Below are 72,089 nucleotides of genomic sequence, written 5' to 3'. Positions count from 1 at the left end.
TGGGGGCCCAACCCTCCCCCCCAATATTTTGAGGAAGAGGCCCCCAATGCTCAAAAACGTCAGGGGCAAGCCTGGAGCCAAGCATGGTGTGACTTCAGTGGCCGGCTCCTTCTTCTCCTCCTGCCATGGAGGGGAAGGAGGGGGGAAGCAGCCACTGGCCACTGAAACTGCACTGCCACCATATTTGGCTCTGCTACCTAGCTTGTCTGAGGTCCTGACAGAACACCAGCACTTCACACACACGATGTTGGTGCCCCCAGTTTACCTCACAAGTTGGTGTCTCTGGGGGAATGTTTGAATGGACAGAAAGTACAAGGCTTGGGACTTAGATATCTGGAAAACCACCTTCTTGCATATACACCTGTCCAGATTTTGAGGTCACTGGGTGATTCCCCTCTTACAGTGTCAAAGTTCTCTGACGCATAGCATGTGGTGATTTGTGAGAGGGCATTCTCAATAGTAGCATCCTAGCTCTGAAATGTTCTCCTCTCTCAGGTGCAACCAGCACCCACACTAATGACGTTTTGATGCCTGCTGAAAATGTGGCTATTCAGCCCAAGCTTTGATTAAGGTATACTCACTTGACTGATGTAGTTATGTTGATTGTATATTGTTTGATTTTTATATGAAGCTGCATTTAAGTAAGATGCCGCTCCATTGCATAATGACGTTCTTCATTTTGGAATTGTGTGAACAGCGATGAGTGGGTTATAGATAATCTGAAGAAATAAATAGCCAAGGTTCATACAACAACAAATTTTGTACCTGGGTCTGAACCCATGCAATGCCACTACACAGGGCAGCATATTACCAATGTCCGTCCCTGAGTGAAGAAATACCCCATTAGCTTCAGATGTGTTATTTTCCCCAGGATCACTGCTAGAAAAGTCCCCTATCAAGCTTTCCCATGATAACTGCAACTTCCTTTGCCATCTTGAACATGACACTTTGCCTCTTTACTTGTGATTCAATAGGTGCCAAGCACATTCTCTGATAGGGCAAGCATTTGTTCCCACGGGGGTGATTGTAGTCATTGCAATCTGCTTTGTGCGGGTGAGTGCAAATAGGAATTTGCAGCCATTGAATGCTCAGCCTGCTTCTGAAATAACTTTCATCCATAAGGCTTTATGAATTAATCATCGGCTTAATCCATAGAAAAGCCGTACTTTGATATCTTTGCTCCATCACCTGCTACTACTCTTGGGAGATTAAGGTTTCTATTGAGGAAACGAGGATATTATTTCCATATAGGTGGGGGGTTTGGGGGGGGAAGCATTGCAGAATAAGAAGTATGCTGTAGTAAATTTGGAAGCGAGAAGTGTTTGTTAAGGATCATCCACCTTAGCTAGTTGTGTGAGAAATTTGTGCAACACACACACACACACACACACACACACACACACACGTGTGCCTGGTTCCTATCTATGCATAGGCACTAGTTTCATACATATATACTAAAGTAAAGGTAGCTCTGCTATCCCATAAGAAAAAAAACCCAAAGCCTTTACTAGGCCATCCAAAGCATCACAAAATAGTGTGCAGACTTCTGAGTTTGCCAGACCTCTTCATCAGGCTAGACAGTAAACCGAACGCAGGTTCCATGACATCATCATCAACCACCTTTTCCCTCTCCCCCTCAATCCTTCCTTGCTCTCTCTATTGGGCAAAGACTGTAGCTTAATGGTAGAGCATCTCCTTGGCATAGAGAAAAGGTAGTACCTCTGGTGGTGGACATGCTGTAGTTGGTCCACCTTTGGTCTCCACCCAGCACTCAGTTCTCACCTGTGGCTCCTAGAAGCTGTCAGCATGCAGTAGCAGTCATAACCCGGAAACGGCCTTCACTGGCTGGCTAAACCAGGTGAGGGTAGCCGAAGGGCCACAAACCCATAGTGAGTTAGGGACTTCTACATGCGAAGATGAGTGGATGAGACCAATAGTGGGTCCAATGGTCAAGAAGGTGGTTTCTGCGTGTTCTGTAGAGGGAAGTGAGGGCAAGATGGGGCTTGTCAACAAGGGAAGGTAGTCCATCTAGGAGAAGGAAAACTCTGATCCAAACCTGCTCTGCCTTGTGGGATATATCTGGGAGAAGAAAAGGCTAAGGAGTAAGCCCTACACAAATCTGGAGTGGAGTCCCTAAGACAGTTGGATGGCACCTTGTCCTTGTAGCCTCCTTTTGGCAGCTCCTGCAGCCAAGCTGGTTCCAAATGTATTGCTCTACTTTCCTTTGGACCACATCAGCAAGGCTAAGAAGGAGGTCCTGTTGTCTGAGAGGGAGGTCTTGCTGTTGTTGACCTCCATACAAACTGCCCAGGTTTGCACCCTGCTAACTCAGCAGTTTGACTTCACTCCCAGAGATGCACTCCATTGCCTCTCAAGACAGATGGATGCCAGCAATGACAATATATAGAGATTCATTGACTTAAAGAAAATTACATACCACTTGACTGTAAAAGTGGTTTACAAAAATCTGAACTAAACCATTAAAATTATTGATTAAAAGAGGAGGTTTTCTAAAATATACAAAGGATGATCAAAATGAACAGTAGCTAAAAATAAATAAAACAGATGTGACATCTACATATCGGGATTTTCATATATATTGGATCAAACTAGAAATGAAATAGGATTTATGAATGTACACATGCAAAACTGACACAGGCATTAAGTTGACTGATCTATGCATCCCTCCATGTGGAATAATCTTTTGAGGTCTGCCCTATTAGAAAATGCACATAGAAAATGGCACATGTCAATATTTCCCATATCAAAAGCCAATCTGTCAGAGAAAAGGGCAGACAGGATGCACTCACCTTGCCACACACACTTTCCCTGTGCAGGGAGTTGTATTGTCTGATGGCATTTAAATATGTGATGGACTAGCTACATGCTGAAGTCATACAGTACCATGAAGACTGCTTTTTCTGAATAGCTGAATAGGTTCTCAGTAGATGTGGATTATGTAAATGCTTTTATTAACTTATTATTACAGCGCGCGCACACACACACACACACACACACACACGACACTTAGAAAACAAACTACAAAAGAAAACACAAAATAAATGATAAACATATTTCCATAAATCCACAAGTATCTGCACACGGACTTATGTTATCCAATCTTTAGTTCTTATTCTATTCTAATAGACTTCCTCCTCAATGTCGGTCTGATTTTAAACTTGATAAACTGTTTCTTTCTCATTTCGTCTTTTCTACCCTTCTCCATATGTATTTGTAAACCTTGTTTTGTTTTGCAAAAAATATTTGAAGCAAGTCCAGGTTTTAATTTGAAGGTACTGGTTTTTAAAAAAAAACAATCTCTGTACTTTCCCCACTCTTTTTGAAATTTTTGTTTAGACTGTCCCCTAATTGCATCTGTAATTTTTGCCAACTCAAGGTAATCAAATAATCTCTCTTGCCACTCTTTTTTTGTTGGTAGTGTTTCACTTTTCCAGGTTTTTTTGCAATTAGTATTCTTGCTGCGGATGTTGCATAAAGGAATATTCTCTTATTTTCATTTGCGATGTCTGAATCTATTATGCCCAATAGAAATGCTTCTGGGTTTTTTTTTACAAAAGTTTGTTTAAATAATTTTTTCAACTCCTCATATACCATGTCGCAGAAGCTCTTAATTTTGTTACAGATCCACCGCATATGAAGTAGCGTCCCCTCTGAATTATGAGGATTATGAACATATTTTTTGATATCTTACATTAACCATGTTATGAACATAGAGACCTCCTAATTTTTTGGAGTTCACTTTATAAAAAGAAAAGAGCACTTTCACAAAGAAAGAATCAGGAAAGCAAGAGAAAATGTATCCACTGAAACTCAAGATGCCCTTTCTTTATTATTTCTTTTTCCAATAAAAAGATAATTTACAACTTAAAATGACAAAAAGCATCAGAAGCCAACTGGACTTTTCTTGGTCAAAAAGCAAATAACCCAAGCTAGCCATAAAGCATCATAAATTTTGTAATTCAATTCATCTTGAAGATATATCTTAGACTATTTGAACAGTAAACATTGAAACAGGATTCTTCCCAGAAGCCTGAATCAGGGCTCATCCTTTTAATTGAACGGAACAGATCAGTTAATGGAGTTCTGTTCAAACATGCCACAGACAGCAAACAAAAGACAAAAGAATTAGCATGTGGAAAAGGGCCTAGAAAAACACACTGAACATAATAGCTCTTTTCAAAGATGAGAGAGGCAATTAACTAGCTCATAGGTATTTCCAGGCTAAAGAGGATTATTCATTTGTATGATTTTAGGCACTGGTCTGGAATTGAATTTCCAATAGTAAACAGCTGCTGCATTTTTGTTTTATTTTATATAGGTTGATGGTTAATGTGGATTGGGGGGGAAGGGTTCCTAAACAATTATTTGATTTTTTAAAATACATGTTCTGTGCATTTTCAACCCTCTTTTCAGTTAAATATTCAAATGTTCTCTAGCAGTTGTAAACCTAAGGTAAAGGTAAAGGGACCCGTGACCATTAGGTCCAGTCGTGACCAACTCTGGGGTTGCGGCGCTCATCTCGCTTTATTGGCAGAGAGAACCGGTGTACAGCTTCCGGGTCATGTGGCCAGCATGACTAAGACACTTCTGGCAAACCAGAGCAGCGCACGGAAACGCCGTTTACCTTCCCGCCGGAGCGGTACCTATTTATCTACTTGCACTTTGACGTGCTTTCGAACTGCTAGGTTGGCTGGAGCAGGGACCAAGCAATGGGAGCTTACCCCATCACAGGGATTCAAACCGCCGACCTTCTGATCAGCAAGTCCTAGGCTCTGTGGTTTAACCCACAGCAAAACCTACCATAAGATAAAAACCTATTTCTCTGGAAGGTAGCAAATTGCTGCACATTCCTATGCATGTCTGCTGTGAAGTAGGGATGGGGCTCACTGCTTGTCTCTGCTCAGGTAGTGCTTGTGGTTCTCATCACATCACCTTGGTCCATGCTCATACTTTGTTTCCTTTAGCAGTGTATGCTTGGCATATTGATCATGAACTTGGCTCTGCTGCCGTGCTTCAGTCTGGTGAGCTCAAAATGTTGAGCTCTAGCTCAGAAGTGTTTGTGACTCTCTAATGCGATTCATCTGCTTGCTGAGCACAGACATCTAAAACAGATAACATTGGTTGTTCTACTACATGGCTTTTTCTTCTTTGATGAGATTACCTGATAGGACTATCTAAAGTACCTACCCCATCCACCATGCTCAGAGATGGACACATTATTTTAACTTTCGTTTTATTTGCCTAATGACAATAGAGTCCCTTTGTATTTATTCATTATTTTTGGCATTCATATAACAACTAATGAAAACTGAACTTTCATATCAGTTTTTCATTTGTTACAAAATGAACACATACATACCCCTAACTGAACTGACTTCCACTGAAACTTAGAAATCCCAGAAAGAACCAGATTCACTTTTGGGTAGATTTGATTGCTAGAATGACCACCTTACCCTGCCTTGAGGCCTCCAGTCATTTGTGACATTGCCACAACACTCAAGAAGTGTGAGAAGTCTTGTCCTCACAACTGCAACACAATCCTATACTTGTACTCAGAGGTTATGTTAACTGAGTCTTACTGCCTAAAAAAGTGTATTTAGTTGTTGTTTTTGTTTAGTCGTTCAGTCGTGTCCGACTCTTTGTGACCTCATGGACCAGAGCATGCCAGGCATTCCTGTCTTCCACTGCCACCCGCTGTTTGGTCAAACTCATGCTGGTAGCTTTGAGAACACTGTCCAACCATCTCGTCCTCTGTCGTCCCCTTCTCCTTGTGGCCTCAGTCTTTCCCAGCATCAGGGTCTTTTCCAGGGAGTCTTCTCTTCTCATGAGGTGGCCAAAGTATTGGAGCCTCAGCTTCATGTTCTGTCCTTCCAGTGAGCACTCAGGGCTGATTTCCTTCAGAAGGGGTAGGTTTGATCTTCTTGCAGTCCATGGGACTCTCAAGAGTCTCCTCCAGCACCAGAATTCAAAAGCATCAATTCTTCGGCGATCAGCCTTCTTTATGGTCCAGCTCTTACTTCCATACATCACTACTGGGAAAACCATAGCTTTCACTCACACACACACACACACACACACACGTGTACTACATCACTACTGGGAAAACCATAGCTTTAACACACACACACACACACACGTGTGTGTGTGTGTGTGTGTGTGTGTGTGTGTGTGTATTTAGTACTTAGTGCTATCTGTTATCAGTGGCTTAGAGACCAACACCAGCACACAACCGGAAGAGACAATATCAGGTTTATTGTTTTCCGGAACTGCTGGCTGCTAACTGCTATGAGTGTCCCCAAGCCACTCCACTGTGATGCATGAATCAGCTCCAGGTTAAGTAAATGCTCATGAGGTTTTGTCCATTATAAACAGCTATCATTAGCATGGCTGTAAAGTAGATTGAACTGTATTTAAGGGGGGGGGGAGAGCAAGGTAAACATTGTGCAGAACAGCTGCCTTTCAGTTTGCTGTTCTTTACCCTAAAGGTGTGTGTGTGTGTGTGTGTGTGTTTCATGTAGTCCTGCCTGCACACTATCCCTGCCTTTTGGTTGAATTAACCTGAGAGTTTCGGTAAACGGCTGCAGACAGGGTGTGAAGAATGGAAAAATGAGGGTCACCAACTGTTTACTGCCAACTCACGGTGGACAGAGGAGGTAATATATGCTGTCATTATACTTCCATTCATTTGCATGGCTGGCTTGGAGGACATGTTTGCGTTTCATTTATTCACATACTCTTAGCCATGTTTGCTGTTTGCCTGCAGTAAAACTGAAAGCGTGTCATGCGCTATTACACAAGCTAATGTAACGTCTCCAAATAAACGCTCACTATTAGTCCTGCAGACAGTCATTGGAAGTAAAAACAGGTGTTTCCTATATTCTTTGTGATTGCCTACACATACAAACTCTCTTTTATTAGCTTTCAATTACTTGGGAATGTGAGTGCCAGAAGGGGAGAAAAAGGAAAAGTGCTCAGATTTTTAAAGAGTTCTTTAGCGTGCAGACGAATTAAATTTAGCCTGAATAGTCCTTTTAGGTATTTAAATGGTTATAGTAAATGAGCAACTGCTGAAAACTGTTCAGTCACCAATTACCGTAGGTTTTTCATCTACTGTACTTCTTCATTGGATTTAGTAAATTAAAGTCAAATGCTGCATCATAGGTTGTTTTTTTTTAAAAAAAATTAAAATGAAATGAAACACCCACATTAGTAAGTGGTGTTCAGCATAGAAAACATACTATATAATTCTGACACTACTCTGATATATTAGGGCTTTTCCAGATAGAGCTAGGTAGGGTGGGATATGTCTATGATTAAGATGGGGAGTGGGTCAAAGAAGACTGCCTTGAGGACAGCGTAGATGACCTGGAGAAGCTGAGAGAAGCAGAGAGGTCTATGGACAAGGACATGACAGAGATGTCCCATTCCCAAGTTCTCACCTTCAATACTTGCATGGAACAAAAGTGCATCACTCCAAGGAATGCCCATTTTCAAGGGGGATGAATGCAAGGAATATGCGAATGAGGAGCAGAGGGGCTCCTGGTAGTAGATTGTAATGGATATGAGTTACTTGTGCGTAAACTGGCGTCTCTCTAGGCTAATTTGCTTCGTTAAATCTTTCTGACTGCACAGCCCTTCTCATCGTGGCTGCCTCAGTCGCTAGCAGAATCCGTCAGTGGGCGTTTCTTAAACCTCTTCCAACATAAAAGCTGTTTGACACCCAGTCTCCTCCTCCTCTCACTGCGCGGGAGTCTTCTGCGCAGGGAGGGCGTGGGTAGCGGAGGACCTGTGCTCTCCTCACTGATGTCCAGTGAAGAGTCCTGGAGCCCTCTCTCCGATTCCCCCATCTGCCCCCCTTTATCCCTGGTGTTGCGCTGATTTGCTTCCCCCTCTACTGAGCTGTTTTCCCCCCTGCTGCTGGGTCCCTCGCCAGTATCATCTGGGAGCCTCCCCTTCGCCTCTCGCTCCGATGTCAGTTCCCTGACATAGATGATTCAATAATTAGAAATAGATACAGCCACCCACATCACCCAGCCTAAATCAAAACCAAGCTTACTGGGGAAACACCCAGAGCTCAAGAGGGGATGGATGGATAAAAGGGGGGGAGCTTTCATTTTGATGGACAGGTCAAACTTTAAAGGTGTTCTGTATGAAACCCTCTGGATGTACCCACCAACAATTTAGCAACCTTAAGTCACTCTGGAAGGGCCCCTGTGTCTGTAAATTTCATCCACTTTGGCCACAAAGGGAAAAAACCTATATAATGAGGTGAAATACCTAGATACCTTGAATTCAGTTGTGGACAGAGTGATGAAGCACTTGCAGGTGAGTTTCTGCTGCTTGCTGTGTGAAGAGGTGAGGCAAAACAGTGGGGCGGTTGGCGTGGTGCATTTGCAGTGGCAGAAACACAGAATTTGCTCTGCTGGTGCATTTGCACCATGCTGACTTCACGGCTGCCTTGCCCCTCCCAGTAAGCAGCAGTAGCAGCTCACCTATTGGGAGGTCAGGTGAGCACCTCTGTCTTGCCAAGCCATCTGCAACTGCCCAAATTTCTGCGCCCTAGAACAAGTTGTTGGTGGAATCAAGTTTGTGGTGGAAAGTCGAGAGAGTCAAATCTCTCCAAAATATTTGAAGGTTTTTTAAACAAAAGTCTAGCTAGACTGTACACTGCAGACTGGATCCATATTGCAGGATCAACTCCCTAGAGAAAATCTGTTTGATTCACAGTTCTTAGTTCAGGGAACTATAGTCCTGTTTCTTCCATTTTAACCTCGCAAACATCTCCTTTGTGAATCTAATTTTACTGGGATTCTAATCACGTTAGGCTGCCGTCCTATATCTACTTACCTGGGAATATGCTCAAACTGAACTAAGTGTGACGAGTCTGACTATATATAGGATTGTGCTGTGATTATTCCTTCCCCTCCCACCCACAACATCAGTTACTCTACAGTTACTCTACAGTAGAATATGCTTAGTGACAATACCACTGGGTATTTCACAGCATAAACAAACCTATTGCTCAGAACAGCGCAGCAACATTTATGGAACAGGAATGCATCTCTTGATGCTGCTATGTGGGTTATGTTTATACATTCAGTCATAAAGAAGGCAGCAGGAAAGGAGTCTGGGGACATTATTTATGAACCAAAAAAAATCAAATGCTAGCTTAGGTGCTTAGTACTAGTAAACGAAGGGATGCGGGTGGCGCTGTGGTCTACACCACAGAGCCTAGGGCTTGCTGATCAGAAGGTTGGCGGTTTGAATCCCCACAACGGGGTGAGCTCCTGTTGCTCAGTCCCTGCTCCTGCCAACCTAGCAGTTCAAAAGCACTTCAAAGTGCAAGTAGATAAATAGGTACCGCTCCAGCAGGAAGATAAACGGTGTTTCCGTGCACTGCTCTGGTTCACCAGAAGCGGCATAGTCATGCTGGCCATGACCCAGAAGCTGTCTGCAGACAAACACCAGCTCCCTCGGCCAGTAAAGCAAGATGAGCGCCACAACCCCAGAGTTGTCCGTGACTGAACTTAACGGTCAGGGGTCCCTTTACCTTTACTGGTACACGATGCATAAGGGCTTCTTCCCATGTTTGTGGTAGGGAAATTCAATTTGGTTTAAATTTAAAGGCAAGCCTACCAAAATTGTATTTTTAGAATATGTGAAACCAAACACAGACCTCATTTGAGATTCACACTTCTCCAAATTTTGCAATGCAGTAATGCATACAAAAATGCATATACTAGGGTAATTGTATGCACACAAATGCATATATTAGTAAAAACAACATACAAAAATGCGTTATATTAAGGGAAATTGTTTTGCAAAAAATGTGTATATTAGGCAAGATTGCCTTATGAAGTATATATAATATGGGCAATTCACACTAAAATGCTGATAAATTTCTGTAGGGCCTATTTTTCATTAAAAAGAGAAAAGAGAAATGATGTGAACTGAAGATTAGAAAAAAGAGAAACCAAAATGGACTGCTGAACAAAACCGTAGCTCAATGGGCTAAGTCAATATCAAAGCCCATGTTTTGGGAGGGGGCACCAAACCAGGTGCCAGTAGCCACACCAATATCCTCACTGTGCAGATGACCTTGCCCCCACCATGTGGCAAGCCTCCCCACCTCCTCCCATCCTAGAGGAAGGCAAGGAGGGAGACAATGGGAGCAGAGGTTTTTGGTAGCACTAAATATGCAGCAAAGCAGGGAAGAATAGAGGGCAGTGGTTCCCAACCTTTTTTTTTTTGGCCATCTCTAAAATCCTGATCCCCCCCCCACCCTGTGACATATAATTTTTATTATTCCAAAAGTGAACTCCTATTCATGTGGAGGAAGCCTAAAAGGTCTTTAACTGTTAATAACTCATTCTCGAATTGCTCCCCCTTAAAAATTTAATTGTCCCCCTGTTAGGAACCACAGATGAAGGGGGAGGGGAAGAGGCCCCCACCACTAAAGCAATGACCCTCCCACAGCTAAAAGGAAAGTCGGTGAGGAAGAAAAGGAGTTCCTGCTGCCACCATTGCCCTCAAGAGGGGGGGGGCAGAGACCAGTGCGGATTTAGGGCAGCACAACTGGTTCTGCTGCAATGGGTGCTGCAGGGTGCCACAATTATGAGATAGTAAATTGAGCAGAACAGAAGCCAAGAGGCAGGGAGTGCCAAATTTTGGGCTCACACCACTGAAATTTGAAAGACCAAAACCCACCCATGCAGAGATAAAGGGGAGGTGAAAGCAATGAAGGGTCACACAGTGTGATTTTTTCCAGGCCCTGTACCTGCTTAGGCATGGACCTGCCAGCAGAGGTTTAAAAATAATGCTACTTGGAGCAAAGCCTAAGCACAGCAGGAGGCTCACATATTAACAGGGGGAGATAACTTGGATTCAAGCCTTTTACAACTTTAAAGGTCAAAAACGTTGGGAGCTAATAGCCAATGTCGCTATTCATCACATTTATGATGTACTTTCTTTGGCCAGCTCCCACCGACAGGCATCCGATTATATACATAATCCTGTGATCTGGGCATTGAATTGGATCCAGGCTTCTGTGACTGAAGTCCCGTTCTCTCAGGCCTTGGTTCTCCCGTCTTCTCCCTGCAACCTTCTTCTCCTTGCCTCCTTGCTCAGGAGAACCCTCTGAGAGCGTATGGAAGGTAATGTGAGAGGCTGCAGGGGAAAGTTGGAATGAGGGGTTGCCTTCCTCCTCTCCATTCCTAGAACTCTTCACCCAAACCAAGCCCCTTCCTTCCATGTGTGACATGGTGACTTTGGAGCCAATCCACTACAGTGTTAGTTGATGTGCATAATGCTTCTGTCCCTTTACTCCAAGGCTGTGTGCACATTTAACTGAGTAGATTTTCTCATCACAGAATGTTGCATGCTCCACCTCAACCTGCTGCTGTCAATCTAGATTTATTCTAGATCCTGCTGTCCAAAAGGGTGGGCGCAGTTACTGGATAAACATTTGAAAAACTTATCTTTGATCCAGTTATCCGTGCCTTTTCTCCCCTGTGCAGCTGAATGAAGAAGTTTTTGAGAACTGTGATCTTGGTATACACACAACCACAATGTCATTAAATAGGTATGGATATATACACCTGTTACTGCTCCCATACTTTTTCAATGGGACACACTAGGAAAGAATGCAAGATGAATCTGCATTGTGCTTTTCATATTTTGAATGGAGCTCAGTTTATGAAAAAGGACTTTTCAAGAACATAAGATATGCAATACAGTAGACTCAGGGACTAAGTAGAAAGAAAAAAACTATATTTCAGAGTACATTGAATGCAGAACATCATGTTATGCGTAAGCAGTCTAAGAGTCCTCCAGTTCTCTGCAGGCTCTTTCTACATTAACTTAAGGCATGTCTCATGCTGCAACATTCTGTTTGTATTCAGAAAACAAATGTTTCTCTCTCTTTTTTTTTAGCATGGAGCTGAGGTGCATCTGTGTCTTTTTTAAAAAACAAAAGTGTAAGTTCCTCTAGAGGAGGTGACACCAGGAATCCACCAGCACATCTCAATTTAGCTGTGTGTGAGAGAGTGGGGAGAGAAGTAATAGCTGTATCTATCTGTGGGCATAAATAAAACAAATCACTGTCAGCGTAGCCAAAAATATATAATCCAATAAGGGTGCCGCTCACAGTGACACAGAAAATCTGTGATCAGGAATTCCATAGTTGTTGTTTTTAAGGTTAATAGCAGAGGGGATTGTATTGTGGCCAGTGTGCTTGAGGAAGGAGAATTAACTAACTAGTTGCCAGTTCATTATTGTGTCTAGTTTAAGATGCTCCCACTAGTGGTTAAATTCCTAAATGACTAAGGCCCCAAATATCTGAGAACCTGCCTCTTTCCCTTTCTTGGATGTTACCATCAGCAGAGGGGGCTCTCTTGGTAGTTCCACTACCCTCAGAAGCTGAGGGGGTAGACTAGGACAGGACATTCTTTGTGGTAGCCCCAAGCTGTGAAAGGTTCTCTTCACAGAGCAGCGTCTGATACCATCATTATGATGACTCACATATTCTGAAGACTCACTTTTTTACCCTGGCCTTTAACATCTGGGAGATACATTTTCAAGACCCACACTTTCTTGTGACTGTAATTGGTTTTACACTGTTTTTATTTTATTTTTATTTATTATTTTTAATTACAGTAACCTGCCCTGGATGAATGGCAGATAAGAAATTGAAACAGCAAGAGGAAGTGGTCCCTTTCCCTTGTGCTGTTTTCACCAATGAAAATCACTACCAACACATGCCCAAATTTGCTATTTGCTCCATGGGAGAGAACAAAGGTACCACCTCTGCTCAAAATTGCTGCTTGCTATCCATCATTGTAATACTGAAACAAGTACCAGAGGCCCTCTTGGCTTTTAAGAAAAGCAGCAGGAGCAGGGAATGTTCAGTTTCTGGCCACAGATTAAACTTCCATTGCAAGACCAAGAACATTGCCAGTGTGTTGGCTAGACACTCACTGGAAGCAAATACTGTATTTTTTGCTCTATAAGACTCACTTTTTCCCTCCTAAAAAGTAAGGGGAAGTGTGTGTGCGTCTTATGGAGTGAATGCAGGCTGCGCAGCTATCCCAGAAGCCAGAACAGCAAGAGGGATTGCTGCTTTCACTGTGCAGCGATCCCTATTGCTATTCTGGCTTCTGAGATTCAGAATATTTTTTTTCTTGTTTTCCTCCTCCAAAAACTAGGTGCGTCTTGTGGTTTGGTGTGTCTTATAGAGTGAAAAATACGGTAATCTACCCTCCCAGGAAACTGAGCATTGCCTTTCTAGCATGGGTGAGAGACAAGGAGTTGGAATCAATAATGTTGGAAAGGGAACTTTGACAAAGAACCTTTGATGGATTTGCTACCCATCAGAGAATAAAGCTGCTGAGCAGAGAGCATTTACCAGCCGTTGAGGGAAACTGATTCCAAAGTGGACATAATTACCTTAATTACTTGACATGTGTTAACCCTGGTATGTTGAATATTTGTTTTCCTTTGCTTCATTCAAACACCAAGGTCCTAGACTATGGACCTACGTTGTATGTTTAAGATAATATTTTGTTCTCTGGCTAATGATGCTGTTTTAAATGTGTATTCTATATTTGACCTCCTTTTGTAATGTTTTATTTTGAAATCTTTCAGGTAATTTAAGTTTCCTGTTATTTATATATGATTATATTTCATTTTTTTTTAAAGGTTTTATTCTGGAATGTTTTATTTGCTCTTTTAAAGCAGGTTACAAACCACTTGGATATCTTTTTCTTAAAAATATAAAGCAGTATAGAAATGAAATGAATAGTACTAATAGTAACAATAGTAGTACTCTGGACCACTGATGTAAGGCAATCTTCTTTCTTCTATAATGTACCAAAATAAAAAAAAAAGACCCTTAAATCCCTTGTATGCTGCATGGAATATTCTATGCTGATGAAAAAGGCCATCATTACATATTTCTTAATTTTTTAGGTTTAAAATTATTATAATGGATTTGTGCAGTGACTAACGCTGTAATCTTATTTATGCTTCCCAATGAAATGTACTGGAGACTTATTTCTAAGTAAGCATGCATAGGATTGTGTTGTAAATGAAGAAAAATAATACTCAGTGCCCCTAACTTCATCTGCAAATATATATTCCCTATTACTAGCTGATTTTCTGATATGCCCAGAAACTAGTGCCTGTCTTGTCCATGCTTGAGCTTCTCTCTCTCTCTTTCCCTCTCTCTCTCTCTCTCTCTCTCTCTCTCTCTCTCTCTCTCTCTAACAGAATAACCACTACCCTGATTAACAATCCTAAATGGTGATTTGAATCCCTTTAATACACCCCCCACAAACATTTTAATCATTTAACCACCACAACTGCAAATAGTAAATGGCGCAAAACTACGTTACCAAATAAGCTTTTCTGAGAAATCCAATGGCTGAGTATCCACAGGCCCAGAACTCCATCCCAAGTCCAAACCATTCTGACTACCATTGGGGGAACCATCAGAAAAGTTTGGTGGGTGCTGCAATCTTCTTCCAACCTTGTCCCTTCCCATCAGAGTCAATGGGTGGGAAATTAATTTCTCCAGGTCCTGTCCTAGCATGATTTCTTTTGTGTTCACAGGCAAGTTCATGGGATGGAGAGACTAGGATCTGGTGTAGTTGGGTTCCTCCATTCGTGCTGCCCACTTTCAGCCTAGGATTCAGGGAAATAATTTTCCCAGTGGAGGGGCTCTGTGGACTTTTTGTACAGCATACAGGGGCATTTCTGCAGGCTTTCAACAGGAATTGGCAGCCTCCATTTCACTTCAACTCCCCTTGACCCATGAACCAGTGAGGATAGGATTGCACCCTTTAGGATGAACTAATTTGCATTAAGTGGTGGCATGTGCCATCCTACTCCTAGGCCAAAAGGGTGACAGTTCATCACCACCACCACAGCTAAACCCAAAATTAAAGTTTAGGTTTATTTGTTTTATTGATCTCCAGAATCGTGGAGGACAACTGAAAGACCCATCTAGAAATCCTCGCAGGCCAATGTAAAACAATAGCACAGCAAAACAAAGAAAAGAATTCTCAGTTGTCCCACTACTTAAGGCAAACCTTGAGTCATCTTGATAAGCAAACACCCAAAGCGGGTGATGAGGGTGGAACAAACTCTGATTTCAACCACCATCTCCTCTTGAAATTTAAGGAAGGGATATAGAAGTTGGAGGTAAACTGGGGCTGTGATAACTGAAACAAACAAGATAAAAAAATTCATTCCGGTAGCACCTTAGAGACCAACTAAGTTTGTTGTTGGTATGAGCTTTCATGTGCATGCACACTTCTTCAGATACACTTGCATGCACACGAAAGCTCACACCAACAACAAACTTAGTTGGTCTCTAAGGTGCTACTGGAAGGAATTGTTTTATTTTGTTTCCACTATGGCAGACCAACACGGCTACCTACCTGTAACTGAAACAAACAAGGTCAAGGAAAGAAGCAATTTTCACAAGATAGATAAAGGAAAGTGATTGCAAGAGAAGAGGGGGTTCAGAGGGGGGATAAAGACAGGCAACTAACCAGTGCTTACAAAAAGTGAAGTCGGTGTTTGAGAAAGAATCAGGAAGGAAGGTCATTGGGGACTTATGAGAAAGAGCGACAGTGCAAAGGAACATGATAATGGTAACCGTGGGAGCCAAGGAGAAGATAGCAGAAATGGTGAAACAAAAGGAACTGCACAATAAATTTTGCGCATTAAACAAAATGCAGACTGCAGTCCTATACACCAGGGATGGGGAACTGTGGTCTACCTAGGGTTCTTGGACAGCAGCTTCCATCATCCTTTACCATTGGCCATGGTGGCTGGGACTTTGAGTACAACAACATTTGAAAGGTCAAAAGTGACTGCTTCCTACTAGACACAGTTATAAGTAAGTGTGAGTAAGCTCCCTTGAATAGGACTTTAAAATGTTAAAAAAAAAAGGTAAAGGACCCATGGACGGTTAAGTCCAGTCAAAGGCGACTATGGGGTTATGGTACTCATCTTGCGTCAGGCTGAGGAAGCCGGTGTTTGTCCACAAACAGCTTTCCAGGTCATGTGGCCAGCAGAACTAAACCACTTCTGGCACAACGAGACACCGTGACAGAAACCAGAGCGCACGGATACGCCGTTTACCTTCCTGTCGCAGTGGTACCTATTTATCTACTTGCACTGGCGTGCTTTCAAACTGCTAGGTTGGCAAGAGCTGGGAGCAATGGGAGCTCACTCTGTTGCGGGGATTCGAACCGCCAACCTTCTGATCGGCAAGCCGAAGAGACTCAGTGGTTTAGACCACATCTCCACCCGCTCCTCCTGAATAGGACTTACCTTGGAGCAGACATGCAGAGGATTGCACTGTCAGTGTGTTTGCAGGAGATGCCGCTGCCCACTTCCTCTCTCCAGTGACTTGTAGCCATCTTTGTAGATGTTGATGACTTGTAGACATCTTTGCACCCACCACCATCTCACACAATTGGGCAGCATCACGGCTCCCATGGAACCATTGTTGGAGGCCGCATGTCTCTAAATGCCAATTGCTAGGAATCACAAGACTGCTGCTGCACTCTGATCCTGCTTGTGGGCTTCCCACAGACATCTGGTTGGCCATTCTAGGATCAGGATGCTAGACTAGATGGGCAAGTGGGCCTGATCCAGCAAGACTCTTCTTATATTCTTAAAGGGATTATAAGGTCCATATGACACATAGGAAAGGCATATGCTGTGGGGAATTGGAAACATTAAAATCATCATCCTGACTTGCAAGCTCTAAGCTCTTAAGAGGCATATGTTGGCGTTGACTCATGCCGGAGTTTGGTTGGAGAAACAGGTAGGGAACATGGGAGGGGTCGCTAGAAATGGCTTGATAATGCCATGACTATAATGTTGTCGAAGCCAAGTGAATCCCAGGAGTCTAAGGCTTATCTGGTAAGAAGAGCAGCATGGATAATGCCATTTTGGACTTGAAATGAAAGACTGTCAGTATATATGGTTCCTAATGGCTTTGTGAATATTTTTTTCCTGTTTCAAACAGCAGGGTATCAGTTTCTAAATAAAGTTTTAAAAACCCACCTTCCTCTACATTGGAGAGGAATGCCAGCTTTTTCATACATTTCCTGCCTGGAAAAAAACCTCTGTGATTCAAAATATGTGCCATATTGGGGTAGCAATGGTGGAGAATCTGCAGATGTGGACAGATGCATGTTTGTTCTACCACATTCTCTTCCTTCTTCCCACTGCATGCAATGTGCCTGGATGTATAACCTCCATTCTCACTTTGTGGAGATCGCCTTTCACCCTGTGTAGAACTGGAAACCCCCTCCCTGACAAATCTTGCGGTTTCGAAATGCTGTGCTTGTGATTTTGTGCATTTTGTACATTGCCTCTAGGCTTTGGCGCAGGCGAGGCATGAAACCCTAATAAATCATCTTCTCATCAGGAGCTGTGAAGTTGCCCCAAAAGACCTGCATGTGGGGTCACAATAACTGTTCATAGGTTGACAGGACAGACTCCTCCTCCCAACTTTAGATAGGGAAATGATCCCCAACTGCACACACACACACACGTACGTTCCTTACGGCCACCTCTTTGAAATCTCTTTACAAGCAAGCAGCCCATCAGCTAAAACCTCTCTCCCACCTATCCCCCAAGATCTTTATCGATTCTTTTGGCAGTGTTCAAAGCTTCAGAGCTTCAGAAAGACAGTGACCGGAGGCACCGCATCAGGAAAGCAACAGGAACAATATGTTGATCGAAATGCCCATCCGTTTGCGGGCAACCTTCATGTTACAGAAAGAGCTTTGCTTATCTGTAGGGAAGCCGGCGGTGGGTTGTCAATTCATTCAGAGAGGCGAAAGAGACAGACAGTGAGACAGATTGCCGGAGCCTTCGTACCATGGACAGCTCCTGGTACAGAGACGCTGGAGAATTTCCCCTTCCTCTTGCGTGTGTGTGTTAATAATAATAATAATAATAATAATAATAATAATAATAATAATAATAATAATAATAATATCGTGCAGTCCACCCCCTATATTAGCAAACGCCTCCAGCTCCTCCTCTCCCCTTGGGAACAACCATCTCGATCCGAGCCCGGCAGATCTGACGTCAGGGATCGCTTTCGTCGTTTTGACGTGTCAAGCCCTCATTTCCATTCTGGCTGTGGCGGGTTGGAGTCCTGCTCAAGCATGAGCCGGGCAGAAACGGGCGACCTGTGATCGCAGCCAGGCACTTTCTTGAGAACAGCCAGCTCCTTCTCCACCCCCCGCCCCGCACCAGCCTTTCTCCTGATCGCATAGCAACCAGAGTGGGGAAGGAGTTTTCCACTCTTCCTCCTTTTTTGGAAGCACGAATCCTGACTTCTCCAGTGCCTGACTCGATTCCTTGATCGATTCTCCTCGTTCTCTCCAAAGCGCCCGGTCCTCCTTCTTCCTCGCCGGCTGCCATGGAGAGGCGAGGCTGGGCAGGGCGCAGCGCGGCCGTGGCTTTGCTGGCTGCCTGGAGCGCAGCCGTCCTGCTGGCCCGGGCGGAGAGGCAGTTCGTCAACGAGTGGGCAGCCGAGATCCCGGGAGGTCCGGCGGCAGCCCAGGCCATCGCCGACGAGCTGCAGTATGAATTTCTGGGGCAGGTAAGGCTCCCCGCTTCCCTCCCCACTCCATCCCTCTCCCACCCCATTGCGCAAAGCAGGCAAGTTTGTTTCTCCCGCTTTCCCGAATAGGAACCCGGCGGCGCGCGTAATTGACAAGCCATGCCATTGACTAGCAGCTGGAGATAGTGGCTGTACGCTAATGGCTCTGTTGCTGAGACAGAGCTACACACGTCACGTGCTCCTTTCTAGACACTGACTCCCTTAAGCAAGGACTTCTCATGCTATTATTATTATTATTATTATTATTATTATTATTATTATGGAGTGGTAAGTGGGTTTCCTAGCTCAGGATGGCGAGTTCTCCCTCCATATGGCAAACACAGTCTCCGGGGAAAGTCCTCAGAGTTCCCAAGCTTTCTCTCCTGCCACAGGATTCTTTGCTTTTCTATGCACACCACTGAATAATAATAATAATAATAATAATAATAATAATAATAATAATAATAAAAAATTTAAACAGAGTTGAGGAAATGACTTTAGGGATAGCACACTCCTTTGCGTTCCGCGAGAGGTGGCTTTCTCGGGGACAATACCAAAGGGAGTGGAATCGGCAGCAGGCGCTGGGAATTGCAACTCAGGGGAAACGAGGAATGCTTCCTGCTCGGAAGCCCCCGCAAGGAGACCTTCCTTGCTTTGCATTAACCCCTACAGCTCCCCAAGGCGAAGGTGGAATGCCTTTAGCTGGGGTTCCAACCTCAGGATCCGTTTCAATTGCCAGGATTGAAACGAGAGAGAATTCAACAATCGAGAGAATTCATAATTCCCCAGGGATGGGTGAAGCAGTATGCAGAAGGAGAATGCGTGTGCAGAGTACTTCCCCCATCCTTCTGAGTAACCACAGACATCTGGGTTTATGCAGGAGGAAGCCGTCATTCCGTGGAGCGAGCTTTCAGACAAAGAATGAGCTCTGTCTTTCTTTCTTCCCTCCCTCCTCCTTTGATAAAGTTCTACCAGCCCAGAGCATTGAAACCACTTGCCGTTTCTTTCCGCAAACCCTCTGCTCTTAAGGGACATATTTGTGCCTCCGTGGTTTGGTGAAGGTGCCATGTGGATTGAGCAAGAGCAATCCTACACTGTATCCTAAAAGTTAACAGCGCCAGGTGTTTTCCACAATCTCCTCTCCCTTCCCTTCCCTCCAGCCCACCTCCTCCCCCCGTCTGTCATGCCATGACGTCACTGTTGTCAGGGATGAGTAACTTCATTTACGTAATAGCAACCTTGCCCCGTTATCTAATTGTAGAGTTTTCTACCTGTATCCTGTACCCCAGCAGTTGACTCCAGTAGTGCAGAAACCAAACCCCTCTGATCTGGTTTCTAAAGAAACAGCCTAATATGACTGTGTGTTAGTCCAGTGATGCAGAGCACGGAGAGGGTGGAGATCAAAGTCTAACATCTGCTTTCTCTTTTATGATCCTCACTTACCTCTTATGCTTGAAACAAGCTCTGTTGTCACTGCTGGAAGCAAATTTAACTCCCCGCGCCCCCATAAAGGTAGTGCTGACGAACTGCTGTGCTGGCAAATAGAAGTGCATAGGATCTGATTCACTGCTGTATCCTGTGCCCTTGTGTCAGCGACACAAGCCTGTTACACAGCAGTGGGTGTTGACAATATTGCATTGGCAACGACTCAGACCACCCAATGAAGCAGAACAGAGGCACCCAGGAATACAGCGTAATGTAGAGATGAGCAATGAGGGGCAATGTAGCCCAGGCAGTGCTGTAGCTGGGGGGTGCTAGTCAGGTTTTTTTGCCCCTGGTGAAACCTCCAGAGGAGCGCCATTGAGGCTCCCAGCCTGCCCCCCCTCTCTCTCTGTGTGTGTGTGTATACACAAATGTGTGTGGGGGGTGTGCCAAACTGGGTCTTTGATCTGGGTGAAATAAAGCCTAGCTTTGCCCCTGAGTCCAGGTCCAGAGACCATGTAATGAGCTTTTTTACCTAACTTAGTAAGCTACTTTGGCACAATCTAGTGCAGTGAGCTGTTGCAAAGAGATTGCAACTGATAGGGAGTGTGGCAGAGTTAAATGCCTGCCCTTGTTTTGCAGAGGGTTCTCTCTACCTGAGAATAAGCCACTACGAATTTTTGTAGATATGCACGTCTCATGGCCAGGTTTCCTATATACAAGATCAACTGATTCATAGGCACTTCGATACTCCCCTCCTGTCAGAACTTAATTTGAGTCAGCAAGTGTCTCTGATTCCATAGCCATAGCTCATCCCTGGAGCTTGTCAAGTAATAATAAAGAAAAGTCTGCCTTTCTTTTGCCACGTATATATCTTGATTTGGAAGTCAGGCTTTCTAGTTCGGAGGGTGTTGCTCCAAGCCTGTCGAGAACAGCTTTGGCACCTCTTGTTTTAGAAATTTTGATTTGTTTATTTTAAATATTTCCGCCTTGCTAAATTTCCCAAAGATCTAAACACGGATAATACATGGGAGTTGCTGTTTGTAATGCATTTGGAATTCAAGTAGTGGCGGACATTTGCAAGCACTCTGATGAAGATGTGTAGCACTTAGATTGCTGCTGCATTAAATGGGAGGCGGTAATTTTGCTCTGAGATGAAGCTAACAGGGGTGACATGTTATATGGCCCGGGTTCGAGCGCTGTAAATGTGGTGCTGGCTGCCATCAGCAATAAACCACTTCCACGTGGTAAGAGCTCCACGACACAGCCGCAAAACCTATAACTGGCTCTGGCAAATGTTTGCCAGATCCGCTGGGGGCAGTAGCCCTAGCATGGCTATTTACTATAAGCAGGCTTATATGCAGGAGCTGAGTAGAACATTACAGTGGCTACCTGGAGCCCCAGAAGTGATTTCAGTGGCAACCAACCTGCGTTCATACTGCCTGAAACAGGCAACAGTTGTAGCTCTAGGAGCTCACATTTCCTGTCCCAATTAAAAACCTGGTAAGAATTGTTGCTGAGCAGAACTGAAACTAGGCTCATTTAGTGCTTAACAGAAGGCAGAATCACTCAAGCTCTTATCTCTGTTTTAACACTTCCTGTATTATGCCACTAGCTGGGTAGTTTCTAGGCATGCATTGATCACCTCTTAGATTTCCACATGATTCCTAACATTTGCTCATAATTGCAATTAAATGGCTGGAGTCTACGACCTGCTACTGTTGCAGCCAATGTGCCAGGAATTTTAAAACAGAACCACGCATGCCAGGCCATTACAACCCAACAAATAGGAGTTATGTTTCTGGTGCCACCTTAGCAAAGGGAATTAGATCTCCATCCATGCTGAAAATAAAACCCACTCCCTGTCCTGACTGCTGAAAGACCATATTTGAATAAGCTCCAAGATTTAGTCCTGCTTTTCTGGCCAAGTAAATGTCCTCTCAAAAATCTGCATACCATGTAACATGAGTCCCAACTGCCAGAGCACAAAGTAGGAAAAATGAGGATTCTAAGCAAGCCAGAATTTGTAAGGCTGCTGCACAAGATCACTGTGGCATTGCAGAAGCAGGCTATTTCAGCATAGCAATGCAAACAAAACTACCGTAGACATTTCTACCAATTATCATTTCAGCGATGATCACTTGGTAATTAGAAGTGGAGGGCACTGAACATGTTGCATTCAGGCCGACAGCAATTCCATATATCATTCGCTCTAATATCCCAGAGATGAGCAAGACGACAATATACTGGGGGAAATCAATGTTACGGAGAAAGAATGGGAAATGATGAAATGAGCTGTGGGGAATCCAAGAAGTGCTGTCTAATGAAATCCAGAGCAAGGCCATTGGATAAGAGAAAAGCGAGGAAGACAGAGTGGAATACATCATGAGGTGGCTGTGCTCTGCCTCCACAGTTGGAGTCAGCAATGCTTCTGAGTACCAGCTGCTGCAAAAGGGACACAGTTGGCGCTGTGGTCTAGACCAGGCTTCCTCAACCTTGGGCCTCCAGATGTTTTGAGACTACAGTTCCCATCATTCCTGGCCACTGGTCCTGCTAGCTAGGGGTCATGGGAGTTGTAGGCCAAAAACATCTGGAGGCCCAAGGTTGAGGAAGCCTGGTCTAGACCACAGAGCCTAGGGCTTGCCAATCAGAAGGTCAGCAGTTCAAATCCCCACAACAGGGTGAGCTCCCATTGCTCGATCCCTGCTCCTGCCAGCCTAGCAGTTCAAAAGCAGGTCAAAGTGCAAGTAGATAAATAGGTACCACTCCGGCGGGAAGGTAAACAGCATTTCCGTGCGCTGCTCTGGTTTGCCAGAAGCGGCTTCATCATGCTGGCCACATGACCCGGAAGCAGTACGTCGGCTCCCTCAGCCAATAAAGTGAGATGAGCGCCACAACTTCAGAGTCGTCTGCGACTGAACCTAACGGTCGGGGTCCCTTTACCTTTACCAGCAGCTGCAAACCCCAGAAGGGGAGGGTGTTCTTTTACTCATGTCCTGCTTCTGGGTTTCCCACAGGCATCTAGGAGGCATGGTGGGACAGGATGCTGGGTTAGAGGGGGCCTGCATCCTGTTTTATGTGATATTTATTTATTTATTTATTTATTCTAATTTACATTTCAAAATATTTATTTAGACAACCTTAAATCAATGACTTCCCTTCTTTTCTTTCCGTGGTTCATTTTGCATACCACACACCCCTGCATATTTTGCATGAACTAAACCATTCAGTAATCCATTGCTACATCCATCAAAACTTATTTACACTGCTGAATTTATCTTAATGCTACCAGCGTTTTTAAATGAACACAATTTTCACCCACATACGGTATTCAGTAAACATTTTCCAGTCTTCTTTAAACATATGTTCTTCTTGTTAAATCTGCAAGCTGTGCATATTCCATCAGCTAAGTTGCCATTCTTCTTTGGTTAGGACCTCGCTTGTTTTCCATTTTGGGGCTAGCAAAACACAGGCCGCAGTAGTAGCATACATAAATAAGCTTTTTTGACACCTGGGACTCCTTTGTGTTTGAATCCTTTCAGTTCCAAATCTATCATCTATCTATCTATATCTATCTATATCTATATCTATCTATCTATATCTATCTATCTATCTATCTATCTATCTATCATCTATCATCTATCTATCTATCTATCATCTATCTATCATCTATCTATCTATCTATCTATCATCTATCTATCTATCTATCATCTATCTATATCTATCTATCTATCTATCTATCTATCATCTATCTATCTATCTATCTATCTATCTATCTATCTATTATCTATCATCTATCTATCTATATCTATATCTATCTATATCTATCTATCATCTATCTATCATCTATCTATCATCTATCTATCATCTATCTAATCTGTCTATCTGGAACTGAAAAGATTCAAACAGGGTCTGATGAGGAAAAGCCTGGGCAAATGAAGGTAGGCAAATGCATTTACATGTCCTCAGCCTTTGTTTTGGTTGAGGATAAGGATGGAGAAGTCCTATGCTCTAAACAAAAAGCACCTAACAGTTAATCATCTGTACACATAGATGGGTAATAGAGTTGGAACCTATTTGGTTTTTTTAATTCTAAGAAAAATCCTGTCCTCTGTGCATATTTTCAACACATTGCTCTATTCAAGACACATTACTATTAGTTTAAAAACAGTGTATGTTGACAATTATTCACGTGTTTAATTGCTTGGAAAATATTGGTGGAGACACAGTTCTGCTCCCACAGTCTTTGCACTTCTGCTTTTGAATAAATATTTTATCCAGCAAAATTTAATGTTCTTATATTCGAAGCATTTCTGGGAAATTCCAATTATCCGTTGCTATTGACTGTTTGCTCCCTGTGGGAAAATATCTCAGAAATCATCCTGTGTATTGCAGATTGGATCACTTGAAAATCATTATCTATTTAGACATAAGAGCCATCCTAGAAGGTTGCGAAGGAGTGCTACTCACATCACAAAAAGACTCTTGGATGATCAACGCGTAAGTATTGCATTTGCAGTTTCCCGTAGACTGCAATACTGAATACACTTACAAGGGAATAAGCCCCCATGAACCCAGATGGGCTTACTTCTGAGCAAACATACATAGGCTTGCAGTCTCCTCTGGCCTTTAATTTACTTATTAAATTCATATCTCCCCTTTCCTCAAGGAGATTAAGGGATTGCCCATCGTTCTCTTCAACCATTTTTATCCCTACAACAATCTTGTGAGGTAGGTTAGGCTGAGAAACACTGCCAGGCTCAAAGTTACATGGGGAGGTCCACAGCTGTCACAAGTTTGCTCTGTTGGTGTCAAATGGCCACCCACCCTCAGTTTAAGGTACAGAAGCTGACTGAACCGGCAGTTGAATCTTAGGCCCCAAGTTTACCATGATACCACTTTAAACAGTCATGGTTTCTCCCAAAGAACCCCAGGAACTGTAGTTTGTTATGTGTCCTGAGAGTTGTTAGGAGACCTCTATTCCACTTATATAGCTTCAGTTCCCAGAGTTACCTGGGAAGAGTGACTGCTTGTTGAACTACTCTAGAAAGTGCAGCTCTGTGGTGGGAATATAAGTCTAACAAATTGCTGAGCTCTTAAAAAACTACAGTTTCTAGGCTTCTATGGAGGAAGCCATGAGTGTTTAAAGTGACATGAAACTCCTTTAAATGTTGCAGATGGGGCCTTATTTCAGCTCTGGCAATGGGATGTTATCCTCCACAGCACTTGAGGGCAGCAGGCTTGCTTAGCAGATGCCCAACAGGCTGTGTGGCACATACACCTCTGATTTCCGACAGGTGGAAGTGACCAGGTGGTTCAGGGGAGCTGCTTCCTCCTGGTATCTGCTGCCTAATGGTAGGGCCAGCCCTGAACGTAGGAGAGTGAAGCAGACTGCTGAAATTTATAGCAAGTAGATAATGTTTGCATAGTAGGGCTATTGTTGCCTCACGGTGTCAATGTCAAGATTTGCCCTACAAAAGGGTGAGAAATATAATCATCAGAAATTTTGGGATTCATTGAGGAACTAGCCCAAGGGGAGTCTGTGGAAATTGGCAAAGCTCAACAACTTGCCAAAAAGCAACAACTTTTGTGTCTGGGTTGTCACTTTTGAAATATGGCAACCCTACTTAAAATGCAACAGATTCCTTGCTTTTTAAAGAAAACAAAAGGTGAAGGAAGAGGGAAATTGTGATGACAGTGCAAATTCTAAGAAGCAAAGTGTTAGCAAATGAGAAGGTCCAGATCTTGATGTAGAATCTTGGCCAGCAGCTTGACAACTGGCTACTGGAATTATGCACTTAGGAAACAAGACAAGAAGCAGATGTGTGTCAGATAACAAAGGGCAACATAGACCAGCTGATTGTTGGTATAGCCACTGGGAAATCAATTGGGTGTATGTTCTTTTGTTCACACCACAGCAGCTTCTCTGTCATGTCTCTCCACACCGGGGGTGTAACCTGCAACAGCCTACAAAGTGGAGAGTGTTCACACCACATCAGATGTCTTGGTGACATCGTCATCAGACATGATGGCAATCGCTCACATCCTGGGCATTCTCAGCAACTCTTTCCCCCTTCCCAGTTCAATTCAGAATTGGATTCAGCCAACTGAGTTCTCTCATGTTGGGGCGAGGGGGAGAAGCTTTGTGTATTCTGGACTCTATCCTGTGCCCACTTTGAGCCCAACTGTGCTCCCAATTACATCACCAGCAGCCCAACTGGGTCTGAATCCCCTCCTTACATTGTGAGACACAAACCTAATTGCCTGACTAATGCAGAAGTCTGCTGTTTCTGTTTGCTGAGTCAGTGGCAGAGATGGAATGAGATCTCTGCCTCCTCTCTCCCCACTTTCTCTCCTGCCCACTCCTTCGTCTTTGGTCCTTGAAATACCACTATGGCAAATTGTAGGCCCTAGGAATGCCGGGAAATGCAGGTTTTGTGACATCCCTGTGCTAGCATTTCAAGTACGAAGGTGAAAGGAAATGAAAGGGAGTAAGACTACCCTTGCTGCCATCACTGCAGCCACAGCCAGATATATAGGTAGGAAGAGAAGTTCTTTTTCAGCTTGGATTGTAACCTGAGCCGCCAAAGAACTATGGGGTTCAGTTCAGTATATTCTAGTGCGCTTTACAAGCATGGCAGATTTGCCTTCCAAACTGGATCATTGCAAAGTTCATTGGCATCAATGTTTTCCATGTGGAATTTGGTGCTACACATGAAATAATCCGCAGGGAGATCCACTTTGCATAATGGGAATGGGTGTCAGTTAAGTAACCTGCCCTCTGCCCCTCAAACTACTATCTGTTGAAATTGAGCACTTATCAGAATGTGGTCCTCCAGGCTTTGTAAATCAAAGGCTTGGTTGCAGAATTTGTTTTCAGTATTAGAGGTCAACTCTGACATGTGTGCAGTGCAATATTAATTACATTTGCACTAGCAGCTGCTGCTGAATAAGGCCAGCTTCCTGGCTCTTGCTACAACCTTTTGCAAACAGGGTTATGCCTAATCTGCAAAGATATATTACAACATGAAATAGAGCATGCCTGTCTTGCGATTTAATGCAAATACCCTTTGCTGGGATAGTTCAGTTGGTAGAGCAGGCTTGAATTACCTTTTAGAAAGAAAATACAGTATGTTGAGTTAGAATCATTTAGTATAATTTCCTAAAGTAATAAATCACCATATGCCAAGACTAAACAACAACAACCCAGCAACCTAAAAAAAATAAAAATAATTATACCTATCTTCCAGTAAGTAGGGTGCTCTTAATGCTTCCATAGACAGACATACTAAATTAAATAGGGTGTAGTCCTCTGTCATTAATGCTCTTATTCTATTATATATCATTATTAGATGTGATCTAATAGTAACAGTTTTCTTAATATGGAGATTTGCAATGAGATGTAGTTACAGGGCCAGGTGGAAGAGCATATGGACTGTGAATAAACAACTTTGATACTGGTATAACAAGAGAGTATATCTCCCACATTCACTGCTATAATTGTTTTTAGTTCACACAGCTAAATGCTAAACTGTAGCTCATGGATAAGGTTTCTTTATACATATGAGTGAGTCTTGTTGCTTAAAAAAAGGAGAGAAATCATTTTCTGTTACTGATGTGCCAAAAACCTGTATGCCTGTTTCTCAAAAAGAAAAAAGAAAAAAAGCTTTCTTCCCCTGTGAAAGAGGATTCTGTTTTTCTACTTCACTTTTGGAGTGCTTTAGAATTTCAGCAGCTGTGTTATCATTGCAAGGTTGATCTGGGTACTTTTTTTCCCATTAAATATTTCTCCAGTTCTCAGCTTGCACTTCCCCCCAGTGGCTTGCACTTCCAGGTCTAGAAAAGTCCCATGGACATCATCCCTGGATTTTAATTAAAGTTGGGAAGCTGGAGAGGCTGTGGAGATCAGTGTGCTTGTTGATGTTGTTTTTAAGGGAAGTTCTTCCTTTTACCTTAAAATATATATATATCCACAGTGATTTCTCTACAAATAAAAAAAGACATAAATGTTGTGAGTCTAAAATGCACCTCTGAGATTCTTAGAAAAGGGGTGGGATAAAAATGCAATAAAAATAGTTTGGTGCACTAATAATAATAGTAATAGTAATAATAATAATAAACTCGAGGTTCTTTATAGATGTTGCTATTGGCAAATATATTCCAGGTGTCTTGGGCAGAACAACAGTATGAAAAGAAGAGAAGTAAGCGTTCGGTATTGCGGGACTCAGCAGAAAATCTTTTCAATGACCCCATGTGGAATCAACAATGGTATCTGGTAAGAGATTGCATTTATATGTAGACTCTACATGTCTTAAGAAAAGTCAAAAGTCATCTATGAGCTGCAGTGCAACCATTTAGGCTGCAATCCTAAACATCCTTCGTAGGGAGCAAGTGCCATTGCGCTGAACTGAGTGGGACTTACTTTTGAGTGACGATCCATAGGATTGCACTGTATGAGACATGCAAGGTATTCAACTCTTGACAAGCAATTTTCTACTCCTTCTACTCTCAGCTTCCAAATTATAAAATTAAGAGCATAGTGCACAACAACTTTTGCAAAATGTTTTCACCTTTTGAGATGGATTTTTCTTTTCTCTAATAAGCCTCTTATTGCTCATGTCACTGGCCACTGGCTACCAACTATTCCCCCCCACACACACACATAAACATTCAGGTTCTGAAAATGGAAAATTCAACAGCTATTGAAGAACAGACTGGTGGTTTGGAATAATCTCTTGACTGCAATTGTTAGAATAAAATGCATTGAAGTTGCAATCAGAAGCAGACTAAGTGAGCAGGAAGGCACTTCCGCTCACACATCGGGGAGGGGGGCACAATTTCTGCCAACTCCATCAGCAGCCCATTGTGCCACACCCCACACTCTGTATTTGCTACTGTGACACAGAGAAGGGGAAATCCCATCCCACAAGTGAGCATGGTTCCAACCTGTCAGGGAACTGCCATCAGCTCAGAGGCGAGAGGTGGAAGGGCAGCTGGGTTACAGGGAGCCTCCAAAGACCGTGAGAAGCAGCACTTCCTCCGCGGAGGAGGGAAGCCCCGCCTCTAGTGGGGAAGAGATGCAGGGCTCGGAGGATGCAAGAGAGAGCCAAGACACCGTGCATGAGCAAAGCGAGGGGGAGGCAGGTCCCCCTTTATCCAGCCCTCTCTGCGCAGTAGGTTTACGCGCAGAGAGGGGAGCCGTCGGATGGGGGTCAAGAGACTACTCTGCTGGGGAAGGTTTAAGGACCGGCCACTCTCAGATTCTGCTAGTGACTGAGCAAGACATGGAATTGAGACGTTCTGCACTGTAAATGCTTTTGCACCAATAATAAAAGCCTTTGAAAAGACCAGTGGGGATCTTGCCTGTTCGCTCTTGAGCAACCACACTGGTAGGCATAACACGACCCAACAGACTTTACTTATGAGGAAAGAAGATCAGGCTACCAGGCTACGATTTACAGCACGCTTACTGGGAACCAAATCCCATTGAGTATGATATGACTTGTTTTTGCTTAAGATTGGGAAGTACATTGCAAGAATTATTGGGCATAATCCAAAGTTAAGCCCTGCTGATCTGACTGGAGAGCAGGAGAGCACATGCTTTGCAAGCATAAACTCCTAGGTTCAATCCCCACCTTCTCCAGAAATATATATAAATGTATTATCCTTTATTTTTCCTAGCAAGACACAAGAATGACTCCGTCTCTGCCAAAATTGGATCTCCATGTTATTCCTGTGTGGCAAAAGGGGATTACTGGGAAAGGTGTTGTCGTAACAGTGCTTGATGATGGCTTGGAGTGGAACCACACCGACATTTATATTAACTATGTGAGTTTTATACTTCAGCAATCAGTCAGTTATTATTTACCAATGGAGTGGCTAGACTCTTGGGGCTTGGATGTGGAAAATGAGTTTTATCTCCCTGCTCAGCAATGAGGCTCACTGGGTGACCTTCAAGTCACTCTCTGTCTGCCTGAACTGCCTCACATAGGTATTGTGAGGATAAAAATGGAATCCTTCAATAAAGGCTAGGAGATTACAAAGATGACAAATAAAGTTAAACAAATTAATAATGAACAATAGTTCAAGTGTCTCTCACGAGCCTGTGTGTGTGTGTGTGTATGTGTGTGTAAATATAAAAAAAAACTGTTAGAAAAAACTAACAGGAGTAGTCAATAAAATATATTATCAGTGCTATTTTTCTAGAAAAATAGGTGCTGGAACTCACAATGAATACCTCCCTTGTTCTCTTAGAATGGCAATGGCATCTACCTGACAGGTGCCATAACTGAGTTCCGTCAAGTTCCAGCTGAAGAAAAGCCCTGTATATTATCATGCTGCTCCAATTGCAAAATAAATAAATAAATGGGGGTGTTTTCAAAAAGTTAGAATTAATTTATCTCCACTGCCTCAGCAATTTCAGAAGTGTTCTTTATTCATCCTCTTCCTTTGTTTCATTTTTCAACTTAGGATCCTGAGGCAAGTTATGATTTCAATGACAATGATCACGATCCATTTCCTAGATATGACCCAACAAATGAAAACAAGTGAGTAACGACTTGCTGTTTCTCTCTTTAATATATGCTGCTGAGAATCTCTGCAAAACAAATCTTGATAGTTGACCCTTGGTGAACTTTGACCACTTTCATAATATGTACGGTGCTATTTAAATGAGCTAGCGCGGTGGTGGGAAACCATTTTTCTGCTGAGGACTGCATGATGGCTGTCAGCAGGGATTGAGCCAAAAGTGAGTGTGAGCAGATCCAAAAGTGGGTGGCTACACCCCTTGTTCTCCCTTTTTCTCCATATGAACCAACCCGGAACCTGCAATCATCATCCAAGGCCCTTCTTCATATGCCTCCTCCATGAGAGGTTTGGAAGGTGGCAACACGAGAAAGGGCCTTTTCTGTGATGGCTCCCCACTTGTGGAATGCTCTCCCCGGGAAGGTTCACCTGGTACCTTCATTACATATCTTTAGGCGCCAGGCAAAACCATTCCATTTGCCCCAGGCCTTTGGCTAATTAAACAATCTATAGCCTTTAAACTCTTGCTGATGAGAAATGTAGTCTAACGTCATCCAGTCGTGGGCCACAGGTTCCCCACCTCTGTTCTAGCCAATCAAATAGTACAATATGGTTTTTCGGCAGGCTGGGCCTTGAACGATGGTTTGAGAAGTCCAGGGCAAGGAGAATTGGCTCATTTCAAACATGGAGTCCAGCTCAAGTAGTTGTTCCAAGCCAATTAGAAGGCCAGTTTGTAGTGACACAATAAGGAACCTACACAATGGTTCACCAGCATCTATCAGGCAAAAATGATATTTCATTTACTACATGGATGCTCTTATAACAGAAATAATATCGCCGGAATAGAAGGTTTTCAGCGGATTAATGTTTCAAGCCTTTTGAAAATCCATCACTCGGCTTCTCTGCAGCAGTTATCGGCAATGGGAGACCATTATCCTCCAATTCAAATGGCATTATCTCTAAAATCTACCATTTCTGCATAACACCAGCTCTTTATTAATATGTAAATGGAATTCAGACTGGCAGCGTTCAACAGCTCAACTGCATACAAAGCTGTACTACTAAATAAGGCAGCTTTTCATCTACGGAAGGTGAGCAATCATATAGAACACATCATAGAAAACATGTTACCATTTACCCTGGGACTAGCAACAAGGACAAGCCATACATATAAATTCTGTTTTCTTTCTCCTAGATACCTTGGTATCTTGTGTACTGGAAACAAGGCAGGCTTTGCTTTATAGTATTTCCATTTTTTTCACTTGAGAAACTAGGTTTGCCCTTGGAATTAATTCATTAAAATTGGCTTATCGTTCAAATGAATGGCAATGACAGTACAGTATACTGCAATCTGATCCCTGTGGGCTCCATTTGAATCTGATACATTCAAATGAATAATCATTCATAATAATAGTTGTAAATGATCGGTATGGACTTGTGGGTTTTGTTGCAGACATGGAACACGGTGTGCAGGAGAGATCGCCATGCAAGCCAACAACCTGAAATGTGGAGTAGGAGTTGCATACAATTCCAAAGTTGGGGGTAAGAATCCAACATAACAATTCAATTTTAAAAGAGTTTTCCACCCCTGATGTGCTCGAGGTCTGAGCAAAGGAATAGTAAATGGAGCAACTTGCATTGGCAAGAATGTATTATTAGAGGAAGTCTTCCATTTCTGTTATATGCAATAGTCAAGTAGAAGTGCTGGAAAGTATTGCTACAAAAGTTGCATGCTATAGAAGACTTGGGATGTGGGTGGCGCTGTGGGTTAAACCACAGAGCCTAGGACTTGCTGATCAGAAGGTCGGTGGTTTGAATCCCCGCGACGGGGTGAGCTCCCGTTACTCGGTCCCAGCTCCTGCCAACCTAGTAGTTTGAAAGCACGTCAGAGTGCAAGTAGATAAATAGGTACCCTCCAGCGGGAAGGTAAACGGTGTTTCCGTGCGCTGCTCTGGTTCGCCAGAAGCAGCTTAGTCATGCTGGCCACATGACCCGGAAGCTGTATGCCGGCTCCCTCGGCCAATAAAGTGAGATGAGCGCCACAACCCCAGAGTCGGCCACGACTGGACCTAATGGTCAGGGGTCCCTTTACCTTTACCTATAGAAGACTTATAACCTCTCCCCAGGGTCATTGCTCTATTTTATTTTAACAGAAAATAATATATTCACTTAACCCTCATGTTTTATGCTTGTGCACCTTTGCAGGAATTAGGCTGCTAATATGGGCTTCTTCCTATCTCCCTTTAAAATGGGCTAAAATTCAGTTGTGAGGCTATACAATGCACTTTCACAAATGTGGAAGGGGCCATGTAAATGCTTCTCTGCATCAGCTCCTATACCAAAGAGGAAAGGTCACAGTTAGGACTCCCAGTACCAGGCGCAACTTGAAAGAAAAAGATCTCATTCCCCCCCTCTAATGGAAAATAATAGGTTTTCTAATGAAAAATGCTTGTCTAATGATTCTGAAAGTGGCTTACTAATGGGAAAATTGGTGGAAATACTATCTTTTTTATAAAAAAAACCCATTGTGAATATTTAAAAGATACAAAAAAGAAAAAATAGTAGTCAGTCTAGTCATGTTAAAGAAATATAAAAATGCAAAAAACAACAACAACCCAAACAAATCTAGGTATGTTTTCCAAAACTCCTAAGTGTCATTTCTTCATGTCTGAGTGAAAGAGTAATATGGAAATAGATAGGCGCTTGTTTATGTTTTGCTTTTTAAATCTGAGAATGACAGGCATGTGGTTCAAATGCCTTGTCAAGAGTAATGTAGCCTGCAAAGTGAAAGATTTAATTTTTTTCTACACAGCTTTTCTCACAGTGTCATCAATCAAATTTCCCAATTACCTTGGTGGTGTCCAGGTCATTTGCTTGTCTTATACTCAAATTGTATGCTCATGTTTGTACAGCCCCTTTTTACCCACCCACCCGAATTTTAGAAATCTCGATTAACAGAGGATTCTAAAGCAGTACTAAAGGGGGCAGAAACATTGCTCTTTTTACATATATATAAAAAAATGAAAATGGGACAGCTGTAAGTGGAGCAGACAACTGTGCTGACTGCTGTCACATTTGAATTCCTCTGAGTTAACAGCCTTCTCCTCTCCTGCCTTGCAAGCTATCAATCATGCTACATTCCAGTCTGACTTCCTCAACCTGCTTCACACCTTTCTAACATCAAGACAGAACTGGCCCAGTCATCAGTATGTGAGGCTGCTGATGAAAATGGTAGGGATAAAGGTAAAGGTAAAGGTACCCCTGCCCGTACGGGCCAGTCTTGACAGACTCTAGGGTTCTGCGCTCATCTCACTCTATAGGCCGGGAGCCAGCGCTGTCCGCAGACACTTCCGGGTCACGTGGCCAGCGTGACGAAGCTACCCTGGCGAGCCAGAGCCGCACACGGAAACGCCGTTTACCTTCCCGCTAGTAAGTGGTCCCTATTTATCTACTTGCACCTGGGGGTGCTTTCGAACTGCTAGGTTGGCAGGCGCTGGGACCGAGCAACAGGAGCGCACCCCGCCGCGGGGATTCGAACCGCCGACCATGCGATCAGCAAGTCCTAGGAGCTGAGGTTTTACCCACAGCGCCACCCGCGTCCCTATTTTCATTGAAGAAATGTTGGAGAGTTTGGAATTGAATCTCCTGTGTCAAATAAAGTCCTGGATCAGTCTTCCACAACCTGGTGCCCCCTGGAAGTTTTGGACCACAACTCCCATTAGCCCGTGTCAATTGTATTTTAAAGCCCTGGCAGCTTATATTGGCTAATAATATATTTCTATTCTATAGAGATAAGAAATGTTTCATAATACTAATGTTGAGAAAGCATGAAATAACCACTAGTTTGTCTCTGTCCGTCTCTCTGCTTTCTCACATTAAGGCATAAGAATGCTGGACGGAATAGTCACAGACGCCATAGAAGCAAGTTCAATCGGTTTCAGCCCAGATCACGTGGATATTTATAGTGCCAGCTGGGGCCCAAATGATGATGGGAAAACTGTTGAGGGACCTGGCCGGCTGGCACAGAAGGCTTTTGAATACGGCATCAAAAAGGTGAGGCCTCTTAACCGAGAAAGTGGCAGTATTTTTAAGCAGTTCATACATGTCAGGGTACAGGGCCTGGGAACTTGCTTCGTTCCAAGGAGCAGTATTTATGTGACTTGTTCCCTAATTCTGCTGTTTTAGAGATGCTGTTTTAGAAAAACTGGAACTATTCTAGAGAAAAGTTGAACAAGAGTGGCTGAACGCTTTTACATATCCTCCAACTTTCCTCAGATGAAAATAGGGGCATTTCTCACCCTCCCCGCCCCCAACTGACCCACCTCAACTCCCTATTTTTTTGTCCACCCAGCCCCCCAGCATTTCCTATCTGGAAAAGGGCGAGTGTCACCACCGCTAAACCAATGGGACACAACACACATGCCCTCCACCATCTTGAGAAAACCTCTTAATCCCAATTCTATTTTATCATTTTCTTTCTTAGATTTACAAAAAGAAAAACACACACCAATAAATAAATTTTAGAGAGGCACAAGATTAGACACACAAAACATTTTGTAAAAAATAAATCAAGACTCCTTGCATTTTACTCCGCTTCTTCTTTCTTCCTGACCAGGGCAGCCCTGCCCTCTGCCTGCCCCTCAGAGCCACGGCGGAATGTGGGGCTGGACCTTAGTGGTAGCAGCCTCATCCTGGCTTGCTCTCCAGCAGCTGCTATGAGCTGCCCAAGGAAGGAGGCCAGCGGCAGTGGCCATGGAGAGGCCATAGAGAGGCAACAGGATGCTCCCTCAGAGCCACTGCTGCAGCCGCCACAGCCTCTGCCGCTGCTGCCACTCGGGACAAACACCAGCTCATCTTCCTCCCCAAGCAGTGGCAGCAGTGGTGAGGAAAATAGGGACATTCCAGGATCAAATCAGAAGCCAGGATGTCCCTGGAAAATCAGGGCACTTGGGGGGATATGCTTTTAGACTCTAGGGCTCAGCTCAAGATCTAGATAGCAGCAGCCCACGTTGTCTTTCAGCTCGTTTCCTTGACTGCCTGTTTTGCTTCCAATACTAATGGGGGTCTTGTGTGTGCAAAGAGGTGCTATAAAATATTGATGGAAACTTTCTGCTTCATGAATATTGCATTTGTCTCTCTTTAACATGCCCAGATTTTATGCATTATTTTGTAAGCCCATGGAGTAACTCAATCCAATTATAATTAAGATGGTGAGAATGCACATTGAGGGGGGAGAAATTCTGTCATGCTAGCTCTTTAGTCTAGCTAAAGATCATGCAGGCCTTTATTGGCATCTTTTTATTCATGCCTACCTATGAAATACACCTGTACCACGCCAGCGCTGGGAGATCAGAAGGCCCAGGGCGTGGTTGGTTGCAGTTGGTTGGTTGCAGTGTGTTTTGTTTGTGTGTGTGTTGGGTGTGTGTGTGTTGCTGAGTCCAATTAACAATATCAATTTGTATGCTGTTGGAGGGGATTGGTCATTATCTTGTTGGCCTGTATATGTAATAAAGGAAAATGCTGTAGATTCTGTAGGTAACAATGCTGGTGTAGTGGTTAAGAGCGGTAGACTCGTAATCTGGGGAACCGGGTTCGCATCTCCGCTCCTCCACATGCAGCTGCTGGGTGACCTTGGGCCAGTCACACTTCTTTGAAGTCTCTCAGCCCCACTCACCTCACAGAGTGTTTGTTGTGGGGGAGGAAGGGAAAGGAGAATGCTAGCCGCTTTGAGACTCCTGCGGGTAGTGATAAAGCGGGATATCAAATCCAAACTCTTCTTCTTCTTCTTCTGTTTGCTGATCCAGGAAGGAAGATCGGTTTGCAATGTACCAAAGGTGCTGAGTTCCACATGACATGGGCGGGGGTTCATCATGTGCACGTGACGTCACACATGTAACACACACGTAACATCATGTGCATTGGGAGGAGGCCATGAGGTCCGATGAGGCCCTTTGCCACCGAGGGTAGGTCCAGGGGGCCCCTCCACCATTTTGGGGAGGCCTGCCAAGGTCCTCCGCTGCTGCAGGGAGGCCTGGCTCGGCCTGGCCCCTCAAGATTGGGAGAGGCCTCAGCCCCATCCCCAGCTGACCTCAGCCCCATAGATTTGACACCTATGCATTGTACCCACATAATGGTGCCCATCTGGGCCCAGTTGAACCACTAGGATGCATCTTTTGATGTCAATGAATACTCAGCCACGTCCTAGTAGTACTTGCAATAAATCAGCTGTCTGGGATTAGATCTGAACAGTGCTATTTTTCTAGAAAAAGAGGTGCTGGAACTCACCATGAAAGCCTCCCTTGTTCTCTTATAATGGCAATGGTGCCCACCTGAGAGATGTCGGAACTGAGTTCCAGCGACTTCCAGCTGAAAAACTAAAAGGCCTGAGTTTGAATAAAGGCCTGCGTATAAATCCATTGGAAGTTAATTGTATTTGCTTTTAATATATTGCTCCATTTTTGTAGTTTGCCTGTTGGCCCACATAGATCGCACAACAGGGAGCCCCATTTTAGCTGGCAGTAACAACTTGCATAGACATAGTTATGAAAGCGATCCATCAACAAATGTGCAGAAAGCAACTCGGCTGCAAGGCAATTTAGAAGACCAGCAGCCTTTCTAGTGCTTTACTTATATTTTTCATAGTTCTCACCTCAAGAAGGTTATCTTTAGTACTGGGAAATGTTCCAAAACAGGCAACCAAAGTGACCAAGAAGTTGGAGCTACTCCCTTTTGAATTGGTGGGGTTTTTTTGTTTTTGCTTAGAAGGTGAAAAAGTGGATAAGGAGAAGTTTTCCTCCCTGCCTTATCCTTCTTAAGTAATTGTGCCATGTCAGCCATGGACTACTGCATGGCCTCTGTTGTGGCCTATATGAGGGTAAGAAAACTGATTCTGAATCCTGGCAAGATGGAGGCATTGTGACTAGGTGGCTCCTGAGTCAGGATAACTGATCAATGGCCTGCTTTGGGTGGGGTTGAATTCCCCCTGAAAGAGCAGGTACATAGTCTAGGAGTGCTCTTGGATTCATCTTTGTAGCTGGAGACCCAACACAATGTTGCATTTTATTCGTCACATGTTTGCTTGTTGCTCTGACTCAGGCATGAGGAGCCTTTTTCAGCCTGAGGGCCCCATTTCTTCATGGACAACCTTCTGGGGCCCCCATTCAAGTGGTGGCTGGGTCCAAAGGCAACAGTGGGTAGTGGAACAGATTGTGAGCTTTTAGTTATATCTATCTAAGTTATATGTAGAGTAAACCCATTGAAATTAATGGACATAAGTTAGCCACATCCATTTATCCCACCCATGGAAAATCAAAGGTTTCTGACTTTTGACAGATACTTTTGACACATACACTTTTTCATCCAGGCAAGCAAAGAGGCGTTGTCACAGTCCAATGACAAATTCTTGCCTAGCAAAGGCAGTCGGGAAGAGCATGGAGCAGGTCTGGGGAGGGATGTGTTTGGGGGAGAATCCTATGGGTCAGATAAAGAGTCCTGGAGGACCAAATTTGCCCCTGGACCTGAAGTTGCCCTCCCCCACTCCAGTTAATCAAATGCATTCCTTACAAACATTACCAGCAATCATTTCTTTCTTACTACTCTTTCTCCTCTTTGGAAATTCACCCAAGCAGATTAACAGTGGACCACACTGTTCTTTATAGTGAGTGTAAGTTCATTAATTCCTTTTTTTTAAAAAAAAGACTCAACATAAACTATCTGCTGAAAGGTCACCAGCAAGCTACTACAAGATCTAGCCAATATATTTTTTCATGCTGCTCTAGCTCTGAGTGTTTGCATTTTTATAGCTGCCTCTCACTCATCACCCAAGACTCAAAAGGCAACGGGGGCGATTGGTTCCTGACTTTAACTAATGGAGAGTCATGGATTTTGAAACAACAGGAAGGCACAGATTATATATTTTGCTATTCCACTGCCATGAAAGTACATGCCAAACATAGAACACTTAAAATGCCAATGCACTTGTGTGAATCATACACTAGTCACATGGGTAATAAATCAGCAATATTATACGTGAAATTCATGGAAATGAAAAGAATTCTTAGCATCTATTTAAGTGTTGTTTTAAATATATATACCTGGAATCGGTGATGTTCCCTCAGAGCAATTATTTCTGTTGGTTACGTTTTGTTTTTCTGTGTATATTGACTATATATTGTTCAGCTGGGCAAATTGCGAGAAATTCAGATGCAGCTGCTACCACCACCCCTATTGTAAAAAGTGGGGTTAGATACTGCTAAAGCTTTAGAAGTTGTTGTTCTACGTAGCTAAGGATAATTCTGAATGTTTCTTTTTTAAAAAAAGAAATGTTCATATACTCAGTATTGTCTTCTCTGAACAGCTGCGACTCTCCAGAGTCTCAAGCAGAGAGCTTCCTCATCACCTTCTATTTGATCTTTTTAACTAGAGATTTCAGGAACTGAAACTGGAGCCTTCTACGTGCAAACCACATTCTTTAGTATGGAGCCTCAGCCATTCATCACTCACACAGCCATGCTATTCAACCAAGCACCTCTCATACCTCCCCATCACTAAAAACCACTTTGTCCCCCAATGTGAAGTTTTCACCGCATCTTCCTCCTGTCTCACTCCCCTTAGCCTTAAGGGGTCAAGCCTTTGAAAACCCCTGTGTCTCCAATCCACCGCACCGCACTAGACCACATGTGAGGGTTTCCCTAAGCAAGTTATCCTTTCATTTACAAGAGAGAAACTGCATTCATTTTCAACCTTCCACGACTGACCCTTCCCACTTCAGACTGTTCTTATAGCTCCTCAGTGAATGTTCATCTACTTAGTATTGTCTACTCTGTATGACTGCAACTCTCCAGAGACCTTATAGCCATGCAGTGAATGGAGTGCTGTACTCTTGCACCAATTACAAATGGTTATATATTGTTATATTGTATTATTCCATAAAAAGGGGATAACCTTTTCTCAATCGATTTATATAGCTCACTTATTGCTGATGTGTTCAGTTCAGCCTACAAAATGGCTGCAACAATGATTTTTTGTGGGAATGTACAGCATAGGGGCTTCTACCCTTGTGATAACCATGCTGTTCCTTTCATTTCCTATAGGGGCGAAAGGGGAAAGGTTCTATTTTCGTCTGGGCTTCTGGGAATGGAGGCCGCCAAGGAGACAACTGTGACTGTGATGGCTACACAGATAGCATCTACACGATCTCCATCAGCAGTGCTTCTCAGCAAGGCCATTCTCCCTGGTATGCAGAGAAGTGCTCTTCAACAATGGCCACAGCATACAGCAGTGGGGATTATACTGACCAGAAAATTGTAGGTTGTTTTTACCAGATTTAACAAGCTTTCATTTTTGAGGGGAGGGGAGGAAATCGCCTGATCCATGTTTTATGTTCTAATATGCCAAGTCCTCCTGTAGTGGGATGTAAGATACTGCATTTCCCTAATGATAAGACAAAACAACCTTTCACTTAAGAGCAAAAAGTGATCCATAGTTTTGTCTTCATGGTGTTGATTGCTGAAAAAAAAGAATGTCACATATGGGTGAGAGGAGGCTCTCTCAAATCTGTCACCCTGAAGGACCAAACTGCCTCTGTATCACTTATATAATAATAATAATGATAATGATAATTTATTATTTATACCCCGCCCATCTGGCTGAGTTTCCCCAGCCACTCTGGGCGGCTCCCAATTGAGTGTTAAAAACAATACAGCATTAAATATTAAAAACTTCCCTAAAAAGGGCTGCCTTCAGGTGTCTTTTAAAGATAGAATAGCTGCTTATTTCCTTCACATCTGAAGGAAGGGTGTTCCACAGGGCAGACGCCACTACTGAGAAGGCCCTCTGTCTGGTTCCCTGTAACCTCACTTCTCGCAATGAGGGAACCGCCAGAAGGCCCTCGGCGCTGGATCTCAGTGAACAATAGGGGTGGAGACTCTCCTTCAGGTATACAGGACCGAGGCCGTTTAGGGCTTTAAAGGTCAGCACTAAGACTTTGAATTGTGCTTCTTGGACAGGGAATTGGATTGAATTTGCTTTCAGTGTTTGGGTAGAAAATTTGTGGGTTTCCTGTTCCTTTCATGGCAGGGAACATCTCTGCTCATAGACCAACTGATAGATTTAATATTGCAGTGAACAGATCACCCTTCTTGTCATGTGTCTAAAACAGGAGGTAGTATGCAAACCGACTACAACCCTATCAGAAAACCACATGGAAGTAGCAATCCTATTGCTCCTATAGCATGGAGGGGGGGGACCTTGGTCTGATTGTGAAACAGAGATGGGGGTTAAAATATCTGAAGTGTGATTGGTCAGAAATACTTCCAGTTTGGGGTTGACTTATAAAGCTTCCCGTAAGTGCAAATAAGAATATGCCCTGTCATTAGTTCTTCACTTGCACACATTGTACCTTTCGTTGCTGACATGTTAGGTATTTTATCTAAGTGGGAAACTTCATTTTCTAATAAATCATCCACTTCATTTTCTGAATGACCGTGTTCTGCTTCTGTTGGAGGGGAAGAACAGCATTCAGTCTCAAACTCTGTGATTTTAAAGCCAGAAAGCTCTTTAAAAATTCCTAAGCCCAACATAGCAATGTGCTTTATGATTCATTGGTAAACATGGAAAGCTAACTTGTACGCTCCTTGAGATCTCAGAATAAGGCAAGTTGCTTGACTTGGACATATTTTCCTTCAGTGCAAATTTTTTTTGGATACAAAAACTAGAATGCATGCAGCAAAGAAGAGTCTTCCAATCTCACCCACGTTATTTTATTAGAAAGAGTCAAATATGCCCTCAGGTTGGACTCATTACAAAAATGGGAACTAGATCCAGGCTCAACAATCAGACATGATTATTGGGTATGTTCTAAGCATAACTCATTCTGGATTCCACCCATAGACAAGAGTGTTTTCGTGCATGGAGACAGTAAACTCAAATTCTGTAATTTATGATGTTTATCTCCTTCAGATAAGTGCTGACCTTCATAATGAATGCACTTCCACACACACTGGGACATCTGCTTCTGCTCCTTTAGCTGCAGGGATCTTTGCTCTGGCACTGGAGGCCAAGTAAGTCTTCTTAAACTCCCTTTTAGTACCCATATCTTTCTTTCTTTCTTGTTATCATCACTGTGAAAATTATGGCAAAAACCCTCCAGCAGTTCAGGTCTTTAAAGTTAGCTGGATTGCTTTTAATCGGCTCTCACTGTTCCTCACACTGTTTAACATATAGGCTCGTCTCCAGACTTAATCATGTTTAGAGTAGATCAATGGGACATACAGGTAGTCTGCAATCCTAACCCCACTTACCTGTGAGTAAACCCCACTGAATTAAACAGGACTTTACTTCTGAGTAGACATGGTTAGAACTGTTCTGTAACTTACATCTCCCTGGTTCCAGGCATGACTAAATATAGATCCAACCCATTATTGATTTAGATCCTAGGGATTAGATGCCCTGCAAGTTTCAAGGTGGTGGTCTTTCTCAGAGGCTGAATGAAAGAAGGGTGGGAGAGAAAGGACAAAGCTTTCATCCATAAATCATTATGATCTTCCTTGTTCAACCCCAAAATTGCCTTCATAAATGTTTACAGTGAAGGCTGCAGATATATATAATGGGGAATAGTATTATGACACAATAGTAAATCGACTTAACAAATGTTATATAATGAACCTACTATTCCAGCCAACACAACATAATCTCTTTCTCTATAAAAGTCCCTGCCAAAACATGGCTGGGGAACCTAGTAGGGATCTGCTGACTGATGGAACTATGTGAAGAACAATGGACAGCATGAAAGCCCCAGGATATTTTGCTAAGAATGCCAAAATTCATGAGCATAGCCCCACCCACTGGAAAGAATGTACTAAGTGTGTGGAAGAAAATTCCAGTGGATTGTGGCCAAATACCATTGGGTGAGATATTTAGAAATTGACTAGAATTTTGTTTGTGATAGTCCTAATCTAACCTGGAGAGATATGCAACATTTGGTAGTCTGGACATCTGAATTCGATCCGTTGGCCAACAATCCGGGATGGAAGAAGAATGGAGCTGGACTGATGGTGAACAGCAGATTTGGATTTGGATTGCTCAATGCCAAAGCACTGGTAGATTTGGCTGACCCTAAAACCTGGAAAGAAGTACCTGAAAAGAAAGAGTGCATTGTTAAGGACAGCAGCTTTGAACCAAGGTAAGAATTCCATTGTTAGTTAATAGCCTATGTCTACCAGAAATATTTTATCCTATTAAAGACACTTGAAAAGCCTAGAAGCTCTTTGCCACCACCACCCCAATACCAGGCTGCTTTGAAAACTTTCCCATGGTTCTCACGGGTGTATGTAGCATTGTAATCTTGGGCATTGTGGGAAATTTAGCCCATAGCTGCCTGGTACAGAGCAAGCATCAAGGACCAGTGGATCCTTGAACCTGGCTTAGGTTGTCAGTTCAGGTGCTGCTGCTGGACCTGTGAAATACTAAGGGTCCCCCATACAGTGGGATGAAAAAACCATTATACACGTTCCTGCTCATTCACCCAGAATTTATTTCAAAGGAGCTTTACAGGAACAATAAATGAAGCAAAATGTCCATATCTTACCATGAGACTATTAATACCACAAGTAGTGTAAAAAGGCAACAGAACCTCACTGAATAAATGGAGAGAATAAATTGACATTGGGGGGGAAATAACTTGATAATTTCCTTGTAACATTGCCAGGTTATTAAGATCTAGTGGTGAAGTTACCATTGAAATTCCCACAACAGCTTGTGAAGGTCAAGAAAATGCCATTAAATCCCTGGAACATGTACAATTTGAAGCAACGATTGAATATTCCCGCAGAGGTGATCTTCATGTGACCCTGACTTCTCCATCAGGTATAGGAGACAAACTACCTAGTACTGCTATGTCTAGTAATTGTACCCTAGACACAACCAGTTTCTCTTTTCTTTTTGCTGTTTTGTAATGTTTTGGGAGCTGTCAGGATTAAGCATCCCTTTGGGAAGTGGGATGCTAGTATCAGCACACCAAAAAACCCTGAAATGTCAAACTAAAAACGTGTATCAATGAGGGTGCTTTTGGATGGCAAAGCATTGTTTGCCAGTAGCAAGCACAACTGCATGTCAACATGCATATCTTCTAACAAACCTACCAGAACTGAGCAGGTATTTGATCCAGAGATTTTCATGGGTTTGGCGAGGGGTGAGCCAGCCACCACCATGCTCCTGGCACATGTTTCAAGGGGAAAACCCAAAATAATGGAAAAAGAAATGAAAGCACAAAGGAAATTAAAAAGTAAACGAAACATCTTCCCCAATCTATATACTGTGTACCTGCCTCCAGCTCTCACTTCCTGGAAAATTCATTTACTCCATGGTTTTCTTGGAGATGGCCATGATTCATGTTCCCTCTAGCAAATTAGGCAAGAGAAAAACAATGGCTAAAGGCCATTGTTGTACCTGGGCTCTTGGTAGCATCACCTTGCTGAAAGTAGGTATATGTGGAACACTTTTTCAGTGATTTAGGGGGATTAAGAAAAAGGGGTAAAGAAAAAGTAGAGGAAGCCAATGGAGGCAACCATCTCCTTTTTAAAACCCAGAGTACCCTGGGAATGAGGCTGCACATCATGGTCTAGCACCGTCCCCATTGGGGCTTTCTCAAAGAGTAGCACCTACTGAGATGTTGCTTCTTGTTGCAGAAAGTCTCTGAAAAGGTCCTTCACCACTTTCACTAAGATGCAGGGATACTTCCTTGGCTCCACCTTAGTTAGATTGTGCGCGTAAATCCCTGCTAAGGCCAATAATGTAAAGTAGAGAGGTCCAGCAGTGTTAAAATTGAAATATAACTCTCCCTTATTGAGGGCATGTGGAGTTTAATCTATCAGCAACCAGCCATTGTTGTCTTAGCAACAGAACTCATCTACAACAGAGCTCTCCTATTTTATAGCTTCCATTTTATAGCTTCTAGGCATTTTTTAAAAATTCTTATTATTTCTCATGACCAATCCTCAGGGCCCTTCAAGCTCTCATTAAAATTAGAAGTGAGCTTTCTGGAGCTTCATCCATAAAGAAAATAATAGTGTGAGAGATCACAAAACCTGTCAATTTGCAAAATAGGGATGCCACCTCCCTTATCTACTCCTTTAGGTTGTAATCTCTAAGTTGCTTGCTCCAGAGCATGTCAATTGTCATCAGCCAGGACTCCTCTAAAAAAATGTGTTGCAGAAAGCAAATTGAGAGAAGAGAAAACATGAAGGGTCATAGCTCAATGATAGAGCACATGGTTTGTATGCAGAAGACCCCCCGTTTCAATTCCTAGCATCCCCAAGGAGGACTGGAGGAAACCTGTTTCTGAACCTGCTATCAATCAATTTAGAGCTGCTACCCACCAGTACACTAAGCTAGATGGACCATTGGTATGACTTAGTATAAGGCATGTTATTATGTTCATTAAAATCAATGACAAAGGCACTGATCATAGCCCATGTACTCCCACCAATACTATATTCTGAATCTTACTCCCCAATCATAAAATCTGAACCAATTACTGAAAAACTAAGCCAAAGCCAAGACTTTCAGGTCTTTAAGGGCCATTTACCCTGCTCATGGCAGTTTCTTTTTTCCTTTTGCCTGTGCAGTATATCGACACATTAATGGACATGTTGTTAGTTCCATTCAACATATGCAAAACCTACAATCTTGCACAACAACTATATATTGAAGGAGAAGCAGAGCCATGCTACTATCCCCATCCTTGAGTTTGTGTGTCTACCTGGCCCTACTCTTAGGCATGGATATCTAAGCAATGGAATTCGGTGTATGTTGACTCTCCATGCATAGGATTTCACAGGAGCTGGAACCCTGGGTGATCAAGACTACAGCTTCTGTGGAAACCTCTTTGCATACTGCTTAGACCTGGCTTCCACTGCTGAGATGTCTGTGTCCAATGTGTGGGTTTTGGTAGTGGAGCAGGAGAAGACTTCCAATGTCAGGGATGGTGCTGGTAGTGTGGCCCAAGTATCTCTTTCAACACATGCAGGGAGCTAATGTTTAACTCGTTTTGATGAGTTTTGCAATGATGTGGAAAGGTGCAGATAATGGCAGGGATCCATGGAAGTCCTTGGGCAAACATTTGTTTCTAAACAATCACTGGAGAATCCCTATTTATGTCTTCTGGCCCAAGGATATCTGCATAACAAGCTGAGGTCCCTCCTCACATCCCACTTTATGAGCAGCTTGTCAAGCAGTGCGGGGGGCTGTTCAGTCAGAAGTTGTGGATTTTGTAAGTGACGGATCTCAATGCCTAATTTCTAAACTTCCAGGAAAGTATACAATGTATTCAGTCATTGATTTTATTTGTTCAATGTGCTGAATCATTTTGGCAGTGCATTATGATCTACAGGAACTCAGTATTCCCAAATCCACATATTACTATAGCTCTTGAGAGACAACAAGCTATTCCTTTATTCCTCAGTGAACCTAAGCGGTACAGACTGTGAAACTCAAGGTCGTTCTGTGTCTCCAGAGCTGACACTGTATTTATCACTGTCTGCTAAGCCTCATCAGTTTTCCTCGTGTGACCTTATCCTGGGATTCTTATTCCTTTCCTCTAATACAGGGACCACCACAGTCTTACTAGCCGAACGGCAAAGAGATAAGTCACCCAATGGCTTTAAAGACTGGGATTTTATGTCAGTTCACACTTGGGGAGAGAATCCAACAGGCACATGGACTTTAAAAGTTGTTGATACGGTAAGCAGGGGAAGCTACTGAAGCAGTCAAGTGCATGAGTGAAATGATACGAGGGGTGTAAGCCCCTTCCTGCCAGAAGCGAGGAAATATAATCAGCGCCGCAAATACCTATCACATTAGTTTGGTTGGAAATTATCGTCCAGGAGTTCAGCTGAGATAAGAAGACATCAGGGTTTCTAATAAAAGATCAATGCTTTATTTTTGCACATTGTGACAGAAGCAATGATTCATGAGATTGCTTTAAAGAGCAGGCATGTATTTATTTTGAAGAAATCGGGGTACTGAGAAATAAATGCAACAGGACAATGTATAGATTTCAAAGAGTAAAACAAACAGTGTGTAGAATGGTTAAAATGTTTATTCAGCCGGCCTACACTCCATTTGTGTTGCACTTGGAGTCACTGCCACCACCAGTTTATTCTCCTCTGTCACCCACCTGTACAATGTAAAAGACTAATTATTCTGCTATGACCCCCTCAGTCTAGACGATTGCAAAATGAAGGAAGAATTGTGAACTGGAAGCTGATTTTGCATGGCACTTCAGCTCGACCTGAGCACATGAAGAAACCTCGCATCTACACATCATACAATACTGTCCAAAATGACAGGAGAGGTGCGGAAAAGATGGCGGATTTTGTAGAGGTATCAATCTATTCTCATCATACCCATCCTTGAAGCATCCTTGTAGCATTAGAATCAAACAGGAGGAAATTTCCCCTTTTAAAATGTTTTTGTCTTTCTGGAATTCCTCCATTATTGGGTCTATGTATATCTAATTAATGTACACAATTGGCAGGCAAAAATATGTGGCAATGGCTATTATGTAGCTTAGATGGCTTTAAAAGGGACTAGATAAATTCATGAAGGATGCAACAGCAACTGTTAGTCATGATAGCTTAATGCAACGTTTGCCAACCTGATGACCTTTAGATGTCCCTGGTGGTTCCTCTTTTGAATGCTCAGCTTCCAACCATGGTGGCCATCTGCCAAAACGCAGTGCCCCAGCAATATATAGATATGAACTATATAGATTCCATAGATCCATAGAATGGGTCCTGTGCATTTTATAGAAGCATAGACCTTGCATTTTGGGTACATTTAGATGACAGGTGGTCACCATTAATGGAAGCATTGCTGGGTCAGAGCAATGAGGGACCCTTTTCAGGCTCTTAGACAATGCCTGACCTGGCTGACCACTGGCACCAGACCTGAACACAAATGAACTTTGATAGCTCACATCACACTGCATGGAGCATTCTGTTTTATAGCCCCTTTGCACATAATAGCTGTGAGGAAAGCTTGAGTGTGCTGGCCCCCAGCCCATGAACAGCTGGTTGTATGAGTTCAACCGCCACAGGCAACATTCAACTTTTGACTTGGGGTTTCCAATCTGCTCAGCATTTGCTTTAAACATGTGGAGTTCTTTTTCCTTTTGCTAATATTCAATGGCTCCTGACATTTGGCACACTCATACATACATATATATATATATTTCAGGATCACACCACACTGGAGAACCTGAGTGGAAAAAGGAAGGTGACAGAAAGTACCACTGGCAAAGATAAATTACAGGAAGTGGCCTCATCAGATGCAATGCTCCGGCTACTGCAAAATGCCTTTCGTGACCAGATGGGTGGGAATCAAGTACCAAAAAAGGTGCTAAGTGAAAACTCAAATATTCCCTATGAACATTACTATCAAGCTCTTGAGAAACTAAACCAAGCCTCTCAGCTGAAAGACTCAGAGGAGTCTCTGTATAGTGACTATGTTGACCTTTTTTACACTGCCAAACCATACAAGCATCGGGATGACAGACTACTCCAAGCCTTGGTTGACATTCTGAAAGAAAAAGATTAAGATATACATATATAGAATAAGGCACTAGGTTGGAAACATTCACAGCCACCCCATCTTCTTAATACTCATCATTCCAGACTGGCTCCCACTTATTCAATCTGCATCATCATCACTTTTATGGCTTTCTGCATGCCAACTATCTTCTTTAGGAGAAAGAGATTGGGCTGCTTGTTAGATGTGAGGAAATCATAACTTTATGAAAAGCTTTCAGTAATCCTGAGAACAGGCAACTTCCTTCAGGAATGAGACAAATTCACCAACTTGAGAAAACACTAGAGATTGAATGCAGCAGGCCCTGTCCCCAAAATTATGTTACCAATCGTAGTTAGGGATATTGTTTCAAGCAGAAAAGCCAGCGATTATCTAACGTCTCCTTAATTTAAGTGAGTTCTTCAACCCATAGAGAAGATTTCCTTTCAGAAGGAATAAGGCAGTATTGTCACAAAATCCAACCAACTCCTTTCAACCCCAAATACTGAAGGTTGTCTGTGGACCCAACCCCCCACCCTGCCCTAGTTTAGATTCACATGTAAAAACGCTCCTTCAAAAAAATTTCTTCCGTACAGCCAATCAGTTTCTACCGCTGTGGTTCAAGAAGAGCAGTGAGGCATCTCTGGTCCACATGCCTAAATATGCCTGCCAGACCATTTGGAACAAGCCACACCCACCTACCTGTATAAGTAAAAAATGTAGCTGGGCCCAAGCACTGACAATCAGCTGACTATCTACTTTGTATGCAGAACCTCTTAGCCCTGATCCACTTATTAGGAGAATCCTATACAACACCTATACCATGCTTGGATCTACATGGATTATATAGAACCTGGGAAATGTAAATAGGATACTACCAGCACCAGTCTTCTTTAATAAGGCACAGGAAGAAATGCAGATGTGAATAGCACCGTGCCAAAACCTGCGCATCAGGATCGAATGAGTCCAGTAAGGCCCTTTTGCTGGTGTTAAAACTCTATAGCCCTATTAGGCTCTGAATGTGCTAATTTTACTCCCCCCCCCCCCAATATCAAAACTAAGTCCATACATTTCAAGAGACAGGCTTCCTGGGAGAAAGCCCTAATATGACCAGAGAGTACTAAATATAAATAGCAAATGCTGAATCTAACCAGATCTGGCATTATTGTGGTGATTTTCTTGCTGTATGACACATTTGTCAACATCTAGCAGAGAGGCTATTTTGTCAGAAATGAAAAACCGGGGAAGAGAGGCACAAGGGCTTTTAAGAACAAATGGAAATCGAATGCAGAAGAAACATTTCAATGAAAGATACCTAGACTGGCTTGGCTGCTTTATTAAGTGAGGCAGTGTCTGTAGGGGGGCACCTTAGCCTGAACCATGGTCACGGCTGAAACAGGTAAGAAAGAAAGAAAGAAAGAAAAAGAAAAAGAAAAAGAGGACATCAAGGAAATAACTAGTGAAACAAAATGCAGGCACAGAGGCCGCAGGAGCAGTGAAAAGGAAATCAAGAGGACAGGAGAGAAAATGTGGGAAAGGGCTGTGGCAGAAAGCATCACTCGCACAGCATCTAGCTACAGGTATGGTGACTGCCAGGGGAAATGCTAAATCATCAGGTAAGGTTCAAAAGAATAAATTGCAGGGTGTTAAGCGGAATGGTACCTTTTCCCCATGTGCACATTTTTTGTGTAGAATAAGGCCATAATCTATTATGTTGAAGATGCATCCCAAAGGAGAAAATACACTGTTGAATCAACAGTTTAGAAAATGTAAACGAGCGCATTAAGATGAAACTAATGTAAGGTGAATAGCTAGGTGAATAAATAGTGACGATCAACATCTCCCCACTCTACCCCTCTCTTTCCTCTATACAATACAGTCATGGGGAAGGGCCATCGCTCACTGGCAGACCATCTTCCTTGCATGGAGAAGGTCCCAACTTCAAGCCACAGCACCTCCAGATAGGACTGGGCAAAAGTCCTGCCTGGAATTTTGGAGAGTTGTTGTCAGTCACTGCAGACCAGGCTAACAGGACCAGTGGTCAGGGATGATGGGAATTGTAGTCCCAGACATCTGGAGGACCGGAGTTTGCCTATGCCTGCTGTAGACAATACTGACCAATGAACTGGCTCAGTGAGCTCAGGTGGACCAAGGAGCTGACTCAATATGAGGCAGCTACCTGTGTAATACTAATTTCAAATCAAACTGTAGTGCCAACCAGCTGTGCATGATGACGTTGGTTCGCACCCATTGAACTTCAAAGCATGCACAAATGCAGACTTGATTACAGCAAGTATTAATCTTTTCCCCCCTCCTTGGTGCTAATCACATTGGTTGTCACCATGAGGCATGCCCACTTGCCTTTTGAGAACATCCCTCTAGTAGCAATGAGGCTCTGTATGAAGTGAAAAATTGGCTGCTAGGGGCTTCACCCTTCATTAATTTAGTTCCTTCTCAACCTTCCTCTTCTCCTTCTATTTGCCCCTCAACATATGCCATGAACTTTACACTGAAAACTAGTGGCAGATTTGATGCGAGTTTTCTATAAAGTTCCCTAGCTCAAATAACATTTAGATCAAGGTTTCCCAAACTTAGGTCTCCAGCTTCTTTTAGACTACAACCCCCATCAACCCTAGCTAGCAGAACCAGTGGTCATGGATGATGGGAACTGTAGTCCAAAAACAGCTAGAGACCCAACTTTGGGAAACCCTGGTAGGGAACAGAAAGTTCAATGATATAATAACCTAATAGAATGTAACAGTTGAAGTAAAGATGAAATACTTCCTTGGCTCGGGAAATACTTCCTTGGCAGCAGAAGACGATCCCGTTGACTCGCTGCGGGACGATGACGACTGAGGAGGAGGCGGAGCTGGAGCCGCAGCATTAAGCTGCTAAACACGCCCCCTGGAGACACCTGGTTGGCTGCCTCCAGTGGGCGTGGGCGCCAGCCAGGTGAGGAGGGGCGGGGGCTAAGGCCCCCCGGCCAGGGGCGGAGCTCGGGCTCCCGCCCACAACCACTCCCCTCTCTTCCAGGGAGGAGAGTCTTAACAGTTGAAGTAAAGATGGGATGATTAATGGGAAATTGGAAAACCAATGCTAATTTCCTCCCTTTGCTAAGTTATCAGAACCTGGGAACCACACTGTACATAATGCAGTGCTTCTAGCCCTCATTAGCATCTAGCTTAGATTGTGATAATTACTGGCTGCTTCCTTTAGGGTGCAGCAGAACAAGTAATTATTCATTATGTGAAAATTACCACTGCACACCTTAATTAACATCAGTGATGGCCAGTACATGATTGTAACCCTTTCTGAATACCTGGTTTTGTTTAGCTTTGTTCATTTAAGATCAGTAACCCGTATTGTAACTAAAATTACATAAAACCTATATTTAAAGTCCTCTGATACAAATTCTGTTGCTTGAATGCTTCCAACCTAGAGTGCATTATATAGATGTTAAATTATTTTTGTTAGTCTTTTCTTGGTGCCAGTCTGTGTTTTGTGAAAAAGTAAAATGAAAGATAAAGAATGTCTTATCTCAAAGGGGAATTATATTTTCTTTACAGCTATTTATAACATAAAGCTTTTATCAGACACAATTTGAAAACAATAAATTATTACAAACTTTAAAAATAATAAATGACAGCAAACCATTTTTTTTTATTTTAGCAAAACAACTTCGTCCAATAAAGTATTTTTGATGGCTTGTTGGGTTGACAACAGCCATATGTATATGATGTGATGTGATGTTAAAATTTACATTTGTTTAATCATAGCATAATACAACGTAATGTGATAGCAGAGCCCAGAGTGTGTGGTCTTAACATTTGTAAAGAAGCACAACACAGAGACGTCACGTGAAATACATTTGCTTGCAAATACGAGGCAGTGCCATGAAGGGTTGAATCTGAAGAAAAGCACAGAAGGACTGCCTCAAAGTGTCATGGCGCTCTCAGAGCAGGACTTTGGGGGCAGAGGTATAGGGCCCCACACAGCAGAATGAGCAAGAAGTCCCTTCAATGTAAGCAGTGACATCTTGAAGCAAGTGAAGTCGTGCAAATTGCCATCTAAAGGAGGGGTGCTGAACCTCTGGCCTTACAGGTGTTGCTAGACTACAACTTCCATAATCTCAATATCCGGAGGGTCACAGGTTAGTCATGCAGGATAGGGGAGCGGGTGGCACTGTGGTCTAAAGACTCTAAACCACTGAGCCTCTTGGGCTTGCTGATCAGAAGGTTGGAGGTTTGAATCCCTGTGACGGGGTGAGCTCCCGTTGCTCTGTCCCAGTTCCTGCTAACCTAGCAGTTTGAAAGCACACCAGTGCAAGTAGATAAATAGGTGACGGGAAGGTAAATGGCATTTCCATGTGCTCTGGTTTCCGTCACAGTGTTCCATTGCACCAGATGTGGTTTAGTGACTTTGGTCATGCTGGCCACTTGATCCGGAAAGCTGTCTGTGGACAAACACCCGCTCCCTTGGCCTGAAAGCAAGATGAGCCCCGTAACCCCATAGTCGCCTTTGACTGGACTTAACCATTCAGGGGTCCTTTACCTTTACCTTTTTACCTGTGCAATATGAAGACATCTAAGACTATTAGATCCCGGGGTGTTGAAACCATTGAGTCTTGAGTCTAAAATCACCTAACAGCACTACTGCTAAACGGAAAGCTGTTGTAATGAATTTGACAGTGGTGGCTATTCCAGTGCAACAGCACCAACTTAAGCAGTTGGGACAAGATGACATTCAGAGACAACATGGGATACCAGCATTATGCAAGAACTACTGTGATGGCAGTCAGGTGTACTAGACAACCTAAACACACATTTGCCAATGCAAATTGTCTCCAGCTGTTTGCCGATGCAAATTGTCTCCAGCTGTTTTTGGACTACAATTCCCAACACCCCTTACCACCAGTCCTGCTAGCTAGGGATGATGGGAGTTGTAGTCGATGCAAAGCCCTGCCACACCACCAGGCTGGGGGTGGGGGGAAATCTACACACACACACACACACACCAGCAGCAGCAGCAGCAGCAAAGCTGCATGGTGGAACACCCCCTCTCACTGACTCAGCGAGAGGGGAGGTGTTCCACAGAGGTTGCCAACAGTCACTGGACTCGGCTATAGAGCTGCAAATATGACGTTTTAAGGGCATTTTAAGTGCATTATACAAATCTGACACTAGATGGCGCTGCTGAACCAATGGCAATTTCCATATATTTTTTTAAATGTTTTTTTAAAAAGCATTTTCAAAGCGTTTTTTAATGTATGTGTAGATTCAGCCACTCTCTGCCCCTAGAGGGCAGGGAAACAGGCAATAGAAGAAGAAGAAGAAGAGTTTGGATTTGATATCCCGCCTTTCACTCCCTTTAAGGAGTCTCAAAGCGGCTAACATTCTCCTTTCCCTTCCTCCCCCACAACAAACACTCTGTGAGGTGAGTGGGGCTGAGAGACTTCACAGAAGTGTGACTGGCCCAAGGTCACCCAGCAGCTGCATGTGGAGGAGCGGAGACGCGAACCCGGTTTCCCAGATTACGAGACTACCGCTCTTAACCACTACACCACACTGGAGCTGGGTGGTAGAACAAGTGTGCCGCCCATTGGCAGGGTGCTTCCTGAGGCAGTTGCCTCACCCTCATGCGGGCCAGCTCTGCTCCCTTCCTGATTAATTATCATGTTTTTATCTTACCCTTCCTCCAAAACGTTCATGGCAACTGACCTGTGTTTATGTGTGTATTGTGTGTGTATGTAAGCATGTGCGTGTGTGTAACAAGACAGGGACTTGGGTTGCAATCCTACATAGGTTTATCTGGGCATAAGCCCCATTGAACTCAATGAAGAGATATGCCTCAGATTGCAGTGTTCGGGGGGGCTGTTTAGGGATTGCACAGTTTGTCTGTTTCAAACCCAGTGCTCTTTTTCTAAAAATAAAATAAAATGTTTAGGGGTACTCTCATTTTGACTCAAGAAAAATCACCATTTTATAGTTCAAATCAGGGAAAATAAATACAGTAAATGGATAAAAGTACAAAGATTCACAAAATGTTTAGAGGTATGCGTACCCCTGCGTACCCCCAGCAAAAAAGCACTGTTCTGTATGTGTTTGAAAGACAGTCTGTATGCTCATCTCACATTAGCTTTGCTGATGTTTCTGTAAATAATATACTTGTTACTCTTATCAAGCTATTTATTTTATTACTTATTTTCTGCAGTTAAAACACTGCCTTTCTGATCATTCACTTGAGGCATTTTAAAATTTTAAAACAAGGATGTGTGATGTAATAGATTCAGTGACAAAAGTGGTGGAGGGGGGAAGCTAGGAAGGAAAGAGGAAGCCCAATAAATTCATGTACCAAAGATTACATAATGTTATAATGGTGGAATGGCCAAGAGGGGAGACAGTTCTGGCGGGGGGGGGGTGGAGAAAGGAGGAGCAAGATGCCACCTGGTCCCAGCCAGGCCCAGGAGGTGGGCCTTGCCCTCTCATCTCTCCCTAAGATGCAGCCAGGCAAATTGCCTTTTGATGGAGACAAGTATTATCTTCCTCTTACGATACTAGACAAGAACAAGGCCTCTGTAGCCAAACGATTATATAGCTCTTAATGGTGAAGCTACTTCAGCTATTTAGATATCTAAGAATACGCAGCAGAGAGTGATTTCTTTTCCCTTGCTGTGATATCGGTAGCCAAGAATAAATGGGTTTGCTCTTGTTTTATCTACTAATGTTTTGTTTAACAATACTTCTTATCAGTAAAATGTTCTGAATGCTAAAACATGCAGTAATGCAGGGCTGTACAGCCTGATAAGGAAGTGCACTTAGAATGAAAGATTTGCAGGTTTATTAATGAAGTCCAGAGTTCCTCTGTGGAATAAAGCAATAAAAGCTCGGCTAGTTATAAAGTCAATGCCATATGTCAGTCGCATTAAAGGCAGTGAGCCAGGGCAGAATCCTTTCCTTTGAGGATCATGAAGTCTCTTAACGCATAGCATGGCAAATATTCTTGCTAAGAAAGAAGGGAATGTTCCATCATCTGTATTCCAAAAGCTAAGTCAAATAGTGCGTGGCTCAGTGACAAATTTATATAAAAGAGATGCAAGATAATAGGAGGAAATACAAGGGATGCTTAGCCAATCACCACTTTTGCTTTGCTGGAAAAAACTTCCTGCCACTCCTAGGATGCAGGACATACACAGCATTCTCAATCTCTCAGGATTCAACTCAAATGTCCCATCAGCCTTGTGCAAGACTTCTGCTTGCTCAATGGGGCTTTCCTCCCCTCTTTTCGCCCTGCAAAGCAGAAGCTCAACCACTGAACTACGACCCGTCATTATTTTTTGCCACAGAGTGCAATGTTGGCACGTATAATTTCACCTGAAACAGAACTGAAATGTAGCCTGCAGAGGCAAAGATCTTTCCTGTTTACTTACCTCTGCAGTGTGTGGGAGGGTGTGATGTTCAGACTCCGAGAAAAGTACTTAATTATGGCATTTCATGTTGCACACACAGAGGCTGTTATTGGGTCCGTTCCATTTGCCTTTGCTGCCTACTATTTTCTAGGTCACCCAAGGAGCTGATCTACTATTCCTAATTGCTTTTCACATGGCTGGCACTGTTGTCAGTGAAACCACTGGAAAGAAATGAATCATGATAAAAGGGCACCAACATATTTTGGTGCTAAAATTAAGGGTGGTCTGTTGCTCTGGCTAGAATATGCCTCTAACTCTAGAAAACAAAGACACACAAAAATGACTGCTATGAGAGTTTTCCCATTTAGGAAAAATGAGCTGTTGTTAGGGATCCCCCGTATTTTAACCATGCTTCAAAACAAAGGCCCATGTCACCCACACTCTTGGGTTATCCATGTACCGGTAGCTTATGTGCATTTAAATTCTTATTCTGTGCAGCAGAATAGTGATATCAGTCTCACCAGACCAGCCTTTCTCAACCTGGTGTTAGCCAGATGTTGTGGACTCCAAACCCCATCAGCCCCAGCCAGGATGGTCAATAGTAAAGGATGATGGGAGTTGTAGTCCCAAAAGTCTGGAGGTCTCCAGGATGGAGGAGGCTGTACTAGACCATCTCACCCCTACCAACCATTTATGACAATGAAGAAGAAGAAGACCAACTATCTGTTTCTTCTAGTCTAAGAAGGGAGAGCTGCCTTAACCCAGAAACTTGGGGTCTTGACAACTTGCTCGTTGCTCCTCCATGGTAGCTTTCTATCAAAGGAAGCAGTAGCACCAGACATGGGTATTGCAGCTAACATCTGAACAGGGATCAGGTGAGTAAAGGGGCCAATAATCTTCCTCCATAAAGTTTTGACATGGTCCTGGATTCTCTGTCTGGTACTTTAAACAACAAAGTGAAAAGTTCCCTCTCCCCCCTGGTTTGGTTGTTGCACAGATGGACTAATGGCGCAACACTGAATTCCACCCCTCAATTCTAACTTGGGCAAAAAAAAGAGCACCATAACACCTTTATCTTTTGGATTTGAATTAAACACTATCTGGATTTTCATAGGATGCTTCCTTTTATCAGGTTAAACTATTTGCCCATTTAACCCAGCATTGTCTGGCAGCAGCTCTCCAGGGACTCAGAGAGCAGCTTTCATCCCATCACAGTTGCCGCTTCTCTTGCCTTTTACCAGACTGGCTGAGACCAATAGCAGAAAGAGTGGTGCCAACTCTTCATTGAGTGAGCAAATAATGCGTCACAGCCAAGATTAACTTTTGTTAACTCTCTAACTATGGAAAGATTAGTCATCTCCAGACAAATATCAGATTTCTGTTACTCAGAGCACCATCTGCTGTTCTTGCATTTGTCAATTTCACTTCCTATTGATTGTCTTCTTAACATAATCGTTTCCAGAAAGGTTGCTGCCTTTCATCTATCACAGCAAAAACAACAAAGACGCTTGTAGCACCTTAAAACTGAACACATTTATTGCGGCATAAACTTTCATGGACAACAATCCACTTTAGTGATTTATGAAGCGTTATCTGAAGTTGGCAGGTAGGTAGGTAGGTAGGTAGGATAGATAGATGATAGATTAGATAGATGATGATATAGATAGATAGATAGATAGATAGATAGATAGATAGATAGATAGATAGATGATAGATAGATATAGATGATAGATAGATGATAGATATAGATAGATAGGATAGATAGATGATAGATATAGATAGATAGATGATAGATGATAGATAGATGATAGATAGATGATAGATAGATAGATAGATAGATAGATAGATAGATAGATAGATGATAGATAGATAGATAGATAGATAGATAGATAGATGATAGATAGATAGATAGATGATAGATAGATAGATGATAGATAGATGATAGACCACTGAGCCTCTTGTGCTTGCCAGTCAGAAGGTTGGCGGTTTGAATTCCCATGATGGGGTGAGCTCCCATTGCTCTGTCCCAGCTCCTGCCAACCTAGCAGTGCATGTAGATAAATAGGTACCACTACAGCAGGAAAGTAAACAGCATTTCCGTGCGCTCTGGTTTCCTTTGTGCCAGAAGCAGTTTAGTTATGCTAGCCACAGGACCCAGAAAGCTGTCTGTGGACAAACACCAGCTGCCTCGGTCTCAAAGTGAGATGAATGCCACAACCCCATAGTCGCCTTTGACTGGATTTAACCGTCCAGGGGTCCTTTACCTTTTTTACCTAGATAGATAGATGATAGATAGATAGATGATAGATAGATAGATAGATAGATAGATAGATAGATAGATAGATAGATGCAGGTGGGAAGATTGTGAGATTAGAGGGGGAAATAACGCAAAATGTACCGACCTTTAAATTAAAGCTTAAATGTAAAGTTATTGCAGATTCTTCACAAATCAGTACTGAAAACACAAACATCCTGGAATCGAATCCGTTATCCTAGATTCTATTGATATCCCAAATCAACGGTGATCATGTTATCACCAGTTACAGCCTGTTGTGAATGGCCACTCTGCTTATTTTGCATGGAATGGTCACAGAGCACACTTTTTGTATTTCATGACCCTGTATAAATCCCCTGTTGACATTTACCCATCTGATGAAGTGTATTCTAGCCCACAAAAGTCAATGATGATAGCCAATGTTAGCCTGACTCAGAGTAGGCTGCTGAAATCAATGGACCTAAGCTACATGTATTAGACTGTAATCCTAACGCCACTCACATGGAGTAACCCTCATGAAATTCAATTGGACCTAAGGGTGGTGCTGTGGGTTAAACCACAGAGCCTAGGACTTGCCGATCAGAAGGTCGGCGGTTCGAATCCTTGCGACGGGGTGAGCTCCCGTTGCTCGGTCCCTGCTCCTGCCAACCTAGCAGTTCGAAAGCACATCAAAATGCAAGTAGATAAAATAGGTACTGCTCCGTCGGGAAGGTAAACGGGTTCGCCAGAAGCAGCTTAGTCATGCTGGCCACATGACCCGGAAGCTGTACGTCGGCTCCCTCGGCCAATAAAGCGAGATGAGCGCCGCAACCCCAGAGTCAGCCATGACTGGACCTAATGGTCAGGGGTCCCTTTACCTTTAGACATGGCTAGGATTACAGTAGTTCTTTAATGTGCCACAAAACTCTGTATTGGTTTTGCTGCAAGAAACTAACTATCATGGCTACTTCTATATTCTGTAGATAAGAGATCTGGGCCAATGGGAGCATTATTTAAATAATATGTTTATCATGCCAAACTGATATGCTACAGGACACTGAGACTCACTATAATAACAAGCTGGGGTTTCTATTAGCAAGTTTAGAGTGTGGAGCTCCATCTAGCGGTTATTATCAATATTATTCATCTAGTGGTTGTTAATAGTATTAGTACTACATAAGTATTACAAATGCATACTCTAATCCTCCCCTGGCTGTCTTCCATACTAGGCTGTGTGTCATTTCTATGTGGGGCTTTAAAGAAATGAACAAGAAAACAATAATATTCACAGAACCAACCTTAAACCTATATAACACTTTACCAATATATAACCAAACCCAAGAATGTGTCTACGAACCATTAATGTCACAGACTTACCATTACCTACTTACAATAAACATATTCCTTAAATAAACAGCCTGAGTGAAATTATTATGTCAAAGTTGGTTGAACCATCATTAACGCTGTAGAATATTGATTTTACTGTGTAATTCAGGCAGACAGTCTTCCATTTATCAAAATGCTTGGGAAACACACAAGAAAGATATTGGAAAGTTTCGCAGTACACATTTTGAAGGGAAAAAATGGCACAGCACCATTTAATATTACTTTAGAACAGTTTCAGCCTTTGATTTTCCCTGGAAGCTGTTGTCAGCTGTTTCTGTTCCAATGCAAGAAAAAGCAAATTTGCTAAACAACTGCAGATCCTCAAAATTCTATGCCCTCATGACAAAGATATAGAAATAAAGACCCAGCTCTAAATTTACATACAAATTAGTATGCATTTTACAATCTGGTTCTATGTTAGTTTACTTAGAATCCAACACAGGACATTCAGTCTTGCCATTTTTTATATTCAAATCACATTTTTATATTCCTATCACATTGTATGATTATTATTTTTAGTTACATTAGGACAGCATTAAAATTCTATAACTTTGAGAAGTATTTGAGGATATTAATGGCATGTATCTTTATGAATGTAAAAATGCAGCATGAGAAATACTGCTCTGCTTTGTGACAAAATTCATCTTCAGTAGTCCTACTGAATGGAAAACCTATGCATTTATTCAAAAACCTATGGGATAAAAACTCTTATTTATTGAATGTACAGTTTCCAGCAGAGATTATCACTTGGGATTGCCCCCATGCTCAACCAGTTGTGAGAAATTGCTATGAGGTAGGCAAAACCACCAGGTCAGTGCCAATTAGCCCGGTGGGCAAATTCCTACCTGGCCCCGTAAAGAAAGGTGACCACAGTAGCCACAGCAAAGTCATTGCCTATCAGTGTAAACCGTGGGTGGGGGGGATGGGGGGGAACCCAGCACAGAAACAAACAGGCCGTGCCCCAGTGTGGGCTGCTTAAATGGGCAGACAGCCCCTGGCACAGACAGCCCATGTCCCAGCCTGCACCCTCATTCGCCAATGCAGGGTGCAGGCAAATGGAAGGGAATGGAGGGGCATATGCCCCCACCGCCTATAGGAAGGGCACTACTGTTTGAATTCCACTGTCGGAGCCCCAGTGAAGCCCCTTCCATCCAGCAACACTGCCTCATCAAGAGACGCGAGCGGACTTAATAAAATATTAATTAATTAATTAATTAATTAAAAACCCAAATGATCAGTTGCATTCATCTGTCCTTAGAAGTGTGATGTGATGCGATCTAAACAGTCTTTGGATCCACTGCTTCCTGCTGGCTTTGGACATCAGTAGGAAAAGATGCCATAAAATATGTTCTCACAGCCATTCACCAAAATGGCAAGTCAAATGCCAGAACTGATTCTGGTTCATAGAAGGCATCCTCCACATGCATTTATATCTAGGGGGACTTGAGAACAGGATATAAGGCAAAAATTCACCTGATGAATGGGCGCAAAGGTTTCCATCTACACTATCATAGGCAACACATACATTAACAGGGATTATAAAGTTCATTTCATAAATATTACAGAGCGCTGAAAGTGAAAGGACAACAGCTGAGAAAAGGATGGCGGAAGCAGGAACTGAGGGGATGAATAAGATGATCATGCGATAAAGCGTTTCAAACAATTTATATTGATTGGAAAGCGGTAATATGTTTTTTAGCAATTTGGGGGCAGGCTGGTATCTGTGTGGTCCATTGCAGTAAAAAGAGCAAAGAACCTTAGAGACTAAGAAATGTATTATGACATAAGCTCAGACCACTTAAGCAGATGCATGAAGTGATATCCTGAGTTCCAGGAATATGTAGATATTTGGGAGTGGGAATTATCATCAGTGAAATGCAATGCAGAAAAGTACAGATAGTGATAATTAAATTTTAACTGTGGTGAAATAACAATGTTCTCCAAAAATCAACTCTAGAGGGCACTGTATGCTTAGATATTATTATTATTATTATTATTATTATTATTATTATTATTATTGAAAAACCAACACATTCAGAGTTTTATAGTTACCTAAATGCTTGTCTACAGCTCACACTAAGCAAATTGCATCCCCGCTCCCCCTTATACAAAGGAGAGAAGTCACAATCTCACATGAGTTTTCTGCTCTGACTTAAACCTGCTTGTGTGAGCAGATGCATGAAAGCAGGTTCAGAGATGGGGCATTGGCTACAAGTAGGGTGACGGAATATGTTTGTGACTGTCTATCTAGAGATGGCCTGTGTTGTCTTTTTATATATATATTAATATTTTATTTTTCCAATTTTTCATCTTACAATGTTTTTACAACAAAAATTACATCAAAACAGAAATGAACATTTTCTTCGACTTTAGCCTGTGTATAGCCTGTGTTATTTTGGCTGTGCTCTGGTGAAGTCCAGGTTGGACAACTACAATGTGTTGTATGTGGGGTTGCCTTTGAAGAAAGTTCAGAAACTACAGATAGTGCAGAATGCTGCTTGTCATTATTTATACCCTACCCATCTCGCTGGGTTTCCCCAGCCACTCTGGGCGGCTCCCAACAGAATATTAAAAACATGATAAAACATCAAACATTAAAAACTGCCCTAAACAGGGCTGCCTTCAGATGTCTTCTAAAAGTCGGATAGTTGTTAATTTTCTTGACATCTGATGGGAGGGTCTTCCACAGGGCGGACACCACCATCAAGAAGGCCCTTTTATAGTTTGAAATTCCTGAGATCATCACCTAAGGCCCCGCTCTACATGCTGAGTCCAAGGGTGGCCACAAGACAATGGGTATTTTATTTTGTTTTTGTAGTAGTAGTAGTAATTTATTGATACACTACCCATGGGATTTATGGGATTCGCTCCTCAGAAAGGCCTGCCTGGCACCAACCTTGTCAATGTTTCAGCATCAGCGATATAATATTGTTGAATCTGTGTTTAATATGTTTATGTTATTTTATTATCATTGGGTTTTTTCTTTAACATGCTAGTAAATTGCTTCAGGACTTCTTTCAGTTGGAAGCAATTCATACAGTTGCATGCCACCCCAATATCCCAGTGGTGCAAGGTTTCAGGTTACCTTGGAATGCGGGACAGTGGAGACTGTGGTGTCTTTATGATATATGGTTTATTTACACACATATACAACCTGAACCTATGGTGGAGGGGCTCACAGTTTTAACACACCAAGAAGCTCTTGCTTCTCCCATAGCCACAGCCTTGGATTCAAGCATGTCTCTTCCTCTCAGACTTCTGCCTGTAGCCTGCTTCTTGCCCAGCTCTCCCACAATACTCTGACTTTTGTCCATCTAACGCCCAGCCAGTCAAGGAAAGAGGCCCACCCATTTTTCCTCTGGCACACAGCCACTTCCTTTGTCACCTTAACAACCCATACTTAGCGGGGGCATTACCAAGAAGCTGTCCTGGCTGTTCCAACAATTGAATCATTGGTGGATCCAGGAATTAGAAGGGACTCAGGCATACAGCCTACTCCCCCCCCCCAAAACCCCAACCTCACAACAATACATTTAATAAGCCTAATTTGTATTTTAAAAGTGCCAGAATGTCTCCCTCAATTTGAATGCACCCATTCAATGTAGAACAGAACCTGAGATGTATTACAGTGGTACCTCAGCTTACAGATGCTTCAGGTTACAGACTCCACTAACCCAAAAATACCGTATTTTTTGCCCTATAGGGCGCACCGCCCCATAGGACGCACCGAGTTTTTTGGGGGGGAAATAAAGAAAAAAAATTATTTCCCCCGCAGGCGCGGGGCCGGCACGGGGGAAGCCCGAGCTTCCCCCAATCCCAGCCCCGAGAACAGCCTGCTATCCGCAAGCCTAGGGAGGCCAGCGGTAAGTCGTGCAGGTCTCCCCAGGCTTCGGAATGCAGGCAGCTCTGCTCAGCCATCGGGAGGCGGGCGCGACTTCATGCCCCGCTCCGGATGGCTGCGCAGAGCTGCGCTCGCCCCGGGACTGAAGGCAGCTCTGCGCAGCCATCAGGAGGTGGGCGCAACTTCGCGCCCCGCTCCGGATGGCTGCGCAGAGCTGTGCTCCCCCCGGGACTGCAGGCAGCTCTGCGCAGCCTTCAGGAGGCGGGTGCGAAGTGGCGGCGGTCTCCCGAGGGTTGCGCAGAGCTTCCTGAAGCCTGGAGAGTGAGAGGGGTCGGTGCGCACCGACCCCTCTCACTCTCCAGGCTTCAGCGAAAGCCTGCATTCACCCCATAGGATGCACACACATTTCCCCTTCGTTTTTGGAGGGGGGAAAGTGCGTCCTATAGGGCGAAAAATATGGTAGTACCTCAGGTTAAGAACTTTGCTTCAGGATGAGAACAGAAATCGTGCTCCGGCGGCGCAGTGACAGCAGGAGGCCCCAATAAGCTAAAGTGGTACCTCAGGTTAAGAACAGTTTCAGGTTAAGAACGGACCTCCAGAACGAATTACCGTATTTTTTGCTCTATAAGACTCACTTTTTCTCTCCTAAAACGTAAAGCGAAATGTGTGTGCGTCTTATGGAGTGAATGCAGGCTGTGCAGCTATCCCAGAAGCCAGAACAGCAAGAGGGATTGCTGCTTTCACTGCGCAGCGATCCCTCTTGCTGTTCTGGCTTCTGAGATTCAGAATATTTTTTTCTTGTTTTCCTCCTCCAAAAACTAGGTGCGTCTTGTGGTCTGGTGCGTCTTATAGAGTGAAAAATACGGTAAGTTCTTAATCTGAGGTACCACTGTAACTCAAATACACTTTCTAGTTCATACAGGTATTACATTCTGTTTACAGAAGCAGGTCACACAAAACCACAATTTGCCACCTGTGGAAAATGTATGTTATACATCCAATATTGGTGTAGAGAAAAGGGGCAGAGAGAGGTTTTTGTCTTTCTCTCAAAATAGTGTTTTCAGAGACTCACAATCAGGGGCGCCAGCTCCTGGCAGGAAGGCACTCCCCCTCCCCCTCAAGTTTTTAAGGAGGGTATGAGCCCCCTCAATATTCAGCGGAAGCAGCACGACGTCAGGCAACATTGCATGACATTGCGCTGCAGGACGTCACATGAGGGATGTCGGCCTCCACAATCGTGGGCACAAGCTGGTGCCAATGCTCACAATAAGCACATTGAACAAACTTTCTCAGTGATTTCCTCCTTCCCATTTCTGCTCTCCTCAGGAAAATGTGCTTGGCCTTGTCATTGTCATTATTTAGACACCAGCCTCAGACATTCTTTTTTACTTAGACTTTTGGTGGCTAAGCTAAATTCTAGCATGGCACTCATTTTTTAGTGGGGAGATGTAGGACTTACGCCCCTTGCATTGTTGTGCTTTATCTTTGTATTTTATCTTGTTGCCCACTCACTTTGAGACTTTTTATTTTGATCGAGTGACTAACTAATGCTAACAACAATAAGATGACAGTGACATTCCTCAAATTACAGACGTTCACTTTAACAATAAAAGCTGGAATTGTGTCTAACATCAGATACACTAGATGGCACTAGTCATGTTTTCATTTGCTCAGAGTTTTCTGAAACAGAAGTTCAGGAAATCGCCATATATCCTTTTTAATTGGAGCAGTTAGAAGGCAGTTTAGTCTTGATGCAGGGGAAAGTTGCTACTGCAAAAGCTTTCATGCGCTGCTACTATTTTACATTTTATGACTATCTGCTATGCAACCTAATACGAATATATTGGATCTTGATATGATCAAGTGATTTGTTTGTTAATCATAATAATTGCATGTGGGGCAACCGAGGCCTGAAACCAGACATACAATCTGCTGGAGAGCGAGGATGCAAACCCAGATACCCTGTCCTATGCCTTAACCACACACCCATTCTTCCCTTCTTGCAAGATCATGATGATTACTAGTTGCCAAATTCAGCAAACAGCTATGTCTGGCTTCTGTCCTGGGACACCATGTTCTGGCCAAAGTAAGCCTTTTTAAGAAAGGTTATTTTACACAGGCATCTTCACTGAAGGTCAGGGAAGAACATATGAGAGCCAGCATGCAGGTCCCTGGCTGCTTAGAGCCCTTGAAGCTGTCAAAAAGCAGCACTTTTGAGCTGCGCCCGTAACAGGCAGGCAGCGAAGTCGTGCCAAGATCGGAGTTTTATACTCTCTGCTCCTGTTGAAAGATGGGCCACTACATTTTGCACTGGCAGCAGCTTCAAAGGCTGTTTTTAATTCACCCACTCTCCACTTCCTCCCAGAGTTGGCATGTCTAGAAGATAGAATAATCCTATTTCCGTGGTTTGGGACACTGAGGGATGAGAACAGGGAGTTTACTGGGAAAGGCCTCTCTAAAGAGGCTGTAAGATTAGCTACTGTGTTGGGAATGGGGATGAAAAGTATTAGGGGGATGTGAAAGGATTCAAACTCCTGCTTTCAGTTCCGGGACAATCTTTTTAAAGGCATACATTCCCATGGCTAAAAACTCTCTTTTATTCTGAAAGCACAACCAGTAAAAATAGAAGGTGTCCCCGAATGCTGTGTTTCCCCCGAGCTTCATCTCATTGGCAGCTTTGAATGCTACAGATTCTCAGCATGCTAGGTCATATTCTTTGCACATTGCCTGATTATGTAAGCATAACTTTTGCTTAGTTCTAATTTCAGCGGCCTGACTCAACTCCGGAGAACTTGGCATTTGTTTTAGGGGTGACTGAACACTAATAACACGAAACAGCTGGATTGTGGATTGTTTGTTTGTTTCTTTGTTTCCTGGATCCATCTTTTTTTTTTAAAAAAAAAAGATACTTTATTGAATCTTTTTCAATAATAAAGCAATAAAACGATACAAAAATAAAAGAAAAAGAAAAACAGAACAAAACACACAACTGTGTAAAGGGGAAAAAATTATATGAATATATATAAAAATACCCTAATCCATACATTATTTTATAAAGTTGGTATTATTCTCCTAATACTAATATAAATATTCATAGCCTACTACATTTTGCATAAATTCATTCCAAATATTGTCGTATTTATCCAAGCAGAGTCTATGTCTGTAAGCAGTCTGTTTGTAGGTTGCAAGTGTTTTCATATTATCAATCCACTGATTGAAGGATGATCATGTCTTAATTCTTCCAGTTCATCAATAACAACCCCTTGGCTACCATTAGAGCACATAAAATCCATTTTTTGTTGTCGCATGGTTAACTTCCATATAGCAGGTATATGGTTCAGAAGAATATTCTTTGCTGAAAATTTTAGGTTTTCTTCTGAACAGTCATAGTTATACAATTCAGCACTTTCTTCCAAAATTTAGGAAGTATAGAACAGTATATAAACATATGTTTCACGGAAGCTTCATCTTTATTCCAGATATCCCAGTTTGCGACTCACCTTAGTTGAGAACAATATCAAGTTGAAGGGGTAGTCAACTTTATTTTAGGAGACAATGAGATACCTGACTGAGGGCATGCTATATTCCATTTGGGTCCAATCCAGACAGTATCTTTTCTTAGGAGTTGTGGTGTGAGTGAAGCATAAGCTTCTCTCTAAATATAGAGCAAAATTAACTTCAAATATATAGAGACTTACTTGGTGTTTGGCATCAAGATCCTATAGGCATCAACAATGCAAGTGATGAAAGGCAGAAATGACTGGGCACAATAGTTGCAGGTGGGGGCTGATGGTGGAAATGATAATAAAAACATATTTTATAATTGCTTTCTTTTTGAGTTGCAGTGGCTACATGGGCCAAACTAGCCACACCTCTCTGGAACTATTTGAATTTCAAGAGAAGTCTTTAAAGTGGGTGCCTATAGATTGTGAAGAAGGAGGAGCAGGAGGAGACCACTTACACAACAGAAAGCACATCCAATGTACATATAAAGCATATGATTTCTCAAGGAATTTTGGGACCTGTAGTTTAAGGATGCTGGGAATTGTAGCTCCATGAGGCGGCAACTATAGTTCCCATTATTCCATTATTCTTTGCAAGACTCATATGGTTTAAATGTACGTGTGGCTCTAGGTAAAGGTAAAGGGACCCCTGACCATTAGGCCCAGTCGTGACCTACTCTGGGGTTGCAGCGCTCATCTCGCTTTATTGGCCGAGGGAGCCGGCGTACAGCTTCTGGGTCATGTGGCCAGCATGACTAAGCCACTTCTGGCGAACCAGAGCAGCGCACGGAAACGCCGTTTACCTTCCCACCGGAGCGGTACCTACCGTATTTATCTACTTGCACTTTGACATGCTTTCAAACTGCTAGGTTGGCAGGAGCAGGGACCGAGTAATGGGAGCTCACCCCGTCGCAGGGATTCGAACCGCCGACCTTCTGATTGGCAAGCCCTAGGCTCTGTGGTTTAACCCACAGTGCCACCCGTGTCCACGGGTGGCTCTACCTGAAGAGCAAATGCACCAACAACAAAAATCGCAAAGTGATGCGGAATCATGGAGAACTGAACGTAAAGGAAATGAGAAACTGAGACAAACCAAAACTGACAGATCCACCCATCCCTAGAGTTAGGCACACATGGATTGTAATCTGCACCTTGGGACTGTAGAAATTTAGCTTTCTTTAATGTGTGGAGAATCAGCTTTTATTTACTGCTGCTGATTCATCTTCAAAGCACTGCCATCAAATAGTTATACTGTGCATTTAATGTATAACCCAGTAGCTGTGGTACTTTAGATATGGTGCAAAACCAGCCAGACACACTTCATAAGTAAAAAAAAAGAGAGAGAGATGTTCTTTCTTTATTATTAGCTATAAGGTAACATAAATACTATACTTAATTGCTTGCTGTCTCTTTAAGGCTTATGCTAGCTTTTAAAAGGAGGTTGATATTTTAAATGATAGCTGCTTTCAAATACAGACACCTACATGAGCGGATTTGCAAAGCTCCGTTCTTAGCCCAAAGGTAATGTATATGCCAATTACCCTTAGTCCCTCTTAGTACTAAGGATTTCTGCTGGTTGTCTTATAATTCAGTCTCGCAGGCAGTTCTTTTCTCTGGTCTGCTCCAGAAGGTCCTTGTAAAATTCTTCCTCACTGCTCACCGCTCTTAGATGGCCTCTCTGCCAATATTTGGCTTAAGTCAATGATTTAGCATCTGGGGGGACAGACAATATTACCAGGCTTTCCCTAATCTCAATAGCCTCTTGCCTGTCTTGCTTCAGCTCCAGCAGCAGATGTAGGATTCCTGCCTTTAGCCATCTCTTCCAGGTTCTTCCTCTGCTTCCGCTTTTTGTCAGCAGTTTAAATCTGTCATACTCCTTCCCTGAGCTGTGGGAGAACTAGCCTATTTATATTCCAGCCAGCCTACCCTTCGACCAATCAGATTTCAGTGGCAGAGAATCCTGTCCTATGAGTGACCAAGAATTTCAATCCAACGAGCCAATCAGAAGTGCAATTTTACCATTCTCTAACTCAGTATAAAAAGAACCTTGCTGTTCCCAGACCAGTCTTATATAACTCAGTAAAGATTTGCAGGGAAACCAAAATGCTCGTTTACAAAGCTATCGTCCTACCAACTTTACTGTATGCTTGTGAAACATGGACCATTTATAAACGCCATCTCCAACTCCTCAAAAGATTCCATCAATGTTGTCTCCAGAAAAAAATATACATCACTTGGAAAGATAGGTGAACAAATGCCAATGTACATTTTGAAGCAAAGATCACCAGTGTCAAAGCAATGATTCTTCAACATCAACTTCATTGGACTGGTCCTGTTGTTCAGATGCCTGATTATCGTCTTCCAAAGCAACTACTCTATTCCCAACACAAGAATGGAAAGCAAAATAGCAGGGGACAACAAAAGAGGTTTAAAGACGGTCTCAATGCAAATTTAAAAAAACTAAAAAGTAGCATAAGCGCTGGTAACTGGGAAACACTGGCCTTCGAGTGCTCCAACTGGAGAACAGCCTTTACCAAAGGTGTCACGGACTTTGAAGAAGCACAAACTCAGGGCGAAAAGGAGAAATGAGCTAAGAGGAAGGCATGTTTGGCAAACCCTCACTGTGATGAACTCTTGCCTGGAAACCTATGTCCCCACTGTGGAAGGACGTGTAGAGCCAGAATTGGCCTCCACAGTCACTTACGACTCACTGTTAAGACTGTGTTCATGGAAGACAATCTTACTCAGCTACGAGTGATTGCCAAAGAAAGAAGAATATAACTCAGTACCAACTAACTGCCAGCCACCAGTGGATCCTTTGTATTTTAAACTTAATCCGTCACATAACTACACACACATAGTGAACTCCTAGACATTGCATATATAACGCAAACACCGTCTCATTAGACACATTTTAAAATATGACTTCTCCACAGGGACTAAAACAAAATTATCCCCAAAGAAAGGCCACAATCCAGATTCTCCCATGCTCACGCAGCAAAATGCACAGGATCGTCATGTGGCTCTAACTCTTCCTCCTTTGTTGACATCACTTCCTGCTGGACACATTGCAATGCACCTGGTCATTTCCTGGAACAGGAAGGCCCATGCACACCAACCACATGCAGATTCTACTATCTTGCTCCTTCCTGGGGCCATTCATACAGCCTAGACATGCTCACACCGTTAAGTACAGTAGCCTGCATGCATAGTCCTGGAGAACAGTCAAACCACTGAATCTGCATCAGTCAGTAGTGGGTGGCGTGGTGGAGCCACACTGCTCACCTGATCTCCTTTGGGCTAAGTCGCTGCTGCATACCAGGATGGAGAGTGAGAGAGGGCGGTGAGGGTGGTGAGGTACAAACACGCCAGCAAGTGCGCTGTATTGGCTCTGCTGGTGCAGTTGCACTGTATCAACCTCATCACCTCCTCTTACCGCCCCCTGTCCATCTCAATATGCAACAAATGCAACCAGAGAGATGTCAGGTGAGTCTGACCACACTGTCAGCTCATGATCTCTGTATGGGAGGTGTGGGAGGTTTTTTGCTCAGCTATACTTGTTACCAACTGAGAGACAGATAGTGATAGGGACTGGGGAGAAAGGGATATTTCAAGGGGGCATGGATTGTGCCTAAAATTAGCATTAAAATGGACAGATTTGACCACCTAAAATTGTAAGCTCATTTCTTCCTGGCAGTTAGTTTTTGGATCCGTAGTACGGTCTGTGTGACTTTAAATGTGCTTTCACAGAACAGCAGACCGAGTGGGGAATATCATGCTGCGTATGAGCATGAAGAATACTAATGCACACATGCTGGAAAACCTTTTGCATTGTGCATCTGACTGTGCAGGCAGAGCAGAAGAGACTCTCTAATGGTTTTGCACTAAGAATATTTTAAGGTGGCATGCTGGCCTCATTGAACCAGACCTTCAACGGCATTTATGCTGGAAAATCATGATGCCATAAACCGGGAGGCCCTAAAACCATTTTCACTTTTCTGCACACACAAACTTCAATATGCAGAAAGAACAATAACCATGGGCAGCTTCAGCTGTTACTCAGAAGCTCAAAAAAGAAGGTGTGCAAGTTCATGGGCAATAAACTTAAGACTGAATCTGGGGGGGGGGGGGAATTGAAGTGCTGTCGGTAGATGGCTCACCTTTTTATTATATTTAATAATTTTATAATAGTTTTAATTTTAACAACATTACATGCGTAAACTGCCTTGAAATTATTTATTACAAACAATGGTATAGACCTTAATTAGATAAATACACAGAGATATAAATAAATGTACCAGAGGAGCTCCAGGTGTGCACTAGAGCAGTGATACTTGCAAAGCATTGCTGGTTTAAAGTTTTGACCTGAATGAGCCAGTTTTAAGCACCAAGTGAGTCCTTGGAGGCGTCTGAAGTGATTAAAGAACATTTGTTTTAAAATGCACCTCTGGGTGTGTAGACCAAGCTGCCTGTGTTTACTCCATTGATATAAAAGAGCCTTTAATGTAAATTAGTTATGATGCCTTTGGGTGTTTTTTGAATTTAATTAACACCCAACCCAATTCAACACACAGTTCAACTGGATTCAAAAAGAATTATTTTTGTTTCTCAGTACTCTGTTGCATTGTTATTTAGGCTCAGATTGTTATGTGTTGTCTCACACAATCTGGGGTATGGTGAAGTGGTTGTGTTCGCTTTGTAAGAAGTGAAGTCCATCTCAACTAGAGAGCAGGATCAATGGGTCCTCTAGCAAGAAAACAAAGAGACCCTGAAACTAATTTTCCACACTGACATCTGGAGCATTTTGGGAGGCGAGCAACACTAACTCTGCACAGAATGCATGTTGGCAAGTTGGAGAACCATGCGAAGATTAAAGCCTTGCAGTTATAGAAGTATCAGTCACAGCTCAAGTTATGTGCAATTCATGAGGAAATCAGGAAATCCTAGATTCCATCTTGCTGCAGAATCTTAAGAGGTAAATCCCATTGACAACCATTGTCTTTGTAATACTTGGCAGTATTTTACCTACATTTTATCAATAAAACTATTCAAATGGCAATGTATTTTTTTATATATTTTATAGTGTCAAGGTTGAAGAACTTGACCGAAATGTGTTGGGCCTAATAAATCGCATTTTTGTGCTCCTAGAGGTTATCTTTCCTGCGGCCCGCATGCTGACAGACATTCATTTAGCAGGGATGAAAGGCCCTTGCTGCTTAGGGGCTCAGAGCATGGAATGACCCATCAGTATGCATTTGCCCGGTTCTGGAGAGACAGGCAGCTGGCCGGCAATAAACAGGAGCTTAGAGTCCCAAGGGAGCTGTTGCTCCAGTGATGATCTGACTCAGGCAAGAGGCTAAATGGGAGGCAGAGGTCCTCCACTTCCTGGCTCTCAGCTGAGCCCTGATCCAGGCAGGCACCTGCACAGACTTCCCTCTCCTCCCAAGTATTCTCATAGGTGCTTTCCTCAGAATAGTATCCCTCCCATTTGGCCATTCTGTTTGTGATTCAGCGAGAAACACTGCTGGGTTGCT

General features: G+C 43.0%; 1 protein-coding gene across 2 annotated transcripts; it reads left to right on the top strand.

Annotated features, from left to right (window-relative positions):
* Window positions 1-18,132: 18,132 nt before the first annotated feature.
* Window positions 18,133-49,718, top strand: PCSK1 (proprotein convertase subtilisin/kexin type 1). 2 transcript variants are annotated; one of them, XM_053408449.1, is made up of 14 exons: window positions 18,133-18,655; window positions 24,473-24,577; window positions 28,242-28,352; window positions 29,759-29,905; window positions 30,548-30,624; window positions 32,055-32,143; window positions 34,482-34,654; window positions 39,694-39,906; window positions 41,561-41,661; window positions 42,549-42,782; window positions 43,308-43,465; window positions 46,206-46,339; window positions 46,820-46,981; window positions 47,837-49,718. In XM_053408449.1, the coding sequence occupies exons 1-14, from the start codon at window positions 18,473-18,475 to the stop codon at window positions 48,194-48,196; spliced, it is 2,247 nt and encodes a 748-aa protein (XP_053264424.1). In that variant the 5' UTR covers window positions 18,133-18,472; the 3' UTR covers window positions 48,197-49,718. The 2 variants fall into 2 exon arrangements, with proteins under 2 accessions (XP_053264424.1, XP_053264425.1); XM_053408450.1 differs by having other exon boundaries at window positions 18,532-18,655; window positions 24,505-24,577.
* The last annotated feature ends 22,371 nt before the right edge of the window (window positions 49,719-72,089 follow it).

Source organism: Podarcis raffonei, chromosome 11 (genome assembly GCF_027172205.1).
Source record: "Podarcis raffonei isolate rPodRaf1 chromosome 11, rPodRaf1.pri, whole genome shotgun sequence".
NCBI classification, from domain to species: domain Eukaryota; kingdom Metazoa; phylum Chordata; class Lepidosauria; order Squamata; family Lacertidae; genus Podarcis; species Podarcis raffonei.
This window is presented reverse-complemented; position numbering and strand designations above follow the sequence as displayed.

Bases quoted from the DNA above. Each gene is read 5' to 3' on its own strand.
- PCSK1 (XM_053408449.1), top strand. From the start codon at position 18,473: ATGGAGAGGCGAGGCTGGGCAGGGCGCAGCGCGGCCGTGGCTTTGCTG. The intron at 28,353-29,758 runs GTAAGAGATTGC...TATTTTTCCTAG, and splicing joins GGAATCAACAATGGTATCTG to CAAGACACAAGAATGACTCC. The intron at 46,982-47,836 runs GTATCAATCTAT...TATATATTTCAG, and splicing joins AGATGGCGGATTTTGTAGAG to GATCACACCACACTGGAGAA.